General features: G+C 48.0%; 2 protein-coding genes across 2 annotated transcripts; both read right to left on the reverse strand.

Annotated features, from left to right (window-relative positions):
* Positions 1–19,542: 19,542 nt before the first annotated feature.
* On the reverse strand, positions 19,543–58,883 carry SCAMP4 (secretory carrier membrane protein 4). The gene is made up of 7 exons (XM_077121275.1): positions 58,769–58,883; positions 44,334–44,384; positions 38,851–38,979; positions 38,238–38,394; positions 35,910–36,011; positions 26,165–26,282; positions 19,543–21,413 (listed from the first exon to the last, which is right to left on the reverse strand). The coding sequence occupies exons 2-7, from the start codon at positions 44,338–44,340 to the stop codon at positions 21,234–21,236; spliced, it is 693 nt and encodes a 230-aa protein (XP_076977390.1). The 5' UTR covers positions 44,341–44,384; positions 58,769–58,883; the 3' UTR covers positions 19,543–21,233.
* ADAT3 (adenosine deaminase tRNA specific 3) lies at positions 44,421–58,862 on the reverse strand. The gene is made up of 2 exons (XM_077121274.1): positions 58,769–58,862; positions 44,421–47,106 (listed from the first exon to the last, which is right to left on the reverse strand). The coding sequence occupies exon 2, from the start codon at positions 47,088–47,090 to the stop codon at positions 46,026–46,028; it is 1,065 nt and encodes a 354-aa protein (XP_076977389.1). The 5' UTR covers positions 47,091–47,106; positions 58,769–58,862; the 3' UTR covers positions 44,421–46,025.
* Positions 58,884–71,813: the final 12,930 nt, after the last annotated feature.

The raw sequence follows: 71,813 nt of genomic DNA on the forward strand, positions 1-71,813 counted from the left end.
TCACAGTTTCTCTCTCAGCTGGAAGGGCACATGTTGAACACAGTGTCATCTGCTAGCTTCTTCTCCTGGCTTCCTGTTTCATGAAGCTCCCTGGGAGGCATTTTCCTTCTTCGTCTCCAAAGGTCGCTGGCTGGTGGGCTCTCGTGGCTGTGTCGTTCCTCCCTGGGTCTCTCTGAATCTCCTTCTTCATCTCCAAAATGTTTCTTCTTTTATAGGACTCCAGAAACTAATCAAGACCCACCCAAATGGGCGGAGACATGCCTCAACTTAATCCAGTTTAACAATCACTCTTGATTGGGTTACATCTCCAAGGGGATGATCTAATTACAGTTTCAAACATACAATACTGAATAGGGACTAGAAGAAACGGCTGCCTTTACAAAATGGGATTAGGATTGAAACATGGGTTTTCTAGGGTCCATACATCCTCTAAACCAGCACAGTGGAGTTATACAGAGAAGGTAGGATTTAACATGTGAATATGAATGCTGAATCATTAAACTGATATTTCCTTTAGTCTCCGGTATCTTAGAGCAGCTAGAAGCAAAAACCTAAAATTGTGGAACTGTAACTCATACCAGACTCTGAAATCTGTTCTACACCTAATTGTGGTGCTGTGCTTTGAAATTATTGCTCTTTTGTATAATTGTTATTTTTCACACACACAAAAAAGAAAAATATGTCAATTGTGATGATAAAAAAATATTTATTTCTTTTAGCCTCCTATATTCTGGAGCAGCTAGAAGGAAAAATCTGAGAGGATGGTATGGTAGCTCATGACAGACTCTGGGATCTGTCCTGTAACTACTTGTTGAAGAGTGCTTTGAAAACTATTGCTTTTTTCTTTCTTTGCTCTGTATATATGTTATTATACATATATAAAAAAGTTAAATAAAAAACAGAAAATGGTCGAAAACCCGGAAAAATCCACAACAAAACTACTAGAGCTAATAAATGAGTACAGCAAAGTAGCAGGTTACAAGATCAACATTCAAAAATCTGTAGCATTTCTATACACTAGTAATGAACAAGCTGAGGGGGAAATCAAGAAACGAATCCCATTTACAATTGCAACTAAAAGAATGAAATACCTAGGAATAAATTTAACTAAAGAGACAAAAAACCTATATCAAGAAAACTACCAAAAACTGCTAAAAGAAATCACAGAAGACCTAGATAGATGGAAGGGCATACCGTGTTCATGGATTGGAAGACTAAATACAATTAAGATGTCAATCCTACCGAAATTGATTTACAGACTCAACGCAATACCAATCAAAATCCCAACAACTTATTTTTCAGAAATAGAAAAACCAATAAGCAAATTTATCTGGAAGGGCAGGGTGCCCCAAATTGCTAAAAGTATTTTGAGGAAAAAAAATGAAGCTGGAGGTCTCACGCTGCCTGACTTTAAGGCATATTATGAAGCCACAGTGGTCAAAACAGCATGGTATTGGCATAAAGATAGATACACTGACCAATGGAATCGAATAGAGTGCTCAGATATAGACCCTCTCATCTACGGACATTTGATCTTTGATAAGGCAGTCAAGCCAACTCACCTGGGACAGAACAGTCTCTTCAATAAATGGTGCCTAGAGAACTGGATATCCATATGCAAAAGAGTGAAAGAAGACCCATCTCTCACACCCTATACAAAAGTTAATTCAAAATGGATCAAATATCTAAACATTAGGTCTAAGACCATAAAACAGTTAGAGGAAAATGTAGGGAGATATCTTATGAAACTTACAATTGGAGGCGGTTTTATGGACCTTAAACCTAAAGCAAGAGCACTGAAGAAGGAAATAAATAAATAGGAGCTCCTCAAAATTAAACACTTTTGTGCATCAAAGAACTTCATCAAGAAAGTAGAAAGACAGCCTACACAATGGGAGATAATATTTGGAAACGACATATCAGATAAAGGTCTAGTATCCAGATTTATAAAGAGATTGTTCAACTCAACAACAAAAAGACAGCCAACCCAATTACAAAATGGGAAAAAGACTTGAACAGACACCTACCAGAAGAGGAAATACAAATGGCCAAAAGGCACATGAAGAGATGCTCAATGTCCCTGGCCATTAGAGAAATGCAAATCAAAACCACAATGAGATATCATCTCACACCCACCAGAATGGCCATTATCAACAAAACAGAAAATGACAAGTGCTGGAGAGGATGCGGTGAAAGAGGCACACTTATCCACTGTTGGTGGGAATGTCAAATGGTGCAACCACTGTGGAAGGCAGTTTGGCTCAGTTTTTGAGCTATATTCAGCTCAAAAAGCTGAATATAGAATTGCCATACGACCCAGCAATACCATTGCTGGGTATCTACTCAAAGGACTTAAGGGCAGAGACACAAACGGACATTTGCACACCAATGTTTATAGCAGCGTTATTTACAATTGCAAAGAGATGGAAACAGCCAAAATGTCCATCAACAGAAGAATGGCTAAACAAACTGTGGTATATACATACGATGGAATATTATGCAGCTTTAAGACAGGATAAACATATGAAGCATGTAATAACATGGATGGACCTAGAGAACATTATGCTGAGTGAGTCCAGCCAAAAACTAAAGGACAAATACTGTATGGTCCCACTGATGTGAACGGACATTCGAGAATAAACTTGGAATATGTCATTGGTAACAGAGTCCAGCAGGAGGTAGAAACAGGGTAAGATAATGGGTAATTGGAGCTGAAGGGATACAGACTGTGCAACAGGACTAGATACAAAAACTCAGAAATGAACAGCACAATAATACCTAATTGTAAAGTAATCATGTTAAAACACTGAATGAAGCTGCATCTGAGCTATAGGGTTTTTTTTTTTACTATTATTATTACTTTTATTTCTTTTCTCTATATTAACATTCTATATCTTTTTCTGTTGTGTTGCTAGTTCCTCTAAACCGATGCAAATGTACTAAGAAACGATGATCATGCATCTATGTGATGATGTTAAGAATTACTGATTGCATATGTAGAATGGTATGATTTCTAAATGTTGGGTTAATTTCTTTTTTTTTTCCGTTAATTAATAAAAAAAAACAAAACAGAAAATGCAGCTATAAACTCCTGCCATGTTAGCCAATCCCTGGGGTGGCATTTGTCACAGCAGCCCTGGCAGCCTACTACTGTCCTCAATCATTTTTAATTATGTAAAGGGCGTCTGAGACCACAAATATTCCATCCTATGAAACAGCCTTACCAAATACCCAACAAAAACTAAACCGAACCCTCTTACCAGCCTCTACTCAGCCCCTAGGGCCAGCTTCCAATTTAAAGATGTTTCGAGGACCCAGGCAGTGTCACACGGCACCACGAAGGCAGCCACAACCAGATCAAGAGAAACTCTGCCTGGTTTTTCCAATGGGACAACTGCCAAGGGGGGAAAATGGGCAAGCCCAGAGATGCAGATCAAAGAGACAGCAGCCTGTCAGCATATCTGGGCTTCACTTAGGTCTCGAACAAGCCAACCCAGAAGAGAATTGTGAGCTGGGAAGGAAAATGTCGACACGGGGTGTGAACCCTGAGTGTTTGGTCCCTTGAGGAATGGCTGTTCTTTTTAGGTGTGATATCGAGGATATCTTCTTGTCACATCTGCAGTGGGTGAAATGACCCCAATGTCATGTTCCCCCCTGGAACCTGAGAATGGGACCCAATTTGACAAAAGGGTCTGTGCAGATGTGATGAAGAATTCTGAGATGGGACATCCTGCATGATCCGGGGTCCTAAATCCAAGCTCAACTGACCGAGGATGGAAAGACAGACAGAAGGACGCTATAGCTACCAGCCCAGAAACGCCGGGACCCACTCAGAGCTGGAGCAGGTAGGGAGGGAGGGGTGCTGACACCCTGCTTTCAAAACATCTGGCCGCTCCAGGAGTCGTTTTGAGACTCCTATAGGCAAGTACCCATTTGTCATGGTGGCCACCGAGATGAGCACAGCGTCCTCCTTCTTTAAGGGGAGACGAGCAACTGTATAGAGGAGAAATGACACAGGACCCTGGATTTCCTTTTAAGTCACAGAGGAGGCGAAGGGGCAGGTGGGGCAAGTGGACACTGCACTGGCAGCTAAAGCTGGGGGTACAGCTTACTTTCTCTCTGCTTTTGTCTCCGTTTGAATATAGCCATTCAAAAATAAGTAAATATTAGTGTGGTGTGCCGATACATCCCAGAGTAAGTAGGGCAGAGAATAAAAAAGTTTTTGCAGAGAGGAGGGGCCAAGATGGCGGCTTAGCAATGTGCGCATTTTAGTTCATCCGCCAGAACAACTACTAAATAACCAGAAACAGTACCGAACAGCTTCCAGAGCCACGTCAGTGACTGGACACACAGCGTACCCCAGTCGGGACCAGCTGGACCGGCTGCAAGCCTCCCCAAAACCGTGAGTTCCCCAAACCGAGGCAGCCGGCACCCAGCACCCCTCCCTCACAGGCGGCTTCCCAGAGGGAAAGGAAAGAGACTCTAAACCTGGTCAAGGCAGAGGTCGATCATTGGGCTCATGGAAAAAGAGGAAAGGGGAGGAAACGGAGGCTTTAGAGACTGTGTCTCTACGGAGACTTGGCAGCCTCTGGATTCAGTGGCGGGACTTCTCAGGGTGCAACTGCCCCAGGCATAGGTAGAATCGGGCTGCTTTCAGAGCTGTCTCCCACCTGTGCCTTCCCCAGGAGAGGGCTGAAGCCCAACTCAGATGGAATCCCTCCATCAAGGAACTCAGACCCCAGGGCTTGGCAATTTGAAGCCATTAAAACCAGCCTACAACCTCTCCTCCGTCTCCACCACGCCCCCAGCAGGGAGAGTCTTCAAAAGTTAAAAGTGCCGCAACATCTTTTGCTGGTGCAACCCGCAGGCAGACGCGCCACATACTGGGCAGGATAAGAAAAACAGAGCCCAGAGACTTCACAGGAAAGTCTTTTAACCTGCTGGGACTCACCCTCAGGGAGAACTGACGCAGGTGACTCCTTGCCCCTGATAGGAGGCCAGTTTAGTCCGGGAAAACCCAGCTCGAGTCTATAATACCTACGTAGACCTTCCTAAGGGTGGGGAGGGAAAAGGCACCATACAAGCAGGGCAAGAAACAAGAAAACAAGAACTGAAAAATTATCCTCTGTTAAACAAAAAAAATCCTCTTTTTTTTTCAGAAAAAGCTGAACTGAAGATCAAAGAACAGATAGACAACAAATTCATCTAGCAAGAAAACCCTAGGTAAGAGAAGGGAAAACAATCACCAGAATAAACTAATTAAGGTAATTAAATGTCTATACTCCAGCAAAAAATAACAAATCACACCAGGAAAATTGAAAATATGGCCCAGTCAAAGGAAAAAACCAATAGTTCAAACAAGATAGAAGAGCTGAAACAACTAATTCACAATATATGAACAGACATGGAAAACCTCATCAGAAACCAAATCAATGAATTGAGGGAGGATATGAAAAAGGCAAGGAACGAACAAAAAGAAGAAATGGAGCTGAAGGGATACAGACTGTGCAGCAGGTCTGGATACAAAAACTCAGAAATGGACAGCACAATACTACCTAACTGTAATGTAATTATGTTAAAACACTGAATGAAGCTGCATGTGAGAATGATAGAGGGAGGAGGGATGGGGACATAAATGAAATCAGAAAGAAAGATAGATGTTAAAGATCGAGATGGTATAATCTAGGAATGTCTAGAGTGTATAATAATAGTGAATTGTACAATGTACAAATTTTAAAAATGTTTTGGCATGAGGAAGAACAAAGGAATGTCATTATTGCAGGGTGCTGAAAATAGATGATAATTAATACTTTAAAATGTCAACTTATGTGTGAGATTAAAGCAAAAAATGTTTATTTGTTACAAAATTTAGATTTTGACTAGAGCATTTCCTAATATAACCCATGTAGATACTTTGATTGAATGTCATAAGTACTTGGAATCTCAGGTAGCACATGAAATTTTGTTGGTTTGTCCAGAGTGATGCCCCAATGAATCCCAGAATGATTTGATCAGTGACTGGAGAAGTATTTGCAAGCCCCCTTCGGGGAATGGTGAGAGTGGGGAGAAATTCAACTTCCCCAAGTTGAATTCTTGATATTCTCACAAGCAGTGTGGACAACCAAAGCTATAGGCTGAGCCTCCAGTCTTGGGGTTTGTTCACATGAAACTTAACCCCACAAAGGACAGGTCAAGTCTACTTAAAATTTAGGCCTAAGAGTCACCCCCAAGAGAGCCTCTTTTGTTGCTCAGATGTGGCCTCTCTCTCCAGCCAATATGATGAGCAGTCTCACCACCCTCCCCCTCTCTGCGTGGGACATGACTCCCAGTGGTGCGGACCTTCCTGGCAATGTGGGACAAAGATCCTGGAATGAGCTGAGACTTAGCACCAAAGGACTGAGAAAAACCCTAGAATGAGCTGAGAATTAACATCAAGGTTTTGAGAGAAACTTCTCGACCAAAAGGGGGAAGAGTAAAATGAGACAAAGTGTCAATGGCTGAGAGATTCCAAACAGAGTTGAGAGGTTATCCTGGAGGTTATTCTTACGCATTAAGTAGATATCACCTTGTTGTTCAAGATGTAGTGGAGAGGCTGGAGGGAATTGCCTGAAAATGTAGTGCTATGTTCCAGTAGCCGTGTTTCTTGATGATGATTGAACAATGATATAGCTTTCACAATGAGACTCTGTAAATGTGAAAACCTTATGTCCGATGCTCCTTTTAGCTACTATATCAACAGAAGAGTAGAACATATAGAATAAAAATAAATAATAGGGGGAACAAATGTTAAAATAAATTCAGTTTGCAATAGTGGTAAATGAATGCGAGGGGTACCATATACGTATATGGTACATATAGTTTTTTTCTCTCTATTATCATTTTATTTCTTTTTCTGTTGTCTTTTTATTTCTTTTTCTAAATCGATGCAAATGTACTAAGAAATGATAAATATGCAACTATGTGATGATATTAAGAATTACTGATTGTATATGTAGAATGGAATGATATTTAAATGTTTTGTTTGTTAATTTTTTTTAATTAATAAAAAAAGTTAAAAAAATTAGAAGAAATGGAAAGTCTGAAAAAACAAATCACGGGACTTCCGGAGAAGATGGCGGCTTAGTAAGACGCGCGGGTCTTAGTTCCTCCTCCAGAAAAGCAACTAAAGAAACAGAAACAATACGAAACAGCTCCCGGAGTCACGACAGAGACCAAAAAAGACAGCGTACCCCATTCTGGAACGGCTGAACGGGTAGGGAGAATCCACTGCGGTGAGATACCCGAGGGGTGCACGTTTTCCCGGCTGGGGTGGCTGGCGACTGGGGTCCCCTCCACGCACGTGGCTCCCCGGTCTGACTGGGAACATTGGATAGCGGGGCCCTCCTGTCACGCTTGGCGTCTCGGGCCAGCTGGGCAATTTGGACCGGCACTCCCCCAAGCCACGGCCAGCGACCCCCGCCTCCACGCGCGGTTTCCCGGGCCGACTGCCCCGCAGACAAACGACCGCCACGAGCGCCACCTACTGGGCAGGAAAAGAAAAACAGAGCCCAGAGATTCCACAGAAAAACCTTTCAACCAGCTGGGTCCCACACCCAGGGAGATCTGATCAAATGCCCAGACACCAGCAGAAAATAATGGATGACACTCGGAAAATTGAAGATATGGCCCAATCAAAGGAACAAACCAATAGTTCAAATGAGATACAGGAGCTGAGACAACTAATGCTGAATATACGAACAGAAATGGAAAAACTCTTCAAAAACCAAATCAATAAATTGAGGGAGGACATGAAGAAGATATGGGCTGAACAAAAAGAAGAAATAGAAAATCTGAAAAAACAAATCACAGAACTTGTGGGAGTGAAGGACAAAGAAGAAAAAATGGAAAAAACAATGGATACCTACAATGGTAGATCTAAAGAGACAGAAGCTACAATTAGTGAACTGGAGGATGGAACAACTGAATTCCAAAAAGAAACAGAAACTATAGGGAAAAGAATGGAAAAACTTGAGCAGGGAATCAGGGAACTGAATGACAATATGAAGCGCACAAATATACGTGTTGTGGGTGTCCCAGAAGGAGAAGAGAAGGGAAAAGGAGGAGAAAAACTAATGGAAGAAATTATCACTGAAAATTTCCCAACTCTTATGAAAGACCTAAATATACAGATCCAAGAAGTGCAGTGCACCCCAAAGAGAATAGACCCAAATAGGCGTTCTCCAAGACATTTACTAGTTAGAATGTCAGAGGTCAAAGAGAAAGAGAGGATCTTGAAAGCAGCAAGAGAAAAACAATCTGTCACATACAAGGGAAACCCAATAAGACTATGTGTAGATTTCTCAGCAGAAACCATGGAAGCTAGAAGACAGTGGGTTGATATATTTAAATCACTAAAAGAGAAAAACTGCCAACCAAGACTCCTATATCCAGCAAAATTGTCCTTCAAAAATGAAGGAGAAATTAAAACATTTATAGACAAAAAGTCACTGAGAGAATTTGTGACCAAGAGACCAGCTCTGCAAGAAATACTAAAGGGAGCACTAGAGTCAGATATGAAAAGACAGAAGAGAGAGGTATGGAGTAAAGTGTAGAAAGAAGGAAAATCAGATATGATATATATAATACAAAAGTCAAAATGGTAGAGGAAAATATTATCCAAACAGTAATAACACTAAAAGTTAATGGACTGAATTTCCCAATCAAAAGACATAGAATGGCAGAATGGATTACGACCCAGCAATACCACTGCTAGGTATCTACTCAAAGGACTTAAGGGCAAAGACACAGACGGACATTTGCACACCAGTGTTTATAGCAGCATTATCTACAATTTCAAAGAGATGGAAACAGCCAAAATGCCCATCAACAGACGAGTGGCTAAACAAACTGTGGCGTATACCTACGATGGAATATTATGCAGCTTTAAGACAGACTAAACTTATGAAGCATGTAATAACATAGATGGACCTAGAGAACATTATGCTGAGTGAGTCTAGCCAAAAACTAAAGGACAAATACTGTATGGTCACACTGATGTGAACCAACATTCGAGAATCAGCTTGGAATATATCATTGGTAACAGAGACCAGCAGGAGTTAGAAACAGGGTAAGATAATGGGTAATTGGAGCTGAAGGGATACAGACGGTGCAACAGGACTAGATACAAAAACTCAAAAATGGACAGCACAATAATACCTAAGTGTAATGTAACTAGGTTGGAACACTGAATGAAGCTGCACCTGAAATATGGTTTTTTGTTTGTTTGTTTGTATCTTTTGTTTTTGTTTTTTTCTTTTTCATTTTTATATATATATATTATTAGTATTATTATTTTAATTCTCTTCTCTATATTAACATTCTATATCTTTTTCTGCTGTTTTGCTAGTTCTTTTCCTAAATCGATGCAAATGTACTAAGAAATGATGATCATACATCTATGTGATGATACTAAGAATTACTGAGTGCATGTGTGGAATGGAATGATTTCTAAATGTTGTGTTAATTTCTTTTCTTTTTTTTGATTAATAAAAAAAATTAAAAAAAAAAACAAATCACGGAATTAATGGGGATGAAAGATACAGTAGAAGAGATGAAAAAAACAATGGAAACCTACAATGGTAGATTTCAAGAGACAGAGGTTAGGATTAGTGAACTGGAGGATGGAACATCTGAAATCCGACAAGATACAGAAACTACAGGGGAAAAAAAGGAAAAATATGAGCAGGGACTCAGGGAACTGAATGATAATATGAAGCACACAAATATACGTGTTGTGGGGGTCCTGGAAGGAGAAGAGAAGGGAAAAGAAGGAGAAAAACTAATAGAAGAAATTATCACTGAAAATTTCCCAACACTTATGAAAGACCTAAAATTACAGATCCAAGAAGTGCAGTGTACCCCAAAGAGAATAGATCCAAATAGACGTTCTCCAAGACACTTACTAGTCAGAATGTCAGAGGTGAAAGGGAAAGAGAGGATCTTGAAAGCAGCAAGAGAAAAGCAATCCATCATATACAAGGGAAACCCAATAAGACTATGTGTAGATTTCTCAGCAGAAACCATGGAGGCGAGAAGACAGTGGGATGATATATTTAAATTACTAAAAGAGAAAAACTGCCAAACAAGAATTCTATACCAAGCAAAATTGTCCTTCAAAAATGAGGGAGAAATTAAAACATTTTCAGACAAAAAAATCACTGAGAGAATTTGTGACCAAGAGACCAGCTCTGCAAGAAATACTAAAGGGAACACTAGAGACAGATACGAAAAGACAGAAGAGAGAGGTGTGGAGAAGAGTGTGGAAAGAAGGAAAATTAGATATGACATACAAAATACAAAAGGCAAAATGGTAGAGAAAAGTACTACCCAAACAGTAATAACACTAAATGTTAATGGATTGAACTCCCCAATCAAAAGACATAGACTGGCAGAATGGATTAAAAAAACAGGATCCTTCTATATGTTGTCTCCAGGAAACACGTCTTAGACCCAAAGATAAACATAGGTTGAAAGTGAAAGGTTGGGAAAAGATATTTCATGCAAATAACAACCAGGAGTAGCTATACTAATATCCAACAAATTAGACTTCAAATGTAAAACAGTTAAAACAGACAAAGAAGGATACTATGTACTAATAAAAGGAACAATTCAACATGAAGACATAACAATCATAAATATTTATACACCAAACCAGAATGCCCCAAAATACATGAGGCAAACACTGTAAACACTGAAAAGGGAAATAGACACATCTACCATAATAGTTGGAGATGTCAATTCCCCACTCTCATCAATGGACAGAACATCAAGACAGAGGATCGATAAAGAAACAGAGAATTTGAATATTACAATAAATGAGCTAGACTTAACAGACATTTATAGAACATTACACCCCACAACAGCAGGATACACCTTTTTCTCAAGTGCTCATGGATCATTCTCAAAGATAGACCATATGCTGGGTCACAAAGCAAGTCTAAACAAATTTTAAAAGATTGAAATCATACAAAACACTTTCTTAGATCATAAGGGAATGAAGTTGGAAATTAATAATAGGCAAAGCACCAGAAAATTCACAAATATGTGGGGGCTCAATAACACACTCTTAAACAACCAGTGGGTCAAGGAAATTACAAGAGAAATCAGTAAATATCTTGAGGCAAATGAAAATGAAAACACAACAAACCAAAAATTATGGGATGCAGCAAAGGCAGTGCTAAGAGGGAAATTTATTGCCCTAAATGCCTATATCAAAAAAGAAGAAAGGGCAAAAATACAGGAATTAACTGCACCAAAAATGCAGCAAAAGAACAGCAAACTAACCCCAAAACAAGCAAAAGAAATAATAAAGATTAGAGCAGAAATAAATGAAATTGAGAACATGAAAACAATTGAGAAAATCAATAAAACCAGAAGTTGGTTCTATGAGAAAATCAATAAGATTGATCAGCCCTTAGCAAGACTGACAAAAAGAAGAAGAGAGAGGATGCAAATAAATAAGATCAGAAATGGAAGAGGAGACATAACCACTGACCCCACAGAAATAAAGGAGGTAATAACAGGATACTATGAACAACTTTATGCAAATAAACACAACAATGTAGATGAAATGGACAACTTCCTAGAAAGGCATGAACAACCAACTTTGACTCAAGAAGAAATAGATGACCTCAACAAACCAATCACAAGTAAAGAAATTGAATCAGTCATTAAAAAGCTTCCCAAAAAGAAAAGTCCAGGACCAGACGGCTTCACATGTGAATTCTATCAAACATTCCAGAAAGAATTAGTACCAACCCTGCTCAAACTCTTCAAAAAAATTGAAGAGGAGGGAAAGCTACCTAACTCATTCTACGAAGTCAACATCACCCTCATACCAAAACCAGACAAAGATATTACAAAAAAAGAAAACTACAGACCAGTCTGTCTAATGAATATAGATGCAAAAATCCTCAACAAAATTCTAGCAAATCGAATCCAGCAACACATTAAAAGAATTATACATCATGACCAAGTAGGATTCATCCCAGGTATGCAAGGATGGTTCAACATAAGAAAATCAATTAATGTAATATACCATATCAACAAATCAAAGCAGAAAAATCACATGATCATCTCAATTGATGCAGAGAAGGCATTTGACAAGATTCAACATCCTTTCCTGTTGAAAACACTTCAAAAGATAGGAATACAAGGGAACTTCCTTAAAATGATAGAGGGAATATATGAAAAACCCACAGCTAATATCATCCACAATGGGGAAAAACTGAAAACTTTCCCCCTAAGATCAGGAACAAGACAAGGATGTCCACTATCACCACTGTTATTCAACATCGTGTTGGAAGTTCTAGCCCGAGTAATTAGACAAGAAAAAGAAATACAAGGCATCAAAATGGGAAAGGAAGAAGTAAAACGCTCACTGTTTGCAGATGATATGATACTATATGTCGAAAACCCTGAAAAATCCACAGCAAAACTACTAGAGCTAATAAATGAGTACAGCAAAGTGGCAGGTTACAAGATCAACATTCAAAAATCTGTAGTGTTTCTATACACTAGTAATGAACAATCTGAGGGGGATATCAAGAAACAAAGTCCATTTACAATTGCAACTAAAAGAAAATAATTAGGAATAAATTTAACTAAAGAGACAAAAGACCTATACAAAGAAAACTACAAGAAACTGTTAAAAGAAATCACAGAAGACCTAAATAGATGGAAGGGCATACCGTGTTCATGGATTGGAAGACTAAATATAGTTAAGATGTCAATTCTACCGAAATTGATTTACAGATTCAACACAATACCAATCAAAATCCCAACAACTTATTTTTCAGAAATAGAAAAACCAATAAGCAAATTTATCTGGAAGGGCGGGGTGCCCCAAATTGCTAAAACTATTTTGAGGAAAAAAAATGAAGCTGGAGGTCTCACGCTGCCGGACTTTAAGGCATATTATGAAGCCACAGTGGTCAAAACAGCATGGTACTGGCATAAAGATAGATACACTGACCAATGGAATCGAATAGAGTGCTCAGATATAGACCCTCTCATCTATGGACAATTGATCTTTGATAAGGCAGTCAAGCCAACTCACCTGGGACAGGACAGTCTCTTCAATAAATGGTGCCTAGAGAACTGGATATCCATATGCAAAAGAATGAAAGAGGACCCGTATGTCACACCCTATACAAAAGTTAACTCAAAATGGATCAAAGATCTAAACATCAGGTCTAAGACCATAAAACAGAGGAAAATGTAGGGAAATATCTTATAAATCTTATAATTGGAGGTAGTTTTATAGACCTTACACCTAAAGCAAGAGCACTGAAGAAAGTAATAAATAAATGGGAACTCCTCAAAATTAAACACTTTTGTGCATCAAAGAACTTCATCAAGAAAGCAAGAAGACAGCCTACACAATGGGAGACAATATTTGGAAACGACATATCAGATAAAGGTCTATTATCCAGAATTTATAAAGAGATTGTTCAACTCAACAACAAAAAGACAGCCAATCCAATTACAAAATGGGAAAAAGACTTGAACAGACACTTCTCAGAAGAGGAAATACAAATGGCCAAAAGGCACATGAAGAGTTGCTCAACGTCCCTGGCCATTAGAGAAATGCAAATCAAAACCACAATGAGATATCATCTCACACCCACCAGAATGGCCATTATGAACAAAACAGAAAATGACAAGTGCTGGAGAGAATGTGGAGAAAGAGGCACACTTATTCACTGCTGGTGGGAATATCAAATGGTGTAACCACTGCGGAAGGCAGTTTGGCGGTTCCTCAAAAAGCTGAATATAGAATTGCCATATGACCCAGCAAAACCATTGCTAGGTATCTACTCTGAGGACATAAGGGCAAAGACACAAACGGACATTTGCACACCAATGTTTATAGCAGCATTATTTACAATTGCAGGGAGATGGAAACAGCCAAAATGTTCATCAACAGACGAGTGGCTAAACAACTGTGGTATATACATACGATGGAATATTATGCAGCTTTAAGACAGAATAAACTTATGAAGTATTTAACAACATGGATGGACCTTGAGAACATTATGCTGAGTGAGACTAGCCAAAAACTAAAGGACACATGATGATGGTCTCATTGATATGAACTGACATTAGTGAATAAACTTGGAATATTTTGTTCATAACAGAGATCATCAGGAGATAGAAATAGGGTAAGATATTGGGTAATTGGAGCTGAAGGGATACAGACTGTGCAACAGGACTGGATACAAAAACTCAGAAATGGACAGCACAATACTAGCTAACTAATATAATTATGTTAAAACACTGAATGAACCTGCATGTGAGAATGATAGAGGGAGGAGGGCTGGGGACATATTGAAATCAGAAAGATAAATGTTAAAGATTGAGATGGTATAATCTAGGAATGCCTAGAGTGTATAACAGTGAAATGTACAAGGTACAATTTGAAAAATGTTTTTGCATGAGGAAGAACAAAGCAATGTCATTATTGCAGGGTACTGAAAATAGATGATAATTAATACTTTTAAATGTCTCCTTCTGTGTGAGACTAAAGCAAAAATGTTTATCTGTTACAAAATTAATATTTTGACTAGTGCATTTCCTAATATAACTTATGTGGATAGTTTGATTGTACGCCATAAGTACTTGGAATCTCAGGTAGGACATGAGATTTTGTTGGTTTGTCCAGAGTGATGCCCCGATGAATCCCAGAGTGATTCGATCAGTGAGTGGAAAAGTATCTGCAAAGCCCCCTTCAGGGAGTGGTGAGAACAGGGAGAAATTCAACTTCCTCAAGTTGAATTCTTGATATTCTCACAGTGTGGACAACCAAAGTTTTAGGCAGAACCCCCAGTCTTGGGGTTTGTTCATATGAAACTTAACCCCACAAAGGATAGGTCAAGTCTACTTAAAATTTAGGCCTAAGAGTCACCCCCAAGAGAGCCTCTTTTGTTGCTCAGATGTGGCCCCTCTCTCCAGCCAACACAACGAGCAGTCTCACCACCCTCCCCCTCTCTATGTGGGACATGACTCCCAGGGGTGTGGACCTTCCTGGCAACGTGGGACAGAGATCTTGGAATGAGCAGAGACTCAGCATCAAGGGATTGAGAAAAACCCTAGAATGAGCTGAGATTTAGCATCAAGGGATTGAGAAAACCTTTTCCACCAAAAGGGGGAAGAGGGAAATGAGACAAAGTGTCAATGGCTGAGAGATTCCAAACAGAGTCTAGAGGTTATCCTGGAGGTTATTCTTATGCATCAAGTAGATATCATCTTGTTATTCAAGATGTAATGGAGAGGCTGGAGGGAACTGCCTGAAAATGTACAGCTGTGTTCCAGTAGCCATGTTTCTTGATGATGATTGTATAAGGATATAGCTTTCACAATGTGACTGTGTGATTGTGAAAACCTTGTGTCTGATGCTCCTTTTATCTACCTTGTCAATAGATGAGTAGAATATATGGAATAAAAATAAATAATAGGGGGAACAATTGTTAAAATAAATTTAGTTTGAAATGCTAGTGATCAATGAAAGGGACGGGTAAGGGGTATGGTATGTAAAATTTTTTTTTCCTGTTTTTGTTTTATTTTTCTGTTGTCTTTTTAATTTTTAATTTTTTTTACATGGGAAGGCACCGGGAATCAAACCCAGGTCCTCTGGCATGGCAGGCAAGCATTCTTGCCGCTGAGCCACTGTGGCCTGCCCAAAATTCCTTTTTTTTTTTTTAACATGGGCAGGCACCAGGAATTGAACCCGGGTCCTCGGGCTTGGCAGGCAAGCATTCTTACCTGCTGAGCCACCGTGGCCCACCCTTCTGTTGTCTTTTTGTGTCTTTTTCTGAATTAATGCAAATGTGTGGGAAATGATCATGATGATGAATATGCAACTATGTGATGATACTGTGAATTGCTGCTGCATGTGTTGGGAATGTTTGTGCTTCTTGTAATTTTTTTTTTAATTAATAAAAAATTAAAAAAGGAAAAAAAAAAGTTTTTGCAAAACCCCCTTGGGGGACTGGGGAGAAAAGAGGAAATATTCAACTTCCCCACCTGGGGAATTCCTGATATTCTCACAAGCACTGGGGATAACCAATTCAGTAGACCAAGCCCTCCACCTTAAAGCTTGCCCCTATGAAACTTATTCCTGCAAAGGGGAAGCTAAAGCCTACCTATAGTTATGCTTAAGAGTCACCCCCAGAGAACCTCTTCTGTTGCTCAGATGTGGCCTCTCTCCCTAAGCCAACTCAGCAGTTGAACTCATTGCCTTGCCTCCTACATGGGACATGACTCCCAGGGGTGTAAATTTCCCTGGCAATGTGGGACAGGACTCTCGGGATGAGCCAGGACCCAGCATCATGGGATTGAGAAAGCCTTCTTTGTCCAGGGTATTGGACAGATGAGTTAAAAAATAAATAATGAGGGTGGGTATAAGGGGTTAAAAAAATCGGGTAGAGTGCAACACTAGTGGGTCAATGAGAGGGAGGGGTAAGGGATATGGGATGTACGACTTTTTTTATTTCTTTTTCTGGAGTGATGCAAATGTTCTAATAATGATCACGGTGATGAATACGTAACTATGTGATATCGTGAGCCACTGATTGTATGCTTTGGATGAACTATATTTCAACAAAAATATTGTTTTTAAATAAACAAATAAAAGGTGGGGTGCAAGGGTAGTTCAGTAGTAGAATTCTTGCCTGCTGTGCGGGAGACCCGGCGTCAATTTCCGGCCCGTGCACTTTCCAAACAAATAAATAAGTAAGCAAGCAAACAAGCAAAAACAACCAAACAAAAATTCAACAAGTGGTACTGGCAATAAGGGGATACTCACATGGAAAAAGGATGAAATGTGACCCCGCCATACAGCATACCAAAAAAATTAAATAAATAAATGGAAGGTGCCTCTGCAAATCAGCTATGTTGGGGACAAGAGAGAGCTCGGGTGCGCGGGGGAAGTACCCACTGGCCCCCACGGGGGCGGCAAGGAAGGGGATGTTTTAGAGGCAAATGCCCAGGCCTCAGAGGGGAATGGGTGAGGGCAGGGAGCGGGGTACCCAGGGGCCTGTTAATCAAATCTAATCTTGATCATGAATTAGCATTCTCAGCCACAGAGTTCAGTCTCTTGCAACTGCCTTCCTGGCATTTTTCTTCATCAGAATCAGAGCCTTTCCACACAGCTGCTGCTTGATCCATCATCGGATTAAAAAAAATTTTTTTTTAAGTACATATAATAGCTTTTCTAATGCTGGTTATGCTCTTGATCGCCACCAAGTACAATTTTCCCTGGTAGGAAAGTTCACGATTGTCCAAATCCGGGGCATTTCACCCCACCCATCCCCAATCCTGCCCCCCAGGGAACACTGGACCATCCTTGGGGACACCTGTGAGGCTACTCCACAGAGCACGGTGTCCCGGATGCCCCCACCCCAGAGAATGACCTGGGCCCCAGGCCAGCCATGCCAAGAGGGAGGCCCAGAACCCAAGGCCTGTGAGAAGCTGGCAAGTGGGCCCAGTAGCTGGAGGCCCTCCGTGCCAGGTCCCTGGAGGGGGCCTGTCCTCCTGGCCAGTGTCAGTGCCCCCCTGTGACGCCTGCCTGCTCCCTTCTTCTGGATCATTCCCAAGAGGCAACCCAGCTGCTGCCACATCCCACCTTGGCATCCTCCCCCCTGGCCCCTGTGCCAGCGACACCTCACATCTGCGCTCTCCAGAACCCCCACCCCCACCCAGAATCACTTATACCTGTGGCTGCCACCCCCCACCTCCCAAAGCCCATCCCCCAGTTTCCACGCCACCAGCTCTGCCCACGTCCTGCCCAAGCCACTGGGGCTCTGGCTTGCTGCACCTCCAGCCTCAGGGCCGGCCCGCAGACCCTCCCTCTTCTGCCTGCGGTGCGCCCCCAAAGCTGGGCCCATATCCCCAGGCCTGCCAACATGGCCTTACTTGGAAAGAGTGACTGGAGAGGGCATTAGTTAAGAAGAGTCCCCCTGGGCTAGGGTGGGCCCCGACCTGGGGGTCCTTGGCAGGAGGGAAAGAGACATGCAAAGACCAGGTGATGAGAGGTGGGCACTGAGCCCCTGTAGCCACAGGCCGAGGGATGCCAGGCCCTGATTTTGCACTTCTGGTCTCCGCAGCCACCCACCTCTACTCCAACCCCTGCTCCGTGTGTGGTCACTTGTGTCAGCAGCCACAGCCTCCTCCTGGGGCCGGTCCCAGACCCCACGCAGATCATTCCCAGGCTCCCGCAGCCCGCTCCTTCACCCACCCTGGGGGGGTACCTGCTCCACCGTCTCTGGAGCGCTCTACCCCATCCATTTTCAGAGAACTTACGAGTATTCCCCCAAGCAGAGGGAGGTTGGTGCATTTGAAAAATTAGCGAATGGGGGAGCTCTGGTGGTGGGTGTGAATTTTACCTTTTAAATTACATGTATGTGGGGCCAATGAATGTTTCTTAGAGGTCACTAAAGGGCACAGCACTCAAATGCTCCCTGCTTCTTTGTCCCCTATACTCATGAGCCTTCAGGGCCGGGGGACACTCGGCCCCAAAGAGTGCAGGTAGTTCTAGGCACTTGCCCTGCAGATTCCTATGGTTTTTAACCCCAATTAGTTAATTACGATTATTCTGTATTAACGGCAAGTGGTGCTGGTTTTCCATGTTTCACAAGTTCCTTTTTCCAAATAAAAATTTATGAACATGAAGAAAAGGAGCTGATATACATATATAGAAAAGGATTAAAAATAAGATGCCAAAACCTTAAAATGAAAACAAGAAAAGAAAAATGAGGGAGGCTGCCCTGAGCATTCAGGGTGCTTTCGGCGGCAGGACGTGGTGGTGCCCAGGGGCCCACGGGCAGAGGAGGTGGAAAAGGCTACCCAGCACCCCGCTCAGCTGCGAAAGGGACGGAGTGTGTGTGGTGTGGATGGCCTCGACACCCTCGCCTGCCGTGAACCGCACTGGGCACAGGGATGGGGATGGGGACAGGGGTTGCAGGGTCTTATGGAGGGAAACAACCAGACGGCCATGGGCAGAGGCAGAAGGTGGCCTAGGGCAGCGGGACCAGGGGCAGGAGAGCTCAGGGGGTGGGCGGATGGGGCTGGCTCATAGCGGGTGTGACAATGCATGGAAAGAGCTAAAAGGAGAGGCATTTCTTCGTAAATGCAGCCACAACGAACACTGAGAACTGCAGTCAGGAAGCCCCCATGGCCTATGGACACTCCACACTGTCTCTCCCTCACATTTTGGCAGTCCAGACTTGTGCAGGGCCAGGATTACACGGAGTAACCTCCTTGGGGCACCGGGTGGAGGGCATCACTGAGCCACCTCGATGGCAAGGCCCGGTGGCAGGCGCAATTCTGGTTTTTTCCACCAAGAAGCTGAGGGTGCAGGCCCTCAGAGAGCACAGTCCCAGGAAGCAACCGTGTGCAGACACGGCTCACACACACATGCAGACACGCACGTGTGCACTTACACAGACATGTACTTGAACACACACACACACTCACAGGTCCCATAAGCTCAGCAAACTCGCTTGGTCTGATGCAGAAACGGGGTTTATTTCCAGGACGTCTTCACAGAACAAAACCCGGCCGAGCGCCAGGAGGTGCAGGGAGCTGGGGAGGCCTGCCATCCTCCGCCACTGGCCTCCAAAGGAAGGAGAGCTTGGCTGCCTGCTGCAGGCACGTGGGCCTTGCCAGGCAGTACACGGGCTTGGGGACATCACTGGGAGCCCCAAGGTGCTGAACTTGGCTTGCTGCCAGCCGAGCAGGTTGCCTGGCCTCTGTGGCCTCTACCCAGCAGAACACAGGCCTGAGGCCTTTCTCCGGGGACTGAGGCCACCTCTGGACTCTGAGGGGCACTGGCGGTACCTGGCAGGAGTGTGCTGGGAAGGGTGCCTGCTAGTCCTACCCAGGGGCAGGCTGAGGAGGGCCCGGGGCGGCAGTGTGGGGCACGCCAATGTCACTTAGACTCTGGGAAGCCTGGCCAGCAAGTGTCACAAAAAGGCTAGTCCCTAAGAAAAGGTTTCTCCTTGGCCCACCTCAGCTAATGGGGGGGGGAAGGGGACAGAGTCCCTACATGTGCTTCGGTCCCTCGATACATGCAGAGACGACTCGAAGGGAGTCAGAGGAGTTGAGAGGAAGGAGAAAAAAGTGTGTCTTTCACCTGAGGCCTGGCGGCCGGCTGCAAGTCCTTGATAAGGCACAGAGATTTGCTGCGTCTCCTTTTAAGCAGTTTGTTTCCTTTTAAGAGGCTTTCCCCCACGCAGGGCTCCTGGCTCTGGGGACACCCCTCAGGCTCTGCTTTCGAGCCGGTGGAAAAGGTTATTTAAATTAGAAGATTTAAGAAAAGCGCCCAGATGGAGCCCCACGGCCCAGCAGGGCTCTGCATTCTGGCCAGGTCCTCCCGGGGGTCGTTGCTGCGTCTGGTGCCCTCATTGGCACAGGGGTCCCCGTACCCTCCTGGCCTGAGCCACTGTCCTCTCCTCCACCAAAGGGATTCAGCCCTTGTTCTCAGGATCTGGAAGGAAATTCTGCCCCAAGTTCCTGGAATGGGGAGGGAGGAGGCCTCATCCCCAGTCAAACCCCGGCCCTTAAGTTCTAAAATTCCTGTTTTCCAAAGGGGAGATAGAACATCATGAGATTGGCAGGGGGCTGGAGTCCAGGCCTGGGGCCTGGAGGCTTTGGGAGGAGGGACAGGCTCTGCCAGCCTCTTGTGTTCCCAAGGGCTTGTCCATAGCTGTCCCTCTGGGCAGACAGCCAGGGACTCAGGAGGGCGCCGACATACGGTGGGCCGGGCGGCAGGGTGGCAATGGGCACAAGACTGGATGGGGTACCAGGACCAGTACCAGGAGGGGAGGGGGCCGGCAGCTGCTGCCTTCTCCCGGCAGAGGTCCTGCTGGTCACAATGCATGGGCCCGCAGAGAGAGGGCATGGCTGCCAGCAATAGACACGAAGGCAGCATGTGGGAGCAGGCAAGGAGTTCTTCTGCCCGGGAAGCAAAGGCTGGAGGGTTTCTAGGCAGTGCTTAAAAGTGAAGGGAACATGGCACGGGGTCCTGCCAACTTCCTGTAGCCATGGGCCCTGGCCGGAAGGACCCTCTTCCTCGACAGCCACCAAGTCCTTCTGCCATCCCAGCTGGAGAAAGAGCGGAGCTGCCGTCCGGAGGGCCTGGGGGACAGGCGCCGAAGGCCTCACCAGACCTAGGGCAGCAGAAGGGAGCAGGGCCCCTAAGGCCACTGGCCACCACTGGCCGGGTAGCTGGGCACAGTGGGGTACTCTGGCAGGCTATTCCCCGAGAAGTTGTTGTACTGGGCTTCCCGCGACGGCGGGTTCCGCCATGTGCCCGTGCTCCACTCTGTCTGCGCCTTCTGGAAGCTTCCACCAGTTCCCCGGTAGATCCTGTGGACCTGCAGCCAGAGAGAGGGGGTGGGAAAGCAGAGGGGAGAGAAGTCTGTGCACGTGTGAAAGAGCGACCGGCTCTTTTAAGGAAATGCTCACTTTTCTTAAACCAATTACAAAAGCAATAAATAGTTGTCGCAGAAACTTTAGAAAATGCAGACAAGCCAAGACTGTGAAGCCAGGAGTTCCCCGCACTGAGCCACACCACCATTTGGAGCATGTTTTTACAGCATTTAAGGTGTCCACACATTCAGCCATGATTTTTCCTTTTGTGAAAAGGGGATGGCTGGGGGGCATGGGGGTGGGCAGGGAGAGTATATGGGAACTCCACTTCCTGTGAAACTTTTCTTTAACCCTAAAACTATTCTACAAATGAAATTTATCCTCCCCCCCTTTTTGGGGGGACCACCCCACCTGCACACACGTCTTGCTTGGGGCCTGTCTTTCCTCCCCTGGCCCGGTCCCCGTGGCCTGGGCAGCCCTGTGCTTGGCCCGCTGCCCCCATGGCCAGCCTTCCCCAGGCCCATGCACTCCATAGCTGGATGTCATAAATCACCAAAGAGGGTGGCTGGCTGGGTGCAGGCTTGGAGAAACCGCTGTTAGGAGGACAAGGCCCTGGCCTGCCTACGCTGGAGACAGAGCCCGGGAGCCGTGTGTCACCAACAGCCCTCTGAGGGCATGTCCCGAACTATTTCTTTGGCACACAGAGCCCACCCGACCTCCATCCTCCCCTCTGGGAACACTGGCCATCTCATTTCTAGAAATTGTGGCAAATTCAATGGACCAAAAAAATGATATTTTGTTTAAACCTGATGTTCTTGATGAGCAGTGGAGCTGAGCATTTGTGACTGCCCCTGGAATGTGTCTCTCCTCTCCCATGTGGTTCTCTACTAAATGTCTCTTTTCATGGATGGCGGTGGGGGGGGCGGGGGTCTCTGTTTTTTGTTGGGGGAGAATTCACTCTATTTTGAGGCTTTTCATCCTTTTCTTCATGCCTCATATTTTCAGTTTGACCTTTGCTTTTTCACTGTAGGCTGTTTCTTGTTGAACAGAAGTTCTTGATTGCACGTGCCGTCAAATCTATTCAACCTCTTTCTTCACAGAGGTTGTTCTGGAAGCTTGCCCGGATTCATCAGGTATCAAGTGTTTTCATGACTTCTCTTAACCTCTCCCTTCTCTCCCTTTAGATCATCCACATAGCTGGGTGATCTGAGGCATACCATACAAGGTGGGGGACAGAAGTTAGCATTTACTTTGTTTTCCCAGACAGCCAAGGGTACTTATTAAATGCTGTCAGCCGGGTGACAGACACGTTTTAAAAATTAGGATCTATGACAAGATGGCTGGAAAGGACCTAAAGCCCAACTGTTCTTTATTGCTGGCAACCACATAACCCCTTACTTGAGGAGAGATGCACACGAGGGGCCCACAGCAGGGCGGACAAACACGGGAGGCCCCCAGGGCCCATCCCAGCCCCTAAAGCTGAGAGGCACCATCCCAGCCTTGAATGGAGGTGAAAGAGGCCAGACCTTTCTCTGGTTCTTGTGGAGGAAGGTTGTGAAAACACAGTAGACTTTCCCATCTTCAGCCTCCATGGAAGTTGTCAAGCATCCTGAAAATCTGCCCGAGCTTGTTCCGGCCAATGGCTTCCCTACAAAGCTCCCGTTGTGTGGGCAGCCGGCAGAGGCCGAGACAGCCAGCAAAGCATGAGATAGCCAGCAGGACCCGAGACAGCCAGCAGGACCCGAGACAGCCAGCAGGACCTGAGACAGCCAGCAGGACCTGAGACAGCCAGCAGGACCCGAGACAGCCAGAAGGACCCAAGAAAGCCGGCAGGACCCGAGACAACCAGTAGGACCCGAAACAGCCAGTAAGGCCTGAGAGAGTGGACAGGCCAGAGATAGCTGGCAAAGCATGAGACAGCAGGCAGAGCACAAGACAACTGGCAAAGCCCCGAGACAGCCAGACAGTGAGAGAATCCGCACAGTCTGAGATAGCTGGTGGAGTGTACGACAGACGGCACAGCATGAGACAGCCAGCAGGGCCCAAAACAGCTGGCAGAGCACCGAGAGAGCTGGCAGGGCCTGAGGAACTGGTGAGCACGAGAAAGCTAACAGAGCCCTGAGACAGCTGGCAGAGTGTGAGACAGCCAGTACAGCCTGAGAGAGCTGACAGAGCATGAGACAGTCAGCAATGCCCAAGACAGCTGGCAGGGCTGAGACAACCAGCAGGGCCGAGACAGCCAGCAGGGTACAAGAGCCAACAGAGCCACTGACAGCCGGCACAGAGTGTGAGAGACAGTCAGCGGAGCATTGAGACAGCTGGCAGACCGTGAGACAGCCAGTACAGTCCAAGGGAGCCAACAGAGCATGAGACAGCCGGCAGAGCATGAGACAGCCAGCAGGGCCTGAGACAGCCAGCAGGGCCCAAGACAGCCGGCAGGGCCCGAGACAGCTGGCAGAGTGTGAGAACCAACAGAGCCACTGACAGCCGGCACAGAGCTGAGACAGCCAGCAGAGACCAAGACAGCCATTTCTGGAAGGATGCAGATGAACGTGGCACCTCGCCATCATCCTCTGGACTTGCTGTGGTTCCTGGATAACCCGATCGCACAGAAACGCTTCCACTATCTCGGCTAGGAAAGCTCCAAATACAGTTGATCTTTGTTATTTGTGGATTCTGTACTTGCAAATCTCCTGACTCACTTAACTTTGTTTTCTTATCCCAAATTGACTCTTGTCAGATGTTGTGGCTGTTCAGAGAGTGGCAGGAAATCCATGTGGCTTTGGGCACATGTTCCCTGCTGCCTTCTTCACCTGTAGGCTATCAACAAGGGCCTTTCTCATGGGCCTTGCAGTTCTGGTTTTTCTGCATTTCTGTGGGTGACTGTTTACAATGGCCCCAGGCATGGAACTGAAGTGCTGTCTGTCCTATGCCCAGGACGGCTGGGTGGACCTCAGGGAGAAGGCCCGGGCAACAGATGAGCTCTGTTCCGGCAGGTGTCTGGGTGGGTGCTGAGTTCAATGCTCATTGGTCAACAGTGTGTACCAAGTAATGAGTTTTTACACAGAGACACACATCAGACAAGGTTATTTCATGTCACTCAGTTGATGAAAACGTGTGATGGGAGGCTGACAGGAACACAGCCCTGTATTTCCCTTGGGGGCAGTGGTCTAACCTTCGTTAATCTGGAGTTGGGGGAGACACTCTGCAACCACTGTGAAAAGTGAAAATCAACTGACCAGAGCAGCACTGTCCACAGAACTTTCCACGATATGGAAATGTTCCACAACCGCGCTGCCCATTTAGTGAAGCCTCCAGCCACACACAGCCACTGAGCCCCAGAAAGGATGCTAGTCTAAGAGTCACCCCCAGAGAAACTCTTTTGTTGCTCAGATGTGGCATCTCTCTCTCAACCAACATGGCAAGCAAACTCCCTGCCCTTCCCCTCTCTACATGGAACATGACTCCCAGGGGTGTAAACCTCCCTGGCAACGTGGGACAGAAATCCTAGAATGAGCTGGGACTCAGCATCAATGAATTGAGAAAACCTTCTTGACCAAAAGGGGGAAGAGAGAAATGAGACAAAATAAACTGTCAGTGGCTGAGAGATTTCAAACAAGTGAAGAGGTTATCCTGGAGGTTATTCTTACACATTTTATCGATATCTCCTTTTTAGGTTAAGGTGTATTAGAGAGGCTAGAGGGAAGTGCCTGAACCTGGACAGCTGTGTTCCAGTAGCCATGTTTCTTGAAGATGGTTGTATAATGATATAGCTTTCGCAATGTGACTATGTGATTGTGAAAACCTTGTGTCTGATGTTCCTTTGATCTACAATATTGTCATATGAGTAAAAAATATGGATTAAAATAAATAGCAGGGGGAACAAACGTTAAAATAAATTGAGTACATCAAAATACTAGTGAACAATGAAAGGGAGTGGTAAGGGGTACAGAAAAAAAATAGGGGGAACAAAGGTTAAAATCTATTGAGTAGATTGAAATACTAGTGGTCAAGGAGAGGGAGGGGTATATATGAATTTTTTCTTTTTATTTCTTTTTCTGGAGTGATGCAATTATCATGGTGATGAATATATTACTATGTGATGATACTGTGAGCCATCAACTGTACACCATACACGGAATGTTTGTATGTTAAGAATATTCATGGTTGTATGTTGTTTTGGTTTGATAATACAAAATAAATTAAAAAGAATATATATATATATATATATATATATAGTAGATGGAAGTACTAGTGATCAATAAAAAGGAAGGGTAAGGAGTATGGTACATGTAAGTTTTTTCTTTTTTCTTTTTTCTTTTTCTGGAGTGATGCAAACGTTCTAAAAAATGATTACAGTGATGAATATATTATTATGTGATGATATTGTGAACCACTGATGTACACCATGCATGGAACATTTATATGTTAAGAATATGCATGTATGTTTGTATGTTGTTTTGGTTTGATAATAAAAAATTAAAACAAAATAAGGCTAGTGCAATGGGGGAAGTGAATTCTTAATTTTACTTAATTGAAATCTAAACTAAGTAGTGGCTGGTGGTGGCTGTATTGGACAGCACAGACCCAGCTTTTGGACACGATGGGAGGCCTCCCACATGGTTCACCATCTCCCCAAGTGCATCCCCTTGGACAGTCGAGGAGAGGTATCCAGACTGGGTGGCCCCTGAGGGAGTAATAACCTTGGGAAGGACAATAGCAGCAACCTAGACTGTCTTGGACATGGAGGACTCACCCTCATGATTGCAATGGCCATCATGGCAGCCGACATGGAGAACATGATGGCTGGAAGCAGCATGACAATGGCAGCCCCGACATTGGTCTGGAAGAATCCAATCGCTGCCAGCCAGCCGCTGCAAGGGGTAAGGAGAACAGGGCTGTCAGCACATGTGTCAAAGGCCTAGTGTCCTTCATATGTAAAGAGCTCCAACAAGTCAACAAAAAAGCAAAACAAAAAAACCCAGCAGAGAAATGGGCAATTTACACTGGATCACCAGGTGATAAGCAAACACAGTGAACTGATTCTCAGACACACCAATGGAGACATACAAATTAGAACAAGGTATTATCTTTCTACCATCAACCCAGCAAACTTCAGATCAGTGAGGGGACAGGGAAATGAGTACTACACTGTTGGAGGGAGTGTACCTCCTTTTGGAGGGCAATGGGGCATCATCTATTAAAAAATCAATTTCATGCTCATATCTTTTATCCCAACAATTCTACTACTAAGAATATATCCTATGACAATTGTTAGTAACAGAGAAAAATTAAAACCAACCTTGTTCATTGATTGGGAACAACACAAATATGAATTATTCTTACAAACATTAAAGAGAATAAGAGGAAAAAATATAAGCTGCACCTGAGTAGGTACAACAAGATCCCATGAAATCTGTTAAGAGTTAGCCCAGATACTGCAGCACATCCTTCCTGCTCCCCATACATGCTTGATTCCAGGAGGGTGGAGGCAGGAAACACATTATACTGAACATTTTTTCTAAACAAGTATGCCAGTTAGAATCTGTTGTGCACCCCAGCAAAGCCATGTCCTTTAATCCTCATTCAATATTGCTGGGTGCTATCGTTTTGACTGCTCCCATGGGGATGTGACCCACCCAATTGTGGGTGGTAACTTTGATTAGATGGTTTCCATGGAGATGTGTCTCTACCTGTGCTGGTCTGAATCTGTGGTGGTCCCCAGAAAAGCCATGTCCTTTAATCCTCATTCAATATTGCTGGGTGGGAGCATTTTGATTGTTACCATGGAGATGTGACCCACCCAATTGTGGGTGGTAACTTTTGATTAGATGATTTCCATGGAGGTGTGTCTCCACCCATTGAAGGAGGAGTTGCTTACTGGAATCCTTTAAAAGAGGAAACATTTTGGAGAGAGTTCCTTTTGGTAGAGTCACGTGAAAGCCAGCAGACGCGCCATGTTCACTATGTGCCCTTCCACAGCTGAGAGAAAGAGACATTGAACGTCATCAGCCTTCTTGAACCAAGGTATCTTCCCTGGATGCCTTATATTGGACATGTCTATAGACTTGCTTTAATTGGGACATTTTTTCGACCTTAGAACTGTAAACTAGCAACTTATTAAATTCCCCTTTTTAAAAGCCATTTTGTTTCTGATATATTGCATTCTGGCAGCTAGCAAACTAGAACACCACCCATTCAAGGTGGGGTTGCTTACTGGAGCCCTTTAAGAGGAAACCATTTTGGAGAAAGTTTTATGGTCCACACAGCCAGAAACCTTTGGAGATGAAGAAGGAAAACACCCCTGGGGAAGCTTCATGAAACAAGAAGCCTGAAGAGAAAGCTAGCAGATGTCACCATGTTCACCAAGTATCTTTCCAGTTGAGAGAGAAACCCTGAACATCATTTGCCTTCTAGAACCAAGGTATCTTTTCCTGGATGCCTAAGATTTGACATTTCTTTAGCCTTGCTTTAATCAGGACATTTTTATGGCCTTAGAACATGAAAACTTGAAACTTAATAAATTCCCCCTTTGTTAAAGCCATTCCATTTCTGGTATATCACATTCCAGCAGCTTGCAAACTAGAACAAGTAATAATACCATGGTATTTGGAAAGAAAATATACCCTAACGTAAACTATGGCCTATGGTTTGATAATATATATGCAATATATAGTTTGATAAGAATGACAATATTATTTCATCAATCACAACAAAAGTACCTCCCTAATGCAAAGTTTTAACAATGGGGTGGTATCTGGGAACACGGTATTTCTTACATAAGTTTTCTGTAAATCTACAACTTGCCTAATTAAAAAAAAATTTTTTTTAACCCAAAACTATCTGATATAAAATTCAGAAAACTTGAAAGAACATACCATGAATGTCTCTCTCTGCCAATAGCGCTTCCCGGCCTGCAGCAACCAGTGTCACTCAGTTGTGATACTGGAAGCTTTATAAAAATACGTGCAAAACTGGATAGCTCATTTAAACAACCCAAACACATGGAGCCCAAGATGGGAACTTATAACTCTGTATTATAAATATGTTCCACATCCCAGAAAACTATTGGCAATTTTCTATATCCATCCATTCTGTCCTATATATGCCTGTTTCTCATTGTAGAAGTCTTACTGGAAGAGAATTTTATTATTTTCGTGGTTAAAGTTAGCTAAGATTTTATAGTTTTAAAAGACTTTTAATAATTTTCTTATCAGATGCATCTTCATGCAAAATAATTTTGTTCTCACTCTGTTAAAACAAAAAACAAAACAAAACAAAATTATTGGCAAAGTCCCTTGAGGGACGGGAGAGAAATACGGAACTATTAAGCTTACTACAGGGGAAACCCCTGGTACTGTCTCAAACATTAGGGGCTCTCAAGTCAATAGGTCAAGCCCTTGAACTTCAGGTTTGCTCTTGTGAAGCTTATTTCTGTAGTGGAGAAGCTTAGCCTACCTACGGTCATGCCTTAAAGTTACATTCAGAGGACCTCTCTTGTTGTTCAGTTATGGCCTCTCTCTCTCTTTAAGCCCAACTCTGCAAATAAAATAATTACCCCCCTACTACATGAGATATGACATCCAGGGTTGAGTCTCCCTGGCCACATGGGACATGACTCCCAGGGATAAGCCTGGCTCTGGCACTATGGGATCGACAATGCCTTCCTGACCAAAAAGGGGAAAAGAATTATAACAAATAAGGTATCAGTGGCTGAGCGAGTTCACATACAGTAGAGAGGCTATTCTCATGCAAGCTTTAGGTAGATATTGCTAATTGACATGGTTTGCCAAGCCCCAACCAAAACCATTCCTGTTGACCCTCAAGAACACTTAGGGCTCAATCTGAGATTCTACAAAAGTTTCACGCACTAAGATCACTTTCCAGAAACCTACAACCTCCAGACAGTTCCTGGGACAGATAAATCCTGAAACCCAGAGAGGCCAGCCTCTCCAAGAACATCAATCAGTTTCTATTCCCCTATCCCATATTATTGACACCCCTTTTCTACATGAAAAAGTTGGACTAGGCAGAGCCCATATACTCCTAAAGATTGGGAGAAGGATCAAAGGAGGAGGAGGAGTTAGAGAAGATAGGATTTAACAAATGAGTATGACTGCTTTGCCTCCAGTGTTTTAAACCAGCTACAAGAAAAAATCTAAACTTGTGGAATTGTAACCCATACCAAACTCTGAAATCTGTTCTACCTATCACAATGTACTTTGAAATTTGTTGTTTTGTATATTTCACAATAAAAAAAAATATGTGCAAGTGTGTGGGATTTTCCTTCTTAGTAACACATTAAGCAAGCTTTTGATTTGGAATCATACTAGACATAAAAAATGTGAAAGGAGAGTAGGGTCGAGTCCCTGAAGCCTCTCACAGTGCCCTCACGCTTCCACCTTCTGTGGCCACACATGCAACAGAACCACGCAGCTGACACAGGCTGGGATGGATACCTCTTCCCATTCCTGGATCCCATCCAGACCCCACGCAACCTGCGCGCCACTCTGCCTGCACCCAGACACGCTATGGGCACTCCCTGGGTTCTTTCCTGTCTAACGCAATGGGAAATGCTGCTGGGGCTCACGACCTTCATCGTGACCTTTTCGATGCCCATTCCGCAGGTGGGAAACAGATGCAACGGGGCAGAGGTCGGGGCTATCCCGACACGCCTTTCTCCAGCACCCAGGGAACAGTCCACCTCCCTGCCCTGCAGAGGGCTCTCTGCATCCCCAAAGTTTGGGATCCTCCTAGCCGACAAGAGAAAACAGAACCCCACTGTCACTTCCATTTGCCTTTCTCTTAGGACATGGGAGGCTCAGCAACTCTAATTCCAGGGCAAGGCCCTCAGTGTCCCACGTGCATGCCGCCAGCACACACCTTCACAACTGCGGCATTCCAGGGGTGCCTGTGGTGCCGGAGCACAGGATTTCTATGAAGATGACCTCTGGGAACCAAACCGATGCTCACAGGAGGGAAGCACAACGTTAAGAGGGAGTCTTAGTTCCTGGGATGCTAAAACAAACACCACATGAAAGGCTAGCTTAGCAACAGAAGTCACTGGCTGTGCTTTCAGAGGCTGGAGAGCATGCCTTCTCCCAGGGCAGCTGGCCCTCCTGAGGCTTCTTGGGCTCCTCCATCACATGACAATGCATATGGTGGTGTCCTCTCTCTTCCAGGTTCTGAAAGCTCTCTCGATGGCTCCTCTCTCTGCCTTTCAATGAACCCCAGAAACCCAGACTAAAGATCACCTTTACTTAGCAGGGACACACCGTAACTAAAGGAACACCTTGAAGACATCCTACCGATAACAGGTTCATGGGCCCAGAACCTGGACCAAGACTAAGAACCTGACCCAACTGGGCTCCACAATCCAGTCCTCCCCCGGGACAGGGGGCCGGGTGGGCAGGGGCCTCTGCCCACAGAGGGGTAAGGCACCCACAGGCTGGGATGTGGGCGCAGGGACTCGTACCACACAGCAGCATCCAGACAAACCCGGAGTGAGCCGGGGGCCAGTCACGTGACCATATCCTTTATGGCCGTGCTCAGACCCCTGGTTCATCATCATCAACCTTTGGCTGAAGGACCAGCTGGTAATGGACACTAGATAGGGGAGGAATTCTCAGATGGACAGGAGGGCAGGGCCTGAGCAGGGGACACAGCGGGGATGGAAGAGAGGGGGAACAGTCCGGGAGGGGACAGCAACTGCTGGCCCCAAGCCCACAGCCATGAGTGTGTGTGTGGGGGGGGGCAGCAGAACATGTTAAAGGGTGTCACGGGGGTGCAACCAGCAAAATCCAACTACAGAGGACTACGGTGGCTGCTCAGGTGAAACAAGGACTCGCCAGAAGACCTGACAGATTCCACTCCTAGGACTCCAACCAAGGGAACCGAAAACGCCGTCCTCACACGGGCCTGCAGACGAATGTCACAGAGGGCAACCTGCTCAGAAAAGCGATGGTGGACGTCACCCAAGCGTCCCCAGCAGATGAGTGAGTCCACACAGCGTGGCCCATCCCAACAGCAGGAGAGGACTCGGCCTGAGGAGGAACAAGCTCTGAGCCATGCTGCAGCATGTGGGACTCCGAGGACATCGTGCCGAGGGGAAGAAGCCAGACACAAAGGGTCCCACATCACGTTTTCATTTAACTGAAATGTCCTGTTCTGGTAAATCCACAGAGGCAGGAAGGACATTTGTGGGGGCCAGGGGAGGGGCGGGGAGGACTGCTACCAGCTGTGGGGTTTCTTTTGGGGTGAGGAGAATGTTCCAACATTAGATTTGGTGATAGCTGCACAAATCTGAATATACTAAAAACCACCGACTACACACTTGTAAATTTGTGTTATGTGAATTGTATCTGAATAAAGCTTGTTATTTAAAAAAAAAATGTTTTATTATGAAATATATATACAAAAGAGCACACTGCAACAATTAGTTACAGAACAGAATTCAGAGTCTGGTACGGGTTACAGTTCCACAAGTTTAGGTTTTTGCTTCTAGCTGTTCCAAGACAATGGAGACTAAAAGAAATATCAATAAAACGAGTCGGCAGTCATACTCATTTGTTCAAACCTATCTTCTCTGTGATAGCTCCTCTTTCTCCTTTGATCTTTCTCTCAATCTTCAGGGGTATTTAAGCTATGCCCATCCTAATTTTTCATGTTGAAAAGAGGTGTCAATGTGGGATAGGCGGATGGAACTAGTCAGTGTTCTGGAGAGGCTGGCCCCTCTGGGTTTCTGGAAAGCAATCTTAGGGCATGAAACCTTTGCAGGGTCTCAGGTAGAGCCCTAGGTGTTCTTTAGGGTTGGCAGGAATGGTTTTGGTTGGGGTTTGGCAAACTATAGTAATTAGCAATATCTAGCTAAAATTTGCCCAAGAGTAGCTTCCAGAGTGGCCTCCCAACTCTATCTGAACTCTCTCAGCCACTGATACCTTATTTTGTTACATTTCTTTTCCCCCTTTTGGTCAGGAAGGTGTTGTCAATCTCAACAGTGCCAGGGCCAGACTCATTCCTGGACTTGAAATCCCACTTAGGGAGGAAGGTAATTATTTTACTTGTGGAGTTGGAAAGCTGTCATTTGTTTTGAAATTTTACTGTGAGAAGCTATAGGACAAGCAAGCATATATCTTCAATAAATAAACCACAAGGATTGTGAAAACCTTGTGTCTGATGCTCCTTTTATTTACCTTATTGACAGACGAGTAAAACATATGGATTAAAAATGAATAAACAGTAAAACATATGGATTAAAAATGAATAAATAATAGGGGCAACAAATGTTAAAATAAATTTAGTAGATTGAAATGCTAGTGATCAATGAAAGGGAGGGGTCAGGGGTATAGAAAAAAATAGGGGAAACAAAGTAAAATATATTCGGTAGATGGAAATACTAGCAATCAATGAGGGGGAGGGGTAAGGGGTATGGTATGTATGAATTTTTTTGTTTTGTTTTTATTTCTTTTTCTGAATTGATGCAAATGTTCTAAGAAATGATCATGATGATGAATATACAACTATGTGATGATACTGTGAGTTACTGATTATGTATCAAGAACAGAATGATCATGTGGTAAGAATGTTTGTGTTCGTATGTTGTTCTGTTTAATAAATAAATTTTAAAAATAAATAAACAAAATAAACCACAAGGGGGAGAAAAGGGGACAGGAGGCCCCAGAACAAGGAGACCCTGAGATACAGGGTCTCGTGGCAGCAGGAGGCCTTCTCTGGGCCCTGCTCTGCACACACCTGCAGAGGCACGAGCAGTTCTGCAAAGCGCAGCTGCGAGACCCTGACAAGGCGCTCTCATAAGACTTCCGCCACTTGTCTGTAAATTGGAAGTTACTGACGTCAAAAACTCTTTTTACAACTTTTAAAAAGGAAAGAAACATAAGAAAAGTGGAGCGGGATGGTGTATCTGATGACACTAAGGAGCAGCGGCTGCTTGGGCATCACAGCTGCGTGACGGTGATGCTGCTACCTTAGGGTCCTTCTCCAGGGGCCTGCACAGAGACGCGTCCTGAGGAGCCGCAGGGATGCCCGGGCTTTGCCTGGATACAGGGTGGGCCAGGCCGGCCAGGAACTGCAGCGGTTGGAGTGGGCAGTGGGGACAGGGGCGCTGGTTTTTACTTCACTCCTCCTGCATAAGCCTGAGATGTTCTAAAGTGCTTTTGAAAACCCAACCCTAAGGTTAAGTTGTTTTTTCTCCCCACCTGGAGGGCGCAGGCACCTGCAGCCTGGGGCTGACCTGCCCCCTGGTGGCTGGCTGCGGAACTGCTGGACCATGCAGCCAGGAGGGGGAGGGGGAGACCCTGGGGCAGGCGCAACCAGAAGGATGGGAGGAGACCCAGGGGTGGGTGCAGCTAGGAAAGTAGGGGGAGATTGCAGGGTAGGTGTGGCCAGAAGGTCTGAAGGGAGACCCTGGAGTGGGCGCAGCAAGGAGGTGGGAGGAGACCCTTGGGGCAGCTCTAGTTAAATGGGGAGGAGACCGAGGGCAGGTGCAGCAAGAGGGTGGGGAGGAGAGTCCGGGGCGGGTGCCCATCTGCCCGCCCAGGAAGCCAAGGTTCGTTGGTCCACTGCACTGAGACCAGAGGTGATTGAGGAGTAGGGCCATGTCTCCTCTCTCAGGATCCCAAGGCTCCATTCCAGGAGGGATTACCTCCCTAGACCATGAGCACCCCTTCCTGTGCTGGGCCCTGGTCTGCCTGGCCTCACCCTGAATCTGCGCTGCAGGAAGAAGGTTGCACACTGGGAGGCCTGGAAGTGGCCCACCGTGCGCTTCCTTCAGTTTTACAGATGAGGAGATACCCTGCCACAGCCCTGGGCACCTGCGCGTAGCTGTACCCACTCGAGGCTCAGCGGCCAGGCCCAGAAGCCTGCCAGCCCCCTTTGCTCTCCTGCTTGGCCCCCACTGAGGGAGAGAACCCCAACAGTTCCCTGGGTACACATCAAGAGTAGATGAGGTGTCAAGGGGTGGGCCCCCACCAGGCACACGTGGAAACAGGAGGGAGGTGGGCACTGGGGCAGGGTCTGAGGCCGCAGAGAGGCCTACGGGGGCAGCGAAAGCCAGATCCCCCCAGCAGCTAAGAGGACTGTGTGCATCTTGGCCATCTGTGTGAACGATGGGGTCTGTGGAGACAGCACCCGCCACCTCCTAGGGGCCTAGAGTTCGAGCTTGAAGTGGACCGATGGCTGTCAGCAGCTGGGAGACAGGATCATGAAAAGCAAATGCTTATCGGGTTTGGGGTTGCCTTTGGGGTGATGGAAATGCATTGGGATGAAATGGCCGTGATGGCCACACAACTCCATGAATGTACAAATGCAGGTAAATCCAGAGCGGTCGGCATCCGGCCCACTAGTAACTAACATGCGCCTCATCCCAGACTCCACAATGAGCACACTTAACGCACTACTGACCTGTTTGCTATAAAATGGCTCATTTTCTGTTATGCAAATTTTACCTTCAAAACACAACCGACCGTGATGGTGGAGCTATTCAGAGATGATAGCATTTGACAAATGAATATGGTATCTCTTTTAGTCTCCAGTATCTAAGAGCAGCTAGAAGTAAAAACCTAAAACTGTGGAATTGGAATCCATGCCAAACTCTGGAATCTGTTCTACAACTAATTGTGATGCTGTGCTTTGAAATTTATTGCTTTTTTTGTATATATGTTACTTTTCACAAAAAAAGAAAAAAAGTCCATTGTGATAATAAAAAATATTTATTCCTTCTAGCCTCCTCTATTCCAGAGCAGCTAGAAGGAAAAATCTGAGAAGTATGTACAGTAGCCCACGACAAACTCTGGAATCTGACCTATACCTGTTGAAGAATGCTTTGAAAATACTGCTCTTTTCTTTCTTTGCTTTGTATATACATTATACTATAAAATAAAGTAAACAAAAAACAAAACAATTTCAGCATTAAATATCTCTTAATGTCTTAAACAAACAGACAGACAAACAAACACACAACAACCAATCAGACATGCACCACTAACATTTCAGGGTGTTCCCCTCTGGAAAGTGGGACAGGCAGTTTTCCTTGTTACGGCAGGGCCAGTAGCCATTCACCAAACCCCTTTCCACAGGGCACAGTGCTGGACCACATTTCCCATCTCTCTGGCAGCCAGACCCCAAGCTGGACCCCAACCAGGCTGAGTGACTCAACTCCAGGAGGCGGATGTGGGAGAAAGCTCCTGTCTGCCAACTCCCAGCAAAGGCAACCCACTAAGGAGGGTGGGGCCTGCTGGTCCCTGAGCAACTGTGTGGAGACAAGCCCCTCCCACCCCACCCCACCCCACCCCACCACCCTCCCTGGACCTTTTACCAGACCCAGAAGCAAACTTCCACTCTGTGAGCCATGACACACTGGAGGGATGTTTGTTATACACGCAGCCTGCCTGCTAACAAACACGTCTTCTATCCTGACCGCTACGATCAGGGCAGGTGACATTTGAAGTATTTACTGACAAAAGGCCCTAGTGGGCCTGGCTTACCATGCGCCCCATCCTGAGAAGCCGATTGCTTGGATGACCGTCAAGACAAACTGTGCGCCAAAGATGAAGAAAAACGCCATGAAATTAAAGGAGCTGTCAGCCCTGAAGAGGGAGAGAGAACTCTGCTGTCACTGCAGCCCTGACCACCTGCAGGCAAAGGCCCCAGGGGAAACTGCAGCCAGGACACATCGGATCAGGGACACGTCACCTCTCACGAACTGCTGCACACGGGCTCCAATCAGGTCCTGATGACAAAGGGCTGGAAAGTGGCCCCTTTGAAAAGACACCACAACCCCACAGACTCTTCACTGGGGACAAATTTTAGAGGTTCTATTGCATCCTAAGCCTTCTGCCACATCCAGCAGGACAAGGTGACATTCGTGAGGGCTTTCACAGGCTAAGACAGGAAGACAGGGTGTCATGGAATTCCAGACACCTGCCCTGCCGGGCCCCTCTCTGTCTCATTCTCAGGATGGGGGCCCAGTGGCAGAGGCTGCTCGCCCTGGGCTGTTTCCAGTCCCGAAGGTGGGAGGGCAGCCTGGGCAGGCAAGGAGGTCGGCGGGCGCCTCACCCCATTCCTACTCTGGGGCCAGCCAGCCCTCAGGTAACTGTCCCCTGAGGGCTTCAGCAAATATGAGCGGATTTCTGGATCTGGTCCCCAAAGAGAGCCTTGTGGCCCTTTCCAGCTCACACCAAGAGTCTGGGATTAGGGGACCACCTAGAGGGAACAGAGGAGGGGAGGTGGGGGGGGCGGGTACAAGCTGGCTAGGGATGAGATGGGTCTCTGGGCCCCTCCAGTAGCTGGCCGGGGAGCTTCAAGCAGCCCCCAACTTATGCTCTTTCCATCCCAAGACCAAAGAAGAAGCTCCAATGAGGTACGAACTTGACAGGGAAGAAACCAGAAGCCCAGGCCTGGCACCACCAAACCCCAGCTCTTTTCTGTACTAGAACCCAACGAGCCTTAAACCAAACCTCTGGTCCACGAACCCCTCTGCATCTGCTCAGCGCCCAGCATTCTGCTCTCTGCAGCAACACCTCATCAACAGCACAGTCAGTTCAGGGTAACAGACGTAGGGGCCTCCAGGGGCCTTGGTGTCGGCTCAGGAAGTGTCCCTCCAGCCCACGTGGAGGCTCGTCTGTCACAAGAGCCCCCACCCTGCCCCCATCAACCCAATGCCTGAACCCAACCTCCTGTGCAGAGCAAAGCATTCTACATGTTGGAGGGACTTCAGGAAGAGGGGTGGGTGAAAGAACATGAAGCAGGGGGTGGCAGACTTCTCCTGGGAAGGCCCAGAGAGAAGAGCTTTCACTTGCAGGCCAGGTGGTTGCCAAAACGGCTACTCAGCTCTGCTGCCGTGGCGAAAGCAGTTGGAGATGACACAAAGGAATGGGCGTGCCGTGTGTCCATAAAATGGAGTGGAAACTGCAGATGCTGCTGGTAGGAGTGTCAAATGGTGCAGCTGCTGAGGGAAAACAGCCTGGCAGTTATTACAGGTGGAATTTCCATAGGACCAGCAACTCCACCTCTACGTGCCCACCCAGAGGAATGAGCACGCATGCCCACACAGGGTGCTCAGAAACTGCCACAGCAGCAGCATTCATGAGAGCCAAAGAGTAGAACCAAACCAAGGGTCCAGCAACTCATGAATGAGAAAAGAAATGGGGTTCAGCCAGACGATGGAGTACTATGCAGTCTTGAAAAGGAATGAAGCTGTGATCTGATTACAACATGGACAAACCTTGAAGGGAGGATGCTCAGTGAGAGAAGCCAGGCACAGAATGGCACACTGTGTGATCTTACTCACATGAAACATCCAGAACAGGCAAATCCACAGAGACAGAAAGATCCATGATTGCCAGGGGCTGAGCAGGTGGGGCTTCTCTGTGTGTGTGTGGCTTCTCTGTGCTGAGAAGGTCCTAGAACTCGACAGTGGTGATAGATCTGACTATACTAAAAACTACTGAATTTCACATTATCAATGGGCAGGTTGTGAATTACGTCTCAATGAAGCCATGATCAAAAAACAAAACAGCACACAGCAGTGGGGTTTCCTGTGGACCGTGGCCTGCTGAACACTGTGGTAAAGGGTCATTCAAATTGGACCGGAGAAAAGGACAGCCACTAGCGATGGCCAGGGTGACAGGGCCTTGTAGGGGCTCCCCGTGCAAAGGAGAGGATGGCGAGGAAACCGCAGCATGGCATGGTAGACCACCTTGGTGTCTCCTATTTGGGCAGACTTGGCACCAGTGGCTCTGACCCCTGGAAGGCATGGCTGCATCACAATCTCTGGATGGGCTGGCCCTGTCCCCTCCAACTGCCCCACTTACCGGAAGGCCTTGTACACAGGCCGGAACCAGCACACATAGCTGCACGGTGAGAAGAGCAGCAGCCAAACGAAGGCCAGGCCGAAGTTTGCACCTGAGCCGCCGCCAATCCACCAGGCCAGGCATGCAATGAAGTTCACCCCGAGGGTGGCGCAGTAAACTGGAGGGCAGGAAAGCGGGGTGAGGAGGAAGCTGGGCCAGGACTGCAGCAGGGGTATGTGGGGGCCTGCCCCTGAGGCTGGAACTGCCCAGGTGCATCTGCCCACCACTCCCTGCCTTGAGATCCCACTTTCCAGGTGAGCTGGGTGAGTGAGAGCAGCAGAGGACCCAAGGCAGTGCAGAGCCAGGATCCCACCACCCAGCCCCCAACAGCACACTGCACCCAGGACAAGAGTTTGCGGGAAGCACTGGACACAAACCTTAGGCTCTCACAACCCAAGGGCACTGGGCTAGGGCAGCCTGAGGCTGGTGCTCTCCCAGTTTGGAGCCTTTCCAAGCCTGTGATCCCACGCTGGGCCCTGCTGCCAGGGGCGGCCTCACTGGGCTCTCTGGGTCCTGCCCTGCCTTCTCGGGCAGCCCATGCTATGGGACCTGGGGGAGCTACCCCACAGCTTACACATCCACAGCCGGTAAATCCTCTTCACCAGGAGCTGGTGCTCGACGGGGATCTCATCAGAGAAGTTCTGGTAGAAGCAGGGCTTCAAGGGGATGAACTTGGGCAGTGGGGGGAAGTTGTTCTCCTTCTCTGTAGGGACAGAAGACGCAGCTGTGGTTGCCGGACGATGGCCCCACAACTGTCCGCATTCTAACATGGAGCCATGCATGTGCCACTTGCACAGCCAAGGGCCTGAGAAGTGCAAAGCAGGCTGGAGCCCAGGTAGGGCCCTCAGGATGCTGAGCACAGGATGACTGACCCTGGCCCTGCTATGGCCGAGCACAGAAGGAGCAGGGCCTTGGACGGACACCGTGCCCCAGTGTGGAGCACTGTGGGTCCCTGCATCCAACGGCAGGAAATGGAGACACGGAATGGGTCCCGTCCATGCAGGAAATATTATCCAGCTGGAAAGGAATGAAGCCCTGCCCCACACAACAGCAGACGCCGTCATGATGAGGGAGACAAGCCAGACCCTGAGTTACCACATACCACAGCTTACATGAAATACAAGGAAGAAGCAAACTCATAGAAACAAAAAGTATATCTGGGGGTACCATGGGAGGTGTGGGGTAGAGAATGGGGCGTCATTGCTGAATGGGTGCAGAGGTTCTGTCTGGGGGATGGAAAAGTTGTGATGGTGGAAAGACACGTGGAATGTAATTAACGTCCCTGAACTGTGTACTTGACAGGAGTTAAAATAAGAAATGTTATGTTGTACAAATGTCACCCTAGTAAAAAAAAATTTATTTTTTGGCATAGGCAGGCTCCAGAATTGAACCCAGGTCTCCGGGATGGCAGGCAGGAATTCTACCACTGAGCCACTGCTACACCGCCCTTTTTTGGGGGGTGGGGTGGGGGGGTGCATGGTCTGGGAATCGAATCCAGGTCTCCCGCCTGGAAGGTGAGCATTCTACCACTGAACTACCCGTGTACCCTTAAAGCTTTTAAAACTATACATAAAAAAAAAAAAAAGCCCAAGGAGCACCAGGCTGCCCCCCGCTCTGTACTTGCAGGAGTGAGGTTTGAAGGCATGGCTGCACCTTCACCAAAGGAGCAGGCTGCTTCGGCCCAGCCACAGGCTTTGAACCCACAGCCCCCTCCCAGGCAGTATCCCCCACTCCAGGTCTCCAGCTGTCTTCCAGGACCCTCACAGCCTCCAAAGGAACTTTCTAGAGCCTCCTCCCCACACTGGCAGGCACCCTCCCTTGCCAGCCTGTCAGCCTCCCAGCCCTGGCTGGGTTTGGGTAGGTCCAGGACCCACCCCACTCCCCCCTCGCTCCCCCCTCTACGTGTCCTGAGGTCCCGGGGAGCAGGCAGGAGAAGGCAGCTCCCCACTCGCTAGAGAGTTCTCTCCACTGTGCCTCAGTCTCCTCATCTTTTAGAGGAAGCGGGCCAGACAATGAAGTCAGGTGCTCATGCACTGCAGACACACTTGGCCCACGGCAGTCAGCCCAGCCCCGGGCCCCCATCTTCTACCTACTCCACCTCACACTCCACTCCACCCATCAGTGCAAACTAAATTCAGCAGACTTCAAATCGTACCTTAGGTCTGAAAATATGCTAACAAAACCCCAAAACAATAGCAAAATAAATGTATATATGTGTGCAATAAAGGGGCAAGTATGGAATCAAGAAAAAGGCAGCATATGGGGACACAAATGAAATCAGAAGGAAAGATACACAACAAAGACTGGGATGGTATAATCTAGGAATGCCTAGAGTATATAATGATAGTGACTAAATGTACAAATTTAAAAATGTTTCTGCATGAGGAAGAACAAAGGAATGTCAATAATGCAGGGTGTTGAAAATACATGATAATATTTTAAAACTTTAACGTATGTGTGAGACAAGCAAAAAATGTTTATTTGTGACAAAATTTATATTTTGACTGGTGCATTTCCTAATATAACTTATGTGGACAGCTTAATCGAACACCATAGTACTTGGAACCTTGCATAGGGCATGAGGTTTTGTAGGTCTGTCCAGAGTGATACCCAGATAAATACCAGAGCAATTTAAACAGTGAATAGGAAGTATTTGCAGAGTCCCCTAGGGGGAACGGAGAGAAAGGGGGAAAATTCAACTTCCCCAAGTGGAGAATTCTTGATACTCTCACAGGCAGTAGGGATAGTCAAAGCAACAGGCCGAGCCTCCAATCTTGGGATTTGTTCATATGAAACTTAATCCTGCAAAGGGATAGGCTAAGCCTACTTAAAATTAGGCCTAAGAGTCACCCCCAAGAGAACCTCTTCTGTTGCTCAGATGTGGCCTCTCTCTCCAGCCAACACAACAAGCAAACTCACTGCCCTCCCCCATCTACATGGGACATGACTCCCATGGGTGTGGACCTTCCTGGTAACATGGGACAGAGATCCTAGAATGAGCTGATTCAGCATCAAGGAATTGAGAAAATCTACTCAACCAAAAGGGGAAAGAGCGAAATGAGACAAAATAAAGTGTTAACAGCTAAGAGACTCCAAACAGAATCAAGAGGTCATCTTGGAGGTTATTCTTAAGCATTAAATAGATATAACCTGTTTAGTGAAGGTGTAATGGAGAGGCTGGAGGGAACTGCCTGAAAATGTAGTGGTGTTCAGTAGCCATGTTTCTTGAAGATGATTGTGTAATGATATAGTTTTCACAGTGTGACTATGTGATTGTGAAAACCTTGTGTCTGATGCTCCTTTTATCTGATGTCCTTTTATGGACAGATGAGTAAAAAATATGGATAAAAAGCAAACAAATAATATGGGGAACAAAGGTTAAAATAAATTGAGTAGATTGAATTAATAGTGGTCAATGAGAGAGAGGGGTAAGGGGTATGGTATGCATGAGTTTTCCTTCTTTATTTCTTTTGCTGGAGAGATGCAAATATTCAAAAAATGATCATGGTGGTGAATACACAACTATGTGATGATATTGTGAGCCACTGGCTATATACCATGTATAGCATGTTTGTGTGTCAAGAATGTTTGTAAAATAAAAATTTTTTTAAAAAGTCCAGGTTTCAACAAAAAATTACAAAAGATACAAAGAAACAGGAAGCGATGGCCCAGGCAAGGGGAAGATTAAAGCATAAGAACCGTGAACGCAAAGAACCAGACCTGGGACATTCCAGGTACAGACATAGGGGGAAAAGGTCGTAAATAAGCTCAAGGGACTGAAGGAAAACATGGACAAAGAACTAAAGGAAATCAGGAAAATGAATGATAGGTGATCACAACAAGAACAGCAATAGAGAAGGAAAGAAGGAAAAGGAAGCAAACAGCTCAGACCACAGTAACAGAAATTAAAACTTCCCAGAGGGGTTCAACAGCAGATTGGAGCTGGCAGGAGAAAGAATCTGAGAACCTGAAGATTTGTCAACTGAAACCACCCATCTGGGGAGCAGAAGGAAGAGAGAGTGAAGGAAGGGGACAGCTGAGGGAGCTGTGGTACCATCAAGTGCACGAGTGGACACATGGTGAGGAGCAAAGAGAGAAAGGGGCAAGAGACTTTCCAAAGAAATAATGGCTGAAAACTTCCCAAATTTAACTAAAGACATGAACATACACATCCAATGCACGTAATGAACCCCAAACTGGATGAACCCAAACAGACCCTCACTGTAGACTATTATATTCACACCATCAACTGCCAGATAATAATTCTGAGAACTGCAAGAGAGAAGCAACCTGTCACATACAAGGAGCCTCAGTAAGATGGAGTGCCGATTTCCTACAGGAAACCATGGGGGAAGAAGAAGAAGGAAGTGGGATGACAGATTTAAAGCGCTGAAAGCAAAAATCTGCCAACCAAAAGTCCTGTATTAGGTGACCAAGAATTCTCTATCTGCCTTTCAAAGATGAGGGAGAGAGTGAGGCATTCCCAAATAAAAAGGAGCTGAGGGCATTCGTCCCCACTGGGGCAGCCCCACCCGAGATGCTTAAAGGGAGCTCTGCAGCTCAAAGGAAAGGCCATCAAACAAGGGGCCACAGCTACAAGAAGAAACAAGGCTCGCTGTGAGGGAAACGGCAGCGGTAAATACAAAGGCCCAGGCTACGGCACTTTTTATTCCTACAGGACCCAAAGGAAGATGCATAAAAGTTAACGACAGGGGGTGCAAGGGTGGCTCAGCAGGAGAATTCTCGCCTGCCATGCAGGAGACCCCGGTTTGATTCCTGGACCATGCACCACCACCCCACCAAAAAAAAAAAAAAAGTAATGACAACCTAGTGGTGTAGGAGTCATAAATATATCATTTGTGATAAGAACTACCTAAAGGTAGAGGATGGAAGAGTACAGGAGCGTGGTTTGTGTAAACTACTGAAGTTGAGCTGGGATCGGAGCAAAGGAGACTGTTATAGATTTGGGATGTTAAATTTAAGCCCCATGGTAACTACAAAGAAAGTATCGGAGAATACGCAAGTTCATGGAGACAGAAATGAGAGTACACATTTAGTAAAAGAGGCGGTGGGAGACCACAAGGCTGTGCAGGGATGAGTCCCACAGAATAGGAGGGGATGATGTGGGAGGGTTATGCTGTATACATGTTCCCACAATTTTAAAAAAAGGGCAACCAAAGAGTCAGTGACAATTAAATGTCATTTGTGGTCCCAAGTGGGACCCAGCAAGGGAGGAGAAGAGGCTCAAAAGGACATTACTGCGATATATAAAAAATCTGGAGTATAGACTTGAAGTTTTACATCCATGTTAAATTTCTTGAACTTGATAACTGCACTTAAGGTGGTTACAGAAGTACCTATGTTCCTTGGAAATGCACCTGGAAGCATTATGTGTTTAAGAGCATGATGTACAAAGCCTCCACTCAAGCATTCAGAAGATGGACTGATAAATAGGTATAGATTCATAACTGATGGATGGATAGACGGATGAAAAGAACAATAAGGCAAATGCGGCAAAATGCCAAAACTGGTGGATCCTGGTTTGTCCGGGAAGGGGAATGGGGCTCTCTCTATGGGATTTGTATTATTTTTGTAACTATCCCTTCAGTTTGAATGAATTTAAAAATCAGAAAATTTCTTTCAAATGTACAGATGTGTGTATACCAAGCCAAAAGTCGAAAGTAAAAATAAATCTATGTGATTGGAAAGTTCAGAGACAGAAAGTAAGGTCTGTGGTTGCCCAGGGTGGGGGAGGGGGAACGGAGGGTGACTGCTAAGGGGCATGAGGTTTCTTTTTGGGGTGAGGAAAATGTTCTGGAACTAGACAGAGATGGTGACCGTGGGGTGCTGGGGTCATATTAAATGCCCCTGAACTGTGCGTTGTAAGGGTACCAACAGATGTGGTGTTAAGTGCACCTCACACCTCACGCATACACACACACACACAGCCCATTGCTCGACACATCACCCCAGCACCTTGGCCCTGAGGAAGGCTGCTGCTCCCACCCAAGAGGGGGCCTACCCAGCCAGCCCCTTGCTGTTCAGGTCAGGACTCACCAGACATTTCCACTGCGGCCAACCGGCACCGGGCTGAAGCCGGCAGCCCACCTGGAAGAAAAGACAGTGACCGTCAGGCCCATGTCACCCGGGTGACCTGGACACCCAGCTGCAGGCTTGGGCCACCTAGAGTCGCCACCTCTCGTCCAGGCCCAGCTAAGGGGACTTGCAGTAGGAGAGGCAAGGTCAGGCTACAGCCCTCTAACCCCACAGTCCTGCGGCCAGGCCAACCCCAAGATGAAAATCTGGGAGGAAGAGGACGTGGGAGCAGCAGGGGGATTGCCGTGTCCCCCATCACACTCCCACCTCCCTGGGCTTCCCTACCAACCCCTCACCTGGCCTTTGGGGAGCCCCCCCATGGCTCTGAACGCCTTGCAATTGTTGCAAGGCCTGGACTCTGAGTCCTTGAGGACTGGGCTCACTGTCGTGTGGCCAAGGGTGCATCTGGCTGGGCCAAGGGCTTTTGTGACAATCGAGCCAAGGACCCAGCACTTCACCTGGCACCAAGGGCCCATGGCAGACAGTGCTTCTGGAAAGGCTCTGCAGCTCAGGGCACCAAGTGGCCCCCACAACAGGCCCCACCCATACACACACTAGAACAGATCTCGGTCAACATCCCCAGAGCCGGGCAGGAAAGGGGAGGGGGCCCATGCTGGGCTCTGTACCCACCCAGCTCCAGCAACAAGTGTGGGCAGAGATGAGAAGCCACACCCAGGCAGGACAGGTGGCAGCAAGCACGGAGATGGCAATGCCACACCCTCACCCACAATTTAGTGAGAAAGTTCCAGTATCCCATCTAGTCCACAGCTCAGCTAGGGCAATGAGCAAGTGGCCCGGGGGATTCTCAGCACCCTGACAAGTAGGCACCTTTGCCCTGTCCCTCAGCAACTCCCCTGCTGCCTGCCCACCTAGCAGGAGGTGTTCCCTCTGGGCAGGCCCCCAACACCCCTGATCCAAGAGGGACGAGCCTATGCAGGAAGCAAGGACAGGATCCCCGGCCCCCTCTCTATGTGCTGCCTGTGCCCACCCCACATCTATTTCCAGACCTGGGCCTGGCCTGGAGTCTCTCCCAAGGCAGAGCCCCTGTCCCCCAGCCTGAGGCTCCTCAAGAGCAGCCAGGGCACAGATGTCCTGGGCCACAGCAGTGCCCCTGAGGCCAGTCCACGGGCATTTGCTAAATGCCTGGCACACACGCACATGGCTCTGGTCCTGCCTGCTGGGCAGTGAACATGCCGCCCCTACCAGGAGAGCCCTGCTGCCTGGAAAGGAGAGGCCACAGGAGACCGACAGGGTCTGTGAGGACTGATGCCTCCAGCTGGCCAGCCCACACCCAAGCCCGCCTGGAGCCCTAAACCCAGGAAGACTCCCAGCCCTGGGGCTCCCCTCCCATGCACAAGCATGACTGCCCCCAGGCCTCAATGCACCATTACAGGACTCCTGTGCTACAGCGACGCGCCTGTCAACGAACACAAGATTTGCTTGTTGTGTTTATTCTCCACCTGGGAGCTGGGTGCTGACAATTGGGTCAAGGGTGGCGACAGCGGCTGCAGAGTGGCCCCACGCTGGGTGGGCAGACCTAGGGAGACCCCTAGCCTGTGCCTGTCCAGTCAGATGGATTTGGCCCCAGTGGGGAGCGTCCAAAGTCCACAAGTTCCGGGTGGCTGGGCCTGGGCAACCGCAGCAGAGGCAGTGCTAGGTGTCGGGGTCGAGCGGGCAGCACTGTGCCTCCAGCACGCCCCGGAAGACCTGGAAACGGTGGTTGAGGTCGGGCTGCGCGTGCAGGCGCAGGCGGGAGCCCAGGGCACCATCGGGCGAGGGCGCGCCGTAGAAGACACGGCGGATGCGGGCATGCGTGAGGGCCATGGCACACATGGCACAGGGCTCGCGGGTGACGTACAGGTCATAGCCGGTGCAGACATAGGGGATGCCGTCCTCCTCACCATCTTCCTCACGCTCCAGCTTCCGCCCAGTGCCCGGCCGGGCAAGGGGGGTGGTGGCTGGAGCAAAGGAGCAGGCGGGGTGGGGCCGGAGGTCGTAGGCGCCACGGCCCTGGCCCTGGGCCACCAGGTCGACGCATACCATGGTGGCGTGCAGCAGGGGGCTGGCTGGCCCGCGGCAGTCGTGGCCCGTGGCCAGCACGCAGTCCGTGGCTGGGTCTACCACCACGGCCCCCACGGCCCGCAGGCCCCTTGCGGCCGCCCGTTGCGCAGCCTGCACGGCCCGCTCCATGTGTCTCTGCATCGCAGCCCGCTCCTCTGCAGAGAAGAGCCGTCCCGCCAGCGCCCGGGCCACCTGCTTGTCCTCGTGGAAGGTCGTGGGCCAGTGGGCCCGTGCCACCTCAAACTGGGCCCTGGTCAGCGGGGGCCGGGCGGGCACGGGCACCAGGGAGGGCTTGCCCAGGCCGTGGGAGTCAACGGCCAGCTGCGGGAGGAGCTCGGCCAGTGCACACGGGCCCGGGGCTGGGCCTGCCAGGCACAGCAGCAGTTCGAGGGTGGGCGGGCGCCCGGTGGCCTGGCTTGACCGCACCCTCTTGAGATGCGGCAGGGTAGGCAGTGGGTGCACAGCGGACACCTCCTTGAGCAGGCGTGAGGTCTGGCTCTTGTCAAGGACGGGGGCAGCGTAGGCAAGCACCAGCTCCACATCCCCACACTGCTGCTCAGACAGGACGGGGGTGGCGTGCCACGGTGAGGGCTCTGGCTCCCGGCTTCCAGCATTCTCATCCCCATGGTGCTCTGCAGTGCCTGGGGCAGGCTCCATCCTTGGGCAGGCCTGACTGTGGAGACAGAGATGGGGCAGGCCATCATACTCGGCCGAGGTGTCCATCCCGGGGCTGAGGCTCCGAGGGCTGGGGTGAGTCCAAGGGCTCCAGCCCAGGGCAGAGGGTCTCTGCCCTACTCGCGCTCACACGCTCCTAACTCTTGTTCCTGCAGAGCGGAGGTAGCTGTGTGTTTCCTTTGATAGGATTCACTTGCCGTGAGGCTCACCCAAATAAAATGTACAGTTCGGCGGCGTTTAGGACATTTATGGAGTTGGGCAGCCATCACCACTTCCAAGTTCCAGAACCTTCCCGTTTCCCCCAACACATTACCAGCCACCCCCTATCCCCCAACCCAGCCCCTGGCAACCACAAATCTACCTCCTGCCTCTGGGTGTGCCCGTTCCAAACATTTCACACCAACAGAATCAGACATTTATCTGTCCCTTCATGTTCTATTTCTCTCACTGAACCTAACATCCCCGAGGTTCACCCTCATAATGGGTATCGGGGCTTCATTCCTTTTGAGGCCTCCCCTCCCAGTGCCCCAGCATCCAAGGAGGGGATGAGCACTACTCCATGGCACGGACAGATGACAACAGCGGCAGCAGATTCAGAAGCAGGTTATCCAATAGGAGCTACAGGGACAGGCAGCCTGACCCCAGCGCCCAGGTTTAAGGTCAAGAAAGAAATACAAATATATATATATATTTGCATATATATATATAATCAAATAACTTAAAAACAGGACAGCATTGGCCAACAACCTCAGCTGCCCGAGACTGCCCAGCTTACCAGCCGCCCCAGGTACCATCAGCCCCCAATCCTGGGACAGCCTCTGATTGGCTGAGCTCAGGGCACGTGCCCACACTCAGCAGCTAACTGACACTTTAAAGTGAGACCACACAGATTACTCAGCAGGGAGGATGGACATCCTTCCCTATGTCCCCTGCTCTGAAGCCTCTCCTCCCAGTGCCTCATCACCCAAGCAGGGGTCCTGTGGGTAGCCAGGAGCCCTCCCAGAGGGTCCGGTCTCTGGTTCCAGTACCACTGGGTCTGCAGCTCCCTACATATGCCACTCAGTTGACCTCAAGGTTCAGCAGCTACCCCCTTCTCCCGAGACCTCAGGTGTGGTGGGCAGGGTCCTAAGGGGCCCCCACAGCTCCAGGTCACACCTATGAACGGGCTGGACCTTCCTACAGGGTCCTCCACACAGTTGGGTGGGCAGCTCAAGCTCCCAGGCCCTTCAGAGAGGACTAACACAAAGCCCAAGGAGGATTCGACATATACAGCAGCCTGAGGACGGAGGGGGCCATGAGGCAGGGAGCAGGGGGTGGCCCCCACCGATGCCACAAGGAACTGGGGACAGCAATCCTTACAGGTGACATTTGAGGGAGCATGGAGGTAGATAAGTTCCTGATTGAACCTGCAGACGAGGACAGCCCAGCTGCCACCTCCTGCAACCTCAGGACAGAGGCCCCAGACTCTCAGGGAGCCAGGCCAGGGAGTATACTCCCCCATGCTCCATTTGCTGTCGGCTTTAAAAAGAACTAAAACTGCGGAAAGCCAGGAACTTGCCCTTGCCACCACCTCCTGGGAGCTCCAAACAGTGCTGGCTGTGAGGCAGCCACAACAAGGATAGTCCAGTCAGGCCACAGTGGACCAGGGCGGGCCTAAGACTACTTTCTGCCCAGGGAGCAGTTCTGAACCCCTGGAAGAGTCACGGTTCACTCAGTGCGGTGTACTGGGGCTGGTGCAGCCGCCGATACAAGGCGACACACATGTGGGGGCAGATGGTCAACAGGACAGGGTGGAAAGACAGCAGCCAGGGCACCTGAGGGGCTCAGCCTTTGCTCACAGATGGCCGTGCCAAGAAGGGGGCATCTACCTTCCCCCTGTCTAAGTGGGACATGACTCCCAGGGGTGTGGACCTTCCTGGCAATGTGGGACAGAAATCCTGGAATAAGCTGAGACTCAGCATCAAGGGATCGAGAAAACCTTCTCGACCAAAAGAGGGAAGAGAGAAATGAGACAAAATAAAGTGTCAATGGCTAAGACATTCCAAACAGAGTCGAGAGGTTATCCTGGAGGTTATTCTTATGCATTAAGTAGATATCACCTTGTTAGTCAAGATGTAATGGAGAGGCTGGAGGGAACTGCCTGAAATTGTAGAGCTGTATTCTAGTAGCCATGTTTCTTGAAGATGAGCGTATAACGATATAGCTTTCACAGTGTGACTGTGTGATTGTGAAAACCTTGTGTCTGATGCTCCCTTTATCTACCTTATCAACAGACGAGTAAAACATATCAAATGAAGAAGAATAATAGGGGGGAACAAATGTTAAAATAAATTTAGCGTGAAATGCTGGTGATCAGTGAGGGGGAGGGGTGGTGGGTATGGTATGTATGAATTTTTTTGTCTTTTTTCTTTTTCTGAATAGATGCAAATGTTCCAAGAAATGATCATGATGATGAATACGCAACTATGTGATGACATTGTGAATTACTGATTATATATGTAGAACGGAATGATCAAAAGTTAAGAATGTTTGCATTTGTTTGGTGTTTTTTGGTATTTAAAAAATAATAATAAAAAAAAAAAAGAAAGGGCCACCTGAGCAAAGATTCAGAGGCAGAGTCAGGGTCACTCCAGGCAGAGCCAGGCACGAACGTGCCAAGGTCTTGGGGCAGGAGTTGCAGAGTGGGGGAAGGAGACGTAGGGGTGATGGGGAAGGAGATGTTGGGCATGACGGGAGGGGGACTGTGTCTCTAACAAGAAGGGACACAGTCTGAGTCAAACAGGAACAGAGGCCGGATGGCCTCATGAGAAAGGCAGGGTGGGGAAGTTAAGAAGTCTGGGGTCCCAAAGATGGAATGCAATCGATGTCTGGCTCTGCAGTGGCCCTTGCCCCTACAAGTCCCCAGGGAAGGGCAGGTGTCACCCTCTCTGCTGAGTCCTCCCTGCAATGCCAGCCCAGCACCAGGACAGGTGAGGACCAACTGGGGGCAAAAAGAGGTTGGTTCCTTCCTGGAGGTGTGAGCAGGAGCCTTGGGCTGCCCTGGTTGCCCCAGCCCATGAACCCAGGTCTCCCTATTGGGACCCCACCCCTGACTTCCAGAATTACCAGAGGGTGGGAAAGAGGTAAGGAGGCTCTTATTAGGGTGGAATGTGGGACCCAGAGACCCAGGAGGAAACAGTGGCCTCATGAGGGAGACCCTGATGGGGCCTCTAGGAGTTGGGTGGGGGCCTGGAAGTGCCTCAGTAGGCTGGCCTGGGAACCAAACCCTGTCCCCTCCAGGCCTTCCGCAGCTCCTCCCAGCAGGATGCTCATGAAGCCACCGTGGCCGTTTTCCACACTTCCCAGAGATGAGAGGGGAGGCAGAAGGGGAGGCAGACATTCCTGCTGAGAAGCGGGGGGACCCACAGCCCTCAGTCTCGCCTTGCCCCTGCTGTCCTGCAGGAGGGGGAGGCCACAAGGATGGGAGAGCTGCCCCTGAGGGTGTAGCTGGCCAGGAGGGCCAGGAGAGACACGCAGACAGCAGACTGGAAGGTGAGCACCTCCAGCTAGAAAGCCCTGGCATCCACCTGGCCAGCCCCAAGGATGCTGGCACCCTCCCCTCCCCTGGCTGTGTCTACCCCCCGACTCCCCACAGGTATTCAAGGTCCCCACAACCTAGCCAGCATCTTGGCAGACCCCCATAGGTGGCACAAGCGAAGAGGTGGTCCTGGTGCTGGGCACCTGGACACCACATCCACCACCTTCTGCTCTCTGCCAACACCCTCACACAGCAGGCCCAAGGCTGCCATTTTAGAAGCACCGCTGTGTCTGGGGTCCAGGAAACTGGAGGCTTCTTATCACCCTGGCTGATAAGGGGGCTCCCTGCACCTCGCCTGTTTGTGCAAACAATGTGCTTTATGGGGACTGGACACCTGCTGTCCTTTCAGGGTCTGGATGGTAGAGGTGCCCATGTGACCAGCTCCAATAAAAACCCCAGGCACCAGGTCTCTAACAAGAGTTCCTGGGAGACAGCACCTCACACATACCATCCTCACTTGCTGCTGGGGGAACTGAGTGTATCTGTGCAACTGTATGGGGAGAGGACTCTAGAAGCTTCTGCCTGTCTCCCCGGGACCCAGCTTCACATGTCTGTCCCCTCTGTTGACTGTACTCCAGGTGCCTCTGCTGTGATGAACCACAGCCGCGAGGACAACACTCTCCGGAGCCTGGGGGGTCCTCCTTGAGAATTTCTCAACTTGGTGGTGGTCTGGGGACCCCCAAAATAACACTGTCCTAGTGACGTAAAGATGCCAGATGATATTCAAGGAGCCCAGGGGCCAGAGAGGCTAAGACACTCACCCATGGCCACAGCATGGCCAGGCCAGGGCCAGGGTATGCTCAGTTAAAGACCCGAGGAGAGAAGATGCAATGCCACCAGGGACAGGGAGGAGGGGCAGAAGCTCACACTTGGAGCATGTGCCCCTCGCCTGCCCGAGTATCTGAAGGAAACTTAGAGGGAGGGAGGACACTAAATTTCCTTCCGGGACATTCCTACAGCCCAGCCGACTTTAGACTCAGCAGTATTTTAAACTGAAACCGACTCAAACAGCCCAGCTGACATGGGGAGTGGAGAAAATTGAGAAATGGAAGAAGGAAATAAAGGAACCTGGAGCAGAAGCACCAGGAGCCAGCACCACCTTAGCGGCACTCAGCAGAACCAGTGGCCACCCTGTCGGCACAAAGCTCCTGGCAGGCCCTGGAGTGAAGTGTCCCTGCTGCCCTGCTGACAAGCCAGAAGGCCCCACAGCACCTGAGGCGGCCAGGATGGACCTCCAAGAAGGAGTCTGGCCACTGGCCAGAGTTTCCTACTTCCTTTCAGGCCTTCTTTACTCTCAGCGTTCAGAACTGAGAATCTGGGAAATTAACACAAGATTCTAAAAGGCCTGGCAGAGGGGACCTAAGCGAGAACTGCCCTGCAGCCCTATCTGCTAGCAAGCACCTGCTGGCCACACCAGACACAGGAACTAAAGCTCACCAAGGGTCTGTGATTTGATCATCACCTTGAAATCTCATCACCTCCAGATTACAAATGAGGGGTTGGCAAACAACAGTCCAAGGAACTCAACAGTCCAAGTCCCGTTTGGTTACATTTCGTGTACACCATACACTGTCGGGTCTGCAAGGCCTAAAACATTGACTTATCTGCACCTTTACCGAAAAGTCTGCAACCCCCATCACAGATAAAGAAACTTACATGTTATAAGAGCAGCTCTGAAGCCAGGGATGTGGGCTTCCAGAGCCTGAGGTTTGGCAGGTGGTTAAAGCACCACAGAACCAGAATTTAGGAGACCCCGGCACCCCTGCAGGCTGCTCAGACAGCACTCATGCAGTGTCCACACTGGGGTGAACAGCCTCAGCTTCAGGACACAATGGTGGTGACCCCAAGGCCGGCCCTCTGAAGCCTGGCTGAACCAGCACTCCTGCCACCAGGAGACCACCAAAAGCACAAGCAGCTAAAGACTAAGAACTCTGTGCTTTAAAGTTCCCTTGGGGCAATGGCGAGAAAGAGGGAAAAATCAATTTCCCCATGTGGAGAATTCCTGATATTCTCCCAAGCAGTGGGGACTCAGCATCAAGGAAATGAGAAAAGCTTCTCGACCAAAAGGGGAAAGAGAGAAGTGGACAAAATAAAGTGTCAATGGCTGAGAGGTTTCAAATAGTCAAGAGGTTATCCTGGAGGTTATTCTTACACATTATACAGATATCACGTTTTTAGTTACGGTATATTGGAGAGGCTGGAGGGAACTGCCTGAAAATGCAGAGCTGTGTTCCAGTAGTCATGGTTCTTGAGGTGATTGCATACTGAAATAGTTTTCACAATGTGACTGTGATTGTGAAAACCTTGTGTCTGATGCTTCTTTTATCTACTGTATGGACAGATGAGTAAAACCTAGGGATTGAAAATAAATAAATAATAGAGGGAAAAATGTTAAAATAAATTTAGTAGATTGAAATGCTAGTGATCAATCAAAGGAGAAACAAATACTAAATTATATTGGATAGATGGAAATACTAGCAATCAATGAGACAGAGGGGTAAGCGGTACAGTATGTATGAGTTTTTTTCTTTTTATATCTTTTTCTGAATTGACGCAAATGTTCTAAGAAATGATCATAGTGATGAATATACAACTATGTGATGATACTGTGAGTTATTGATTACATACCAAGGATGAAATGATCATATGGGAAGAATATTCATGTTTGTGTGCTGATAAGTTTAAAAAAATTTTTTTTAATTATTAAAAAAAGAATCTTGTGCTGTGTCTCTGGAGACTGGATAAGCTGAAGGACGAGAAAGGAATGGCGAAAGCACCTCTACCTAGGCAGCGACACCTACAGACTCTCCCTCCCACCCCCAAACAGCCCAGTAACCCACTGGCCGAAGCAGCTGGTGCCCCAGGGTCCTGACCTCCCTCACCCTGCGGCAGGGGGGCCAGGCCTGGTCTGCGTGAGGGGTCCCAAGACACCCTGCTCCAGAGCTCACATCAGAACTGGCTTTTCTTCCCAGCCAGTTTGTTTCATGGAGGCAGTGACCTCAGGCCCTGGCCATGGGCCTGTGGGGTGGGCACAGCCACTCGTCCCGCCACGTGCCTTGGTCACCGGGCTCTCCTCAGGCCTGTTGAGCCACAGCCCGAGGCATGTGTTTTCTTGGGCTGCAAATTCAGGGGCCCGGCTCCTCACTCTGGTGGAGCTGTCTGAGGTTCTCAGTTAGCCTGATAAGGGCCGTGGCACGCGGCCAACTCGGACCTGGGAGAGTCTGGTGGCTGCTCCGCCCATCATCCAGGGACATGCAATTGGGACAGATCTGCCTTCAGGTCAAATGGCCATTACAGCCGTAATGCTCCTTGTCGCAAAGGTCCCAAGCCTTGGTCTTGCTGTTGCTGCACAAGCTGTCACCACCACTGCCTACTCCTAGGTCAAGAGCTGTGACGTGCTTGTAACCAGAAGGTGGCATTTCCTGGTGGTTACATAGGACTGTAACCTGGTCTTACAAGAAGACCCTCCCTTGATGGTTGTGATGCAGCAAATGGCCCCCCTGCAAGTTATCCATGGGGGGCTGTGAGGCAGGTCCCTGAGAGCAGCCCCCAGTTGACAACCAGGGAGGAGCCGGGGTCTTCGGTCCAGCTGCCTGCAGGGGCCGAATCAGGTCAAGGCCTGTGGGAGCCTGGGAGGAGGCATAGCCCAGGCCCCTGCCTTCCTGCTGCCCAAGTGTCCCTGGCACAGACAATCCAGCTCAGTCAGTCAGGCCCAGGCTCCAGACCTCAGCTATGGCAAGATCAGAGACGGGGGCTGTTTTAGGCTGTGAGTTGTCGGTCATTTGTTACAGATACAGCAGAGTCGGAAATGGCTGAGGGAAGGAGAGGGAACCCAGGCCAGCACCAGGGGGAGGAGCCATTGGAGAGTGACACTCAGGCAGTCGGTGGATGGCCGGCAAGAATGGTGCAACAGCAGGTGAAGCAGGGACTGGACCAGTGGCTTTAATCCTGGCAGACCAACAAGTGTGGATCCCTGGGAAAGTCACACCAGCTCCCGGAGCCCCACACCTGTACCCCGGATGGCTGTGAGTCCTGATGAGATGCTGTGAGATCCATGACAGGGCAGAGACCAGCCTCCCTTCTTTCAGCCTATTCCTTCAAGACACAGTCAGCACTGAGGGTCACCACAAGCCAGGCTGGTCCTGGGCGCTGGCAGAGGAGAAGGTGGCGGGAGCCCGGCCCCCCAGAACTCTCACCCAGAGGGGAGGCAGGCGTTAAGCATATAGTGACAGCTGGAGACATAACCCTAAGTGCAGAGCATAGGCGAGCGTGGAAGACAGTGTGGACTCTCTCCTAGGAAGGCACATGGTTTCCTCTCATTCCTAAGTCAGACTGTACTTTATTTTCCTCACCCAGGTGATGCGTGGCAAGAGAAGACAGCTGCAAATGATGCTAAACTGTTATGCCTAAGCCCGGCCCACACATTGATTTTGGAATACTAGTCTCAAGAACTGTAAAAGAATGCCTGTCATTTTAAGCAAAATAAATAAATAAATTATAAAAGTAAAAAATAAAAGAATTAACTATTCTGCTCAGTCCAGTACTGCAGCCTGGGTCATGTGTGGCCACTGGGCAGTGACCTGAGGTTGCTGGGACTGGAGCTGTGCTGAGGGTGCCAGGCCCAGGGGGCGCTCAGAGATGCTAAACGGAAAAAGAGCTGAGACTGTCACTAATGGCTTTTTTAAGGTTGATTACACACTGAAATGGTAATACTTCGGGTGTCTTGGTTATATAAGATGTTACTAAAATGAATTTCACCTATTTCTTTGTACTTTTTTAACACAGTCTCTCAAATATGGAAGGTCATGTGTGGCTCATGTTATATTCTGTTATATTTCCACGGGAGAGCATCGTCCTAAGTGGGAAAGAAATTACAGACAACACCACGATGACTCCGGATGGCCGCCTCGAATACTGCTGCCCACCCCGCCCCCCGCCCCTGTCCCTACTCTTGCAGGCTTCCCCCTAGACACTCGTAGCTGAGGGTGAGTCATTTCACACTAACGTGCTGCCCAATCGGCTCTGTGGTAAGCCCAGTGCCCCAACGCCTAGCACTCTGCTGTTTATTTGCTGGCCAGTCCCCCGGGGAGGGGCACATCAAAGCCACCTCCCATGAACACATCTTCTAAGCTCCTGATGCCAAGTCTGGCAAGTGTACAGAGCCAATGGCCAAGCGTGGAGAGCAGCACCCCATACACTTGGGGATACCTCGGGCCACTGTGGCTACTGCCACCCAAGGCCCGGAGAAAATGACTGAATCATCCTCCCAAACCCACCCCTCGCCACAAGGCCTGCTCTAGCCACAAAAGCTCCCACTGTCTTCAGAGCAAACGACAGAGTCTCCCTTGTCTGTCACCCTGATTAAAATCAAAACAAGACACAAAAATAGTCGGCGGCCATCAGGACCCCGCTGAGCAGGCTGCTGGCTCCTGGGGAGAAAAGTCATGGAGATAGTTACCGTGACCAGCCATCCGCTCCCAGGTACACACTGTGGGACCTGAGGGTGCACATCCGCACTGAAACCCGCACAGCTGCTGCCAACAGGAAGCCCAGAATCTCCAAAAGGTGGAAGCAATCTAAGAATCCCTGGCAGATGAAGGGGAAATAAACACTGATAGAATTCAGCCATAAAAAGAATGAGGTGCTGCTCCATGCTACGACATGCATGAACCATAGGGTCGTGTGCTGAGTGGAAGAAGCCAATTCCAAAAGATCATGTTATGTGCTCCAAGGACAAGAAATGTCCACAACAGGCAAAACCATGGAGAAAGATCAGAGGGCACCAGGTACCGGGGGAGAAGGGAAAATGAGTGGCTGCTAACAAGTATGAGGTGTCTTTTTGGGGTGGTAAGAATGTTCTGGAATCAGTGGTTACATTTGCACAACTCTGTGACTATACTAAAAGCCACCAAAATATACACTTTAAATGGGTGAATTTGGGGTACATGAATTATATCTTAATAAAGCTGTTAAGAAATAAAACAATCACGCAGACAGAGAAAGGACTTGTAACTGTCCAAGGGGGCCCAGCCCTCAAAGATGACAGCTGATCACCATTAGTACCACTGACACTCAGAACACTTGGGAAACCCTGTTGCTGTCCTCAGAGCTTCCAGGAATCGACTCTCTTCCCCACCCAGGAGGGAACTACTGGTCCAAGCCCAGTTTCCAAGGAAGGGGCTCTCCAAGACCAGTGACAGAAAATCGGGGTCTCAATAAGAGCACAGTCCACCCTAGACCCCAAAAGTGCTGACTGGGAACACCAGCCCCCACCCCACCCCCCGAACAGTGTCCACAGTACAAACATGGAGGTGCACCCAGGGCCCCACCCCAGCCAGAGGAGGGTTGGGAGGTAGCATCTGCGTCCAGATGTGGTTGGGGGTGGTACTTCAGGGAGTCAGACCTTGACTAGAGACCTCTGAGCTGCACCTAAGTCTTTGCTTCATCCTCAAAGCCCCCAATTCACCCCAGCCCCAGACATCCCAAGTGTCTCTACATCCTTTGCGGGCCTCAGTGCTGCCCTGGCCTGCCCACTCTGCTGGGCCCGCCTAACTCAGTCCCTTCCCCGGATAGAGCCTCCCAAAAAAGCCCATGCTCCAGGCTCAAGGAGGCTTAGGAGAGGCTCACCACCTGCCCCCAGTGACAGAAGGACTCAGAGCACACAGGTTATGACAAAGAGGTAGCCAACACCTCCCTGTTCATGGCCTGTTTTCACTGGTTGTGGAGTCTGTTCAGGCAGAGAAGGTCCACCCACTGCAGCCCTGGGGGACTCTGGCTGTAGCAAGGAGATGGGACCCCTGACAGTCTAGACCTCTGCCCCTTTCCTGGGTGTGCCTCAGCCCCCTCCCTCGACAGCACCGGTCCAGAGGTGGGGTAGAGGCTAGAAGTCCTTGGACTGGAATACCACTCCCCAGTGCATCCTGCCTGGTCTGGCACAACACGGGGATAATCTTGGTAAACCTCAGGCTGGGAGGCCTCATCTTACCCTACAGATGAGGAAACCCAGGCCCAAGAAGTCAGCACTCAAATCTGGATGTGCCTAGCCAGAACACACGCACAAGATTTCGACCCCGCCCAACAGTCCTTTCCCCAGCCAACATTTCCTGGCTGTGAGACTTTGAGTAAGCGTCTTAACCCCTCTGAGCCTGTGAAAAGAGAATTCAGTCACAGCTGCACCCCAGCAGAGCTGTCAGAAGCAGATGACAAAGCCGGTGAGGGGCCCTGCGACGGCATGGGATGCTGCGGCACTCACAAATGGTGACCTAGTAGTATGACTATGGTGAGCAGAGTCCAGGACGGAGGCCACGGAGGCAGTGACCCACAATAGGCTGGACGGCAGGCAGAGTAGGGAAGGGAATCCCTGTCAGAGAGAACAGCCGCTGCAGACTGGTGCCAAAGCTTGAGTCTCAGGGCAGGACCACAGTGGGAGCAGACGCTTGTTTCAAGTACGGTTTCCAAGACTGAATCTGGAATTTGTAACGAGCCCCTCCCCAAGCAAGCAGGGTCGCTAGACGAAGCACAAGGGGCCCAGTTCAATGTGAATTTCAGACACATGAAAAATTTTCTAGGATAAGTATGTCCCAAGAATAATATGGGACATATCTATACTAAAAAATAATATGTGGCTTATCCCAAACTCATACTGAGTAATACATCCTGAATATGTATTTGGGGACCTTCGCCTACAAGCTAACTCGCAGTATGCGGAGGAAGGGGTTACCAGGGCGCGAGGCCAGAGGCCCCGAGACAGGGGACTGGCTGCGATGACCTGTGCCAGGGCATACCGGAAGCAGGTGGGGCGCGCGGGGCCTCTATCTCTGGCCTGAGGGGCGCGCGAGAACGCGCAGAAAAGCGGTGGGCGCGGAGTACCGCGGCTCGCCCCGCCCTCCACGCACGCGCACACGCGCCGCCGCCTCGCGCCCCCCGCAAGAACCCGCCCGCCCAAGGCGCTCGCGAATCTAACTCGGCCGCCCCCTCACTTCTCGCGTGGCCGCTGCCCCCCACAACCGAGAGCCCCGCTACCGCCTTCCCTCCTCAGGAGATTGGGCTAGGGGAACCCCCATACCCGGGACCTCGCGCTTACCTGAGGGAGACGGGCACGAGCGCAACGCTGCGCTTCACCAAGTCTTAGCAACCGGCTCACCCCGCCTCGCCTCAGTCGCTCCCTGGTGCCGCTGGGTACGACGGGAGCGTAGTTCCGGTGTCGGGGGCGGTGCGAGGCAGAGGAGGGCCAGGACTACAATCCCCAGGAGGCAACGCGCGAGGCCATCTTGCCCCGCCCCTCGGCGGGGCTTTCCTCACGTGACCCTCTGCCACCCGGAGCTGGGCGGAGTCGGAGCGGGTGTGGATCGTCGGACTCTAGACCGGTCCGGGAGCAGGGGAGAATAGGAACCCGGAAGGCCTTTGGGAATCGGCAAAGTGGGGAGATTGAGGCAGAAAGGGGTCACCACTTCTGAGGAGTCTGGTCTGTTTTGGAGCGGCTGGTTCCGATCGTGCTGGCCTGGGGGCTTGGCCGCCTCTGGGTCCCACTTTTCCCATCTGTTCTGAGAGAACAGCACCTCTTGACTCTCCTGGACCAAAAGTGATAGTATTATGAGCAGTACAGTTACTTATCCCAGATAAATGGGGTGACCCCAGTAAGGCTCCCTCGGGGCTACTCGGCTCCCCCACCCCATGACACGGGAGATACCAGGGGACATCTGTGGTCGTCACGGGTGGGGGTGGGGTGAGGGCTGCTGGCATAGGGTAGGGGGGAGCCCAGGGATGCCCCCACCCAGAGAATGGACCAGCCCCCGATATCGGCAGTGCGGAGGTGGCAGACCTGCGGTAATTATTTGGAAAAAAACGTGGAGTTCATTTCGCACACCTCACACCCCACACCCCAGAAGAAATTTCCGACGGTGGAGGTGGTATAAACCAGGGCGACCCCGCAGCTTCTGGGGTTCACCTCCTCTCCTCCCACCCCCAGTTTGTGTATTTAAGTGGGAAGCAGCCTCCTAGGACGTCAGCAGGCTGGATGATTATGGGGTGCCGAGACTCTGGGGGGGAGTCAGTGGACTACCCCATCCTAGGGGTTCTCATCTCATCTCAATCTCAGAATCTGAGGGTGGTTCTGCCTCCCCCCCAAGGGGCATCAGGCAATGGGGAGGGGAGCGCACCTGGCGTCGAGTGGAGGGAGCTCAGGGACGCTGCTGAACACCCCCTAGTGCCCAAGACGCCCTCATCCCCACCCCAGTCTCGTCTAGACCTGAAGCTGCAAGACTAAGCCTCAGCCAATTGGCTTTTAGTAAACTAGAAATGGCTCTAGTTACCGAGCCCCTATCTTGGGGTCTCAGAGGGCTCACTGCATTAACTCGTGTAATCCTCAACAAAGCCTTGCGCGGTATTGGTGTTAATCCCTTTTTACAGACCAGAAAACAGCATCAGGGAGAGTAAATGCCCCGCCCGAGGAGGCAGTTCTCCACCGAGAGCGATTCTGCCCCCTGGGGACACTGGGCGATGTCTGGGGACATCTGTAGTTGTCTCAGCTGGGAGGAGGTGCTGCTGGCATCGAATGGGGGGAGCCAGGAAGGCTCCTCAACCCCCCCCCCAGTGCCCAGGACACCCACACCCCAGAAAAAGATCTGGCCCCAATGTCAGCAGCCCTGAGGTTAGGAAACCTTTTTTTAAATTTAACCCCATTGTCAAATGAGGAAATAAATTCAGGTCTCTAAGGGACCCCTGAAGGGAGAAGAAAAAAAAAACAAGATTGAGGTTTTTCCGTTTTCTCCCTGTGACCTTGAGCAAGTCACTGCTCCCTTCCTGCAAGAATCAATGATTCCCTGCGAAGATCCATCAAATGTCTTTTCCTGAGATGGGTGGCATAAGGAGACCACCCCTCCTTCTGTGGTCCCTAACCCAGCCCAGCCTCTCAAACCCTCGGGATCCCAAGAGTCAAGTTCCCCTTGAGTGTTTCCTCTCTTACTCCAAGAAGCTACCTCTAGTCACCCAGTTTATTCTTGTGTGAAACATTCACCAGGAAATCATTTTGCTTTCTGTTTGTCACTACCTTTCCTTCTTTTCTAAGTAAAAACTCCGGCTTACATTTACTTTGCATTTTCATGTTGAGCTTAATCAAACATCTCTCCATCCCTGATGTCCCAGTGGAGCCAGCCAACAGTCCTAATTTTGCTGATTGTTAAAATAAGCCCTTCAAAAACACTGTCTCTAATTGGCAAATCTTTAAAAACAAAGCCTTGTTTTCCTGCATGTAAAAAAAAAAAAAAAAAAAAAGGATCTCTTCCAGGTATTTTTCTGCATATTTTTAATTTCTCAAAATACAAAAAGAGACATGTGGGTGGGGATGTAAAATGATTCATCTGCTGGGGAGAACAGTTTGGCAGTTCTCCAAAAAGTTAAACATAAAACTACTATATGACCTGGCAACTCCATTGCTAGTTATATACCTAAGAGAACTGAAAAGAGGAACTCAAACAAATACTCGTACACACATGCTCACAGCAGTGTATTCACCATCTCCAACCTAGAGGTCCGTGGCAGATGAATGGATAAACACAATGTGGTCAAGCCATCCAATGGAATATTACTCGACCATAAAAAAGAATGAAGTCCTGATACTTGCGACAACGGGATGACCGAAAATGTTATACTCAGTTAAGGAAGCCAGATGCAAAAGGCAAATAGTCTATGATTCCATTTATAGAAAATCTCCAGCATAAGCTAATCCACAGAGGTGGAAAGATTTGTGGTAGCTAGGGAAATGGGGACTTTCGGGGGTTATCTGCCAGCGGGTATAGGGTTTTCTTTGGGGGTGATGAAAACATTTGGAACCAGTCAGAGGTGGTGATTGCACATTGTGGATATACCAAATACCATGAGTTGTACGATCTAAAATGGTTCATTTTATATTATGTGAATTTCACTTCCGTTAAACACATACATACACACACACATCAAAGGCAAACAGGTAGAAAAGAAGCTATCCTTCTGTTCCTGCATCTTGCCTGCATTCCCCCTCAGAATAGGGAAAGAAGAGACTTCCAAAATCTTCTATCAGCAACCGGAGGGGCCCCCGACCCATCTGCCAGCCCCCCGAGGCTCCTTGCCCAGGTGATGTGGCTGTCAGGCTGTCCATGCAGACAAACAGCCTCCTGTGAAATGCACCACTGTGTCAAATCAAGGATCTTCACTTTAAGGCAGAAAATCAAGGGCGCCCCCCTAGATCTTTCTAAGGAAGGTGACCCGGTGAATTCAAAGGGTGTCACTGCATCCAGGAGGCCATGTGCTGCAGTGAGCAAAGCCCCAGAATCAGTCCACTTTCCTGCCCTGGGGAGGGGCGGCACCTCCGGGGGCCTCATTTTCCACGTATTAACACGGGGTGAGTGATAGCACCCTCAGCTCACCAAGATGCTGGGGGGCAGGGAGACGTGGCTGGCACAAAACTCAACAGGTATTTGCTTGGGGGCTGGGAGGCGCAGATACAGCCGAGGCTGGAGGCTGGGCAGAGGTCCCCGGGCGGCATAGCACCCCATACTTTCTTGGAGAGACTCCCCTCCCCTCCCCCACTCTCAAGCCATGTGTTCCAGGGATCCCGCTGCCACTGTCAATCAGAGCATTCCCCACACTCCTGGCCACAGTGATTAGTTCAGGAATGAACATGTGACCTAAGCCAGACCCATCAGAGTCAGCCCTGGAACTTCAGCTGAAATTTCAAAGAGTCATTGGAGGGTATAAGCCTGGAGTTGCCAGGAGTCACCTTTGCTACCCAAGGGTGGAGCCTGTCTGAGAAGGAAGCCAAAGCAGAACAGAGCAGAACCCAGAGAGAAAAAGGGAAGCCCACCTTGACAACATGGTTTAAGCACCTGGATCCAGCCGTGCCTGAAGCAGGTGACCCTACAGCTTTCCCATCATTCTTCTAACCTAAGCCAGTTTGAGTCCCGATTTCTATCCTTCATAAACCAAGAGCCTCCACTGACACGGCTCATCATCCGGCGCCTTGCATGAGTGAGTCACGTGATCCTCAAAACTCGTGGTAACACATTAGTGTCTGGCACCCAAATGTTGCAAAGATCACCTGGTGCAATCATCTCCCCATTCCCTTGGTAAGTTCACTGGCAGCAGAAAGCACCCTGGTCAGCCAGAAGCCGGGGGAAATGCAAGGCATGGTGCACCAGAGGGGTGAGAACACTGGAATCAGTTTCCCAGCAGGAGCCTCTCTCTATCTCTGCAGGAATGAGGCACAAAGCTTTCCTGGCACCAAGTTCTGGGACTTTCTTTGTTTCGCTCATCATCCTGTTGACTTTCTGAGAGCGCTGCAGGCAGGTTTTATGGCTCCAGGTGTTTCCCCCACTTATGGTGACCCTCAGGCCAGGCTCTTCCTGGAAACGGTGTGGAGGGGCTGTGTGGGGAAAGGCGCGCAAAGTCCCCTAGATTGCCAAGGAGAAGAAAGTTCCCATCTGTAACCCATCCTGCCTACCCCAGTGAAAGCCATATAAAAAGTCTGGACACCAAAGCTGGGGAGGACCAGCTTACAGAAAACTCTCTATTCTTCGTGAAATGAAATGACAAAAATACAAAACAACGCAGCGGGTGATGTAAAACCAAGAGCGTGTCATCACTTCACAGCAAAAGCAACGAGGAGAAGCATCTCGTGAAGGCGTTCCCAAACAGCCAACTTTGACGAACACAAACAAAGCACTTGTCTTGTTATTGAAAAGCCACAAGCTCTCTGTCCCTTCCTCCTAGCCGGGAAACATTAAAATTTCTGAAAAAGCAAACTCGAGTGTCCCAAAGCTCTAAAACCCAACCTCTTTCCTTGAAGCCCTTTAACTCTTGGTTTGCCAGCTATTATAACCTACATGGTATTCTGGTTTCTCTCCGAGGCTAAGCCGACTGGTAACAATGAATAAGGGTTCATATTTATGGTGCACTTCATTGGACCCAGGCCCTGCTCTAAAAGCATTGAGAGTAACTTTCTAGGGCAGTACTATTCTCACCCCCACTTTAAAGATGTGAAAATTGAGACCCAAACATTTTCCTCACCATTGCTTTTTCATAGCTTTTTTTTTTTAATAGAAACTTCTTTATTTTCAGGCAACTTTATTTCCATTTTTGTTTAGATGCCTGTGGAAGAGCAGCTTATGACCACTCAGTGGCCCAAGCAAAGGGAGCTGCACATCAGTTTTCAGTTGCAGGCTGAGCACTTGGTCTTCAGTAGGCAACTACTGTACAGGCACAGAGGGGACCGGCACGCCTTCACACCAGGCTGCGACCTCGCGTTGAGTAGCAGTAAACTCAGGAGCAGGCAGATGTGGCCTCTCTCTCCAGCCAACACAACAAGAAACTCACCACCCTCCCCCTGTCTACGTGGGACATGACTCCCAGGGGTGTGGACCTTCCTGGCAACGTGGGACAGAAATCCGAGAATGAGCTGGGACTCAGCAAAGGGATTGGGAAAAACCCTAGAATGAGCTGAGACCCAGCATCAAGGGCTTGAAAAAACCTCGACCGAAAGGGGGAAGAGAGAAATGAGACAAAATAAAGTGTCAATGGCTGAGACATTCCAAACAGAGTCGAGAGGTTATTCTACAGGTTATTCTTTTTTTTTTTTTTTTTTTTTATTAATTAAAAAAAGAATTAACAAAACAATTAGAAATCATTCCAATCTACGTGTACAATCAGTAATTCTTAATAACATCACATAGTTGCATATTCATCATTTCTTAGTACATTTGCATCGATTTAGAAAAAGAAATAAAAAGACAACAGAATAAGAATTAAAACAATAATAGAAAGAAAAAAAACCAAAAAAAAACAAAAACAAAAAACCTATACCTCACATGCAGCTTCATTCAGTATTTTAACATAATTGCATTACAATTGGGTAGTATTGTGCTGTCCATTTCTGAGTTTTTATATCCAGTCCCGTTGTACAGTCTGTATCCCTTCATCTCCAATTATCCCTTCTCTTTTTTTTTTTTTTTTTAATTAACGGAAAAAAAGAAATTAACCCAACATTTAGAGATCATACCATTCTACACATGCAATCATTAATTCTTAACATCATCACATAGATGCATGATCATCATTTCTTAGTACATTTGCATTGGTTTAGAAGAACTAGCAACATAACCAAAAAAGATATAGAATGTTAATATAGAGAAAAAAATAAAAGTAATAATAGTAAAATCAAAACAAAACAAAACAAAACAAAACAAAAACCTATAGCTCAGATGCAGCTTCATTCAGTGTTTTAACATGATTACTTTACAATTAGGTATTATTGTGCTGTCCATTTTTGAGTTTTTGTATCTAGTCCTGTTGCACAGTCTGTATCCCTTCAGCTTCAATCACCCATTGTCTTACCCTGTTTCTAACTCCTGCTGAACTCTGTTACCAATGACATATTTCAAGTTTATTCTCGAATGTCCGTTCACATCAGTGGGACCGTTCACATCAGTGGGACCATACAGTATTTGTCCTTTAGTTTTTGGCTGGATTCACTCAGCATAATATTCTCTAGGTCCATCCATGTTATTACATGGTTCATAAGTTTATCTTGTCTTAAAGCTGCATAATATTCCATCGTATGTATATACCACAGTTTGTTTAGCCACTCTTCTGTTGATGGAGATTTTGGCTGTTTCCATCTCTTTGCAATTGTAAATAATGCTGCTATAAACATTGGTGTGCAAATGTCCGTTTGTGTCTTTGCCCTTAAGTCCTTTGAGTAGATACCTAGCAATGGTATTGCTGGGTCGTATGGCAATTCTATATTCAGCTTTTTGAGGAACCGCCAAACTGCCTTCCACAGTGGTTGCACCCTTTGACATTCCCACCAACAGTGGATAAGTGTGCCTCTTTCTCCGCATCCTCTCCAGCACTTGTCATTTTCTGTTTTGTTGATAATGGCCATCCTGGTGGGTGTGAGATGATATCTCATTGTGGTTTTGATTTGCATTTCTCTAATGGCCAGGGTCTACAGGTTATTCTTATGCATTAAGCAGATATCACCTTGTTATCCAAGATGTAATGGAGAGGCTGGAGGGAACTGCCTGAAAATGTAGCTCTGTGTTCCAGTAGCCATGTTTCTTGAGGATGATTGAATAATGATATAGCTTTCACAAGGTGACTGTGTGATTGTGAAAACCTTGTGTCTGATGCTTTTTTTATCTACCTTATCGACAGATGAGTGAAATATACAGCATAAAAGTAAATAATAGGGGGAAAAATATTAAAATAAATTTAGTAGATTGAAATGCTAGTGATCAATGAAAGGGAGGGGTAAGGGGTATGGTATATATGAATTTTTTTCTGTTTTCGTTTTATTTCTTTTTCCGAATAGATGCAAATGTTCCAAGAAATGATCATGATGATGAATACGCAACTATGTGATGATATTGTGAATTACTGATTATATATGTAGAACGGAATAATCAAAATAGGAATATTTGCGTTTGTTACGTGTTTTTTGTTATTTAAAAAAAAAAAGATGTAATGGAGAGGCTGGAGGGAACTGCCTGAAAATGTAGAGCTGTGTTCCAGTAGCCATGTTTCTTGAAGATGATTGTATAATGATATAGCTTTCACAGTGTGACTGTGTGATTGTGAAAACCTTGTGTCTGATGCTCCTTTTATCTATCTTATCAACAGACGAGTAAAACATATGGAATAAAAATGAATAATAGGGGAACAAATGTCAAAATAAATTTAGAGTGAAATGCTGGTGATTGGTGAGGGGTGGGGGTTATGGTATGCATGATTTTTTTTCTGTTTTCTTTTTATTTCTTTTTCTGAATAGAAGCAAATGCTCCAAGAAATGATGATGATGATGAATATGCAACTATGTGATGATATTGTGAATTACCGATTATATGTGTAGAATGGAATGATCAAAAGTTACGAAGGTTTGCGTTTGTTTGGTGTTTTTTGGTATTTAAAAAAAAATAAAAAGATTGATAAAAAAAAAATTCAGGAGCTGGAGCAGTTCATTCACCCTGAAATTCCAACTTGGTCACAGCCTTTTCAGCAGCAGCCTGCTCTTCCTTTTCAATCTCTTCAGGACCTCTGTAGAAGTAGGGATGTTCTAGTTTACTAGCTGCCAGAATGCAATATACCAAAAATGGAATGGCTTTTAATAAGGGGAATTTAATAAATTGCTAGTTTATACTTCTAAGGCCAAGAAAATGTCCCAATCAAAACAAATCTATAGAAATGTCCAATTTAAGGCATCCGGGGAAAGATACCTTGGTTCAAGAAGACCGCGGACGTTCAACATTTCTCTCTCAGCTGGAAGGGCACATGGCAAACATGGCGACGTCTGTTGGCTTTCACGTGGCTCTATCAAAAAGGGCTCTCTCCAAAAATGTTTCCTCTTTTGAAGGATGCCAGCAAACAACTCCACCTTCAGTAGGTGGAGACACACCTCCATGGAAATCATCAAATCATCTAATCACAAGTTACCACCCACAATCGGGTGGGTCACATCTTCATGGAAACAATCAAAATGCTCCCACCCAGCCATACTGAATGAGGATCAAAAGGCATGGCTTTTCTGGGGTCCACCACAGATTCAGACCGGCACAAGGGATCAGGCATGACTTCCCACGGATGATCACGGCAGATGGTGCCATGTAGGCACAGAACTTTCCGAGCCAGCATCCACCGCATCAGATCCACTGAACGAGCTCCCTTGTGCTTGCATGGGATGGCAATGTCCACATAGAGAAGAGGACAATCTGCATCACACAAAGCAATGGTCAGCAGGTTAACACAGGAGGCCTCCATGAGAAGCTGGTGGTCAGCCTTGGCATTGGTCCCCAGCAGAAGAGGCAGCTCTGCAAAGGAAGCTTCCGGGAGTGAAGCATCGAGCAAGAGGAGCTGTTCCCGTGGCAAACTTGAGCATGGCCCGCCGGCTGGTGTTCCTGGAGGACGTGACACTGACATCAGCGGGGTTTCAATGGCAACAATGTCACGAGCTGCCAGCAGAAGTGTCTCCCAGGTCCTCTTCAGATTTACGATGTAGAAGCCACCCTTTTCCTTTTGCAGTTGTACTGTTTCATTTGGAGGTCAAGGTGGGTGCCACCGAAGTGGGTTCCTGCTGCGAGGAATTTGAGGGCATTCTATTCCTTCATCTGCAGGACATCGAGGGCTCAGGACATGGTTTGAGTTTCCCTTTAATTTACGACAGGAACTGACTATAAATATACTATATAGTCAGTAAATATAGTAAATAAACTGACTATAGAGGTCCTTTGAACCTCTCTCTGGGTAGCGAAGACAGGATTTTTCATAGCAGTCCCTGCTGCCGCGAGTGTACATTTATTCTGGGGTGTGTGTACCTGCCTTCCCCAGGGCACCCAAAGCAGGGTGTTCTAGTCTGCTAGTTGCTGGAATGCGATAAATCAGAAACACAACAGCTTTTAAAAGGGGGAATGTATTAAGCTGTAAGTTTACAGTTCTTAGGCGATGAAAACATCCCAATTAAAGTAAGTTTATAAAAATGTCCAAATTAAGGCACCAACAAGAGGTTACCTTCACTCAATAAAGGCCGATGAAGTTCAGGGTTTCTCTCCCAACTGGAAAGGCACATGGCGAACATGGTGACGTCTGCTAGCTTTCTCTCCAGGCTTCTTGCTTCATGAAGCGCCTCCTGGGACGTTTTCCTTCTTCATCTCCAAATCTCTCTGGTTACATGGGCTCTCCTGGTTCTCGTGGCTTTCTTCTCTCATGTCTCTGAAGCTTTCTCCAAAATATTTCCTCTTTTTAAAGAAGTACTCAAGACCCACCTGAAATGGGTGGAGTCACATCTCCCTCTGATCAAAGGTTAATACTCACCATTGGGTGAGCCACATCTCCATGGAGATAATCTAATCAAATTTCCACCATACAGTACTGAATAGGGATTAAGAGAAATGGCTGCCTCCACAGAATGGATCAGGATTAAAACATGGCTTTTCTAGGGTACATATTCCCTACAAACTGGCACACAGGTGTGGCCTTGACATGGCCAAAAGCAGGGCCCTAAGGGAACAGAACATCACTGAGATTCTCAGCTTCTAAATGACCCCTTCACAGGGGTCCCCGGGGCAGGAGATGGTGCTCTGTGAAACTCTCCAAAGCTTTGGCCACTCACGGCTGGAGTGTCAGGTGGTGTCTCCCATCCCCAGTAGCCCCCCCCCCCCGCCCCCCCTGCCCCTGCCTTCCTGGCTCACCCCTTTATTTATTTATTTTTATTTGTATGCAGTAGGCAGGGGTCACAGTTCATTCTTTTTCCATCTGAGTATGCCCTTATTGCAGCACCATTTGTCGAATTTTTGTTTGGCTTTTCATTTGTTTGTTTGCTTGCAAAATGCATGAGCTGGGAATCAAACCTGCCCACCCCTTGATTTATTTATTTATTTATTTATTTTTTACATGGGCAGGCACCAGGAAAGGAACTGGGGTCTCTGGCATGGCAGGCGACAATTCTCCCGCTGAGCCACCATCGCACCACCCCACTCCTTTATTTTATTGTCTCAAAAGAGCGCTTTTTGTTCCGGGAGACCACCCAAGGGGAAAAAAAAAAAAAAGCGCTCTTCCTTACCTGGACCCACCTTCTTTGTCTAGGCTGTCAGCCTCTCCAGGCCTGGCAATTTGTTCGGCGCAGTGTCCCCTCGTGCCTGTGAGTGGACGATGCTACTGTCACGATTATTTTGGAAAGACACGCGGGACCACCCACCCATCCCCTGGGGGCAGCAAAGCACCCGCCTCTCTCCCCCCGCCAAAAATCGCGCGGGCGCTGTCGCCACCTACCGGTCCAAGGCGGCATCATCCGCATCCGGCGCCAGGTGGGGACCCCCAGGGACCAATGCGGGGGGTGGGGGGGGGGTTGGGCCTCCCCCTGCGTCCATGCTGCTTCCCTGCTCTGGGTCCTCCGGGCCGGAGAGAGGCAGCGCCGAGCTCAAAGTCGCTTTGGGAGGGAGGGATGGGGCAGGGAGGGCCTGGGGTCCATCCCCCATTCCCCTCCCCCCCCCCCACACACACGACTTGCAGCTATCAGCATCAGGGGTACCCGTTGAAAATTCAGATTCCTGGTCCCCAACTCAGATTTCCTGACTCAGAGGGCAGGGCCAGCTGGGGTTTAGCGGCCTCCAAGGGACTCTGAAGCCGGCCACTTTTTTCTACGCATACATCCCCTACTCTACCCCCTCCACTCCATCCCCCCACCCCATCCCCACACTCCCCTCCCCCCTCCCCCCCACAGAATTTTCCCTATTATTAACATCTGCGGGTGGTGGTGCATCTGTTACAGTTAATAAACCACTATTATTACAGTTATATTATTAACTTAAGTCCCACGTTCACATGGGAACCCTGCGCCTTCTGCATGGTTTCCCTATAGACCTACGACTGATGGTGACAAATCAAAAACAACAAAGAGAATCTGTGCCCTAGAGTGGGGGGTTCTCAAAAGGAGTGAGTCTGCCCCCAGGGGACACTGGATGATGTCTGGGGGACATCTGTTGTTGTCACAGTTAGGAGGGGGGTACCCCACATTGAATGGGGGACCCCAGGGAGGCTGCTCAGCACCCCCCATGCCCAGAGAGCTCCCATCCCAGAGAGGGATTCAGCCCCAGAGGTCCATTGTGGTGAGGTGGAGAAACACTGGTCTACAGCCAAGCCAGATTAACTCTACCAGAGAGGGGGGCTGGGGGCTGCAAGCCTCAGTTTCCCTACCTGCAAATTGAGGATGATGACTAACTCACCTAAGGTTGTTGCAAAGAGATGGACAAGCATGGCGAAGGAAGGACCTGGGGGTAAGTCAACAGGGCAGCAGACCCCTCCCCTTAACTTGGGGAGCTCGATTTAGGGAAAGGGGGGACAGTCTGCGAGGGAAAGCCATGTCCCTATGTCAAGGCCCCCTGACTCTGCTCGGCTCTCCAGTTCCCTCAGCCCCCTCCAGGTGCCGTGACCTGCCCCAAGAATGCTGAACTATGGGGAGCCCAGCCGGGCAGTGAGGCCGGAACCCAGAGCCAACCCAGCACCCCCAGATTGGCTGGACCCAGACTGGCCGGAGTGGGAGAGGGTGGGCAGGGCATCCCGCCCTCCATGGAATCCCCGACTGCAATTTGGGGCAGGCAGGAAGTGTGGCTCTCAGATCCTGTCACCCTTTCTAGGATGGGTAAACTGAGTCTCAGCCTCTTGGCTTTGGTTAAAACATCACTATTTCTTATATCGAATGGATTTTATGCAATAATTTTGATTTTTTTTCAATTCCAATAAGTATTTATTCATTGGATTATCCCAGGGGAAAGAGGGGAAGGGGAAAGGGTCAGCCTGTTACAAAATGATAGCAAAAGTGAAAGCACCCAGTACCAAGTCAACCATCAAAAAAACATACCCGGTGATAGGGTCATTAAAGCCCATGGGAGCTCAGTGTCCTGTTCAGGAATGAGAGGAAGGGATTAGGGAAAGAACAGAAAGGTACAAGTTTTCTTACCCTCCTTTCCTCCCCCATAAATTCAAGATTCCACCCAAAGCTTTGGTTTCTAGCAGTAAACATGGAGTTACATTCTCCCATCTCCTATTGAACAAACTTGTGGCCACTTGGACGTTATTTCTTACACCTTCAGAAATTTCCTGAGTGATTTGGATGCACACTCACCTTCCTTTTCTCGATCTCTCACCTCCACTTTCTACGTGGAAACACCCCTATCCTAGGATTGATGATTAAATAGGGTTTGGTCAATTCAGGTACAGCCGTGGTTATCTTTTGGTGTGAATCACATCAAGGAATGGTCTTAACTCAAAAGGTTGGAAATGAGAGATGGAATGTTCTTAGGTTTTTCAAGTTGTTTGCAAAAGTCACTGAAGCATCGTGGAGGTACCCTCCAAATTAAATGTATATGAGGATTTGGGAAGGGGGAGCCGAGAGGGGCGATAGGGTAAGTTTTTAGGATGGAAGACCTAGTCCAAAATAGGAAGTAGGGGAACAAGAAAAAAAGGATGGTTCAAGGTTCCTGCTTCAAAGAGAGGGTCTCAAGCATGTTTCAGATCCTTTGCCTAGTGTAGAATCTTCTGTCTAAGATGCTTTGGCTATCCTTCTTCCAACACTGATTAAAAAAAAGTTTTTAAACAATAAAAACCCC

This window comes from Tamandua tetradactyla, chromosome 11 (genome assembly GCF_023851605.1).
Source record: "Tamandua tetradactyla isolate mTamTet1 chromosome 11, mTamTet1.pri, whole genome shotgun sequence".
Taxonomy (NCBI): domain Eukaryota; kingdom Metazoa; phylum Chordata; class Mammalia; order Pilosa; family Myrmecophagidae; genus Tamandua; species Tamandua tetradactyla.

Bases quoted from the DNA above. Each gene is read 5' to 3' on its own strand.
- ADAT3 (XM_077121274.1), bottom strand. From the start codon at position 47,090: ATGGAGCCTGCCCCAGGCACTGCAGAGCACCATGGGGATGAGAATGCT.
- SCAMP4 (XM_077121275.1), bottom strand. The intron at 36,012-38,237 runs GTAAGTGGGGCA...CTCCCTCTTCAG, and splicing joins CCTGTGTACAAGGCCTTCCG to GGCTGACAGCTCCTTTAATT. The intron at 26,283-35,909 runs GTAAGCCAGGCC...TACCCCTTGCAG, and splicing joins TTCTCAGGATGGGGCGCATG to CGGCTGGCTGGCAGCGATTG.